Genomic DNA, 72,089 nt, shown 5'->3' with positions numbered 1-72,089 from the left:
AAGACCTTAATCAATTTTTTCAACCATGTTGACAGTTTAACCTTTTGCAATGATGTCTTGGGGCTGTTTGGTGCTCTTGGATGCGAACATGACCCAAAGGAATGGCAACTGTTCATTGACTTGTCAGCTTTAAGTCTGAAGGCTGTTTTGCTACACAACGGAAATATCTATCCTTCTATACCTATTGGACATGCCGCACACATGAAAGAAATGTATGAGAATATGGAGTTACTGTTGACCCACATTAATAATAGAAATTATAATTGGAACATATGTGGTGATCTAAAAGTTGCACTTCTTCTTGGACTGCAACTTGGATATACCAAGTATTGTTGTTTTATTTGTGAGTGGGACAGTCGTACATGAGAAATGCACTATTTCAGAAAGGACTGGCCACTCCGTGAAAACCTGGTTGCCGGACAGAAGAATGTTTAACACAATCCTCTTGTTGATCCAGCAAAGATATTTCTCCTTCCTTTGCATACTAAATTTGGGCTTATGAAGAATTTTGTCAAAGCAATGAACAAAGATTCGGAAGCCTTTTCTTACTTGCGACAGAAATTTCCAAGAATAAGTGATGCAAATATTAAAGATGGTATTTTATTGGCCCACATATCAGAGATATAATGAATGACAGTAGCTTTGATGGTCTTTTTCAAGGTGCTGAACAAGTGGTATGGAGAGCCTTTAAAGATGTGACCTTCAACTTCCTTGGCATCAGCAGGGCACCGAACTCGTGGACAACATGATCACAGCATATCATTTGATGAGATGCAATATGTCACTAAAAATGCATTTTCTACATTCTCACTTGGACTTTTTTCCAGCCAATCTTGGTGCCGTTAGCAATGACATGGTGAAAGATTTCACCAAGGCATTGCACTGATGGAGAAAAGATACCAGGGAAAGTGGAGTACATCAGTGCTGGCTGACTATTGCTGGAATCTTATTCGAGAAGCATCTGACATGGATTATAAACGAAAGTCGTCTGCAAAACACTTTTGAACAATTGCTTTTGCTACTGACATTGATGCACATGTATGTAGTGTCTTGTATGTCATAATGTAGACTATAAACTGTTGTTTCTTAAAAACCTTATGTGATACAGACTTCTGGAGCACATATTCATGTTCAGCATATCAAAATCTATAAGATACTGTACAATAAAATTTTCTCAGGGGACAAGAACTTCCCTGAAATTTGTTGTGCACTGTTATGGGCTTTCAGATTTCATTGCGTAATTTTAAAAATAGTTTGTTTGCAAATTACTTGTTTTTGACATTATCCTCCAAATTCTATCAGAGCATTATTAATGATACTAGATTCATTTTCAACGGTCTCCTATTTTAAAATTATCCGTCAAAAATCAAAAATTCGACATTTTAATCTGAGTAATCACACAATTAACACATTAAAAAATTTAACAGATTTTATATGGCAGGAGAAAGAAGTCTTATACCTGGGTATTATTTTCACAAAAAAATTACAGTCTCAAAAAAACAGTTTCTGCTTACTTAGAGAATATTATTATATACATCTCTAATGATTTTTCTGGCTTTGGAAATTCAGAATTCTCTTGGTTGGGAAAAATCTTAGCTGTTAAATCATTTATACTACCCAAAATACTATATATATTCAGAAATTTACCGCTGACTATCCCCTCTTTCTTTCTTGCCAAGATTCAGAATATAATTAATGCTTTTATATGGAATGGAAAAAGAGCAAGAGTCACCTCAGACATCTCTATATATAAAACTGAATGTGTGTGTGTGTATCATCAACCAATCACGAAGCATCTTTTATTTCACCAGAGCTGTGTAAAAGAAGCTGATCTGTGATTGGTTGCTATGAGCAACAGTTTTCCCTCTCCAGAAAACACCTCAGCAGACACTGACATGGTGGGAGAAATCTAGCATTCCCGGAAATATAAGCTCCCAGCCATTGTCTGCCCCCCAAAAAGGAGCAGAGAGCACATGACAGAAATGGATCCCCCCCTCCCGTGCCCATATACACATCACACATCATCCATAGACACATCTTCCCTCTTAATGGGATCATTGGTATGGAAGTCAGGGTTAATCCATCCAGCGCTCTGATACTGACCCCAGGCCTCTCTTAAAGGGATCATTGGTATGGAAGGCAGGGCAAATCCACTCTCCGCTTTGGTACTGACTCCAGGCCTTTCTTAAAGGGATCTCCAGTATGGAAGTTAGGGCAAATCCCTCAGCGCTCTGATTCTGACCCCAGGCTCCTATTAAAGGGATCATTGGTATGGAAATTAAGGCAATTCTACTCAGCATTCTGGTTCTGACCCCAAGCTCTCTTAAAGGGATCCCCAGTATGGAAGTCAGGTCAATTGCCTTCAAATGCTCTGGCACTGACCCCAGGCTCTCTTAAAGGGATCCCCAGTATGGAAGTGAGGGCAAATCCACTCTGCGCTTTGGTACTGACCCCAGGCCTTTCTTAAAGGGATCTCTGGTATGGAAGTTGGGGTAAATCCCTCAGTGCTCTGATTCTCACCTCAGGCTTCTATTAACCCCTTCACGACCAATGACACCACATAGGCATCATGAAAACTTGTGCCAATCTGACCAGTGACGCCTATGTGGCGTCATGACTTTAAAGCCCCCCTGCGGGTCAGGTGACCTAGGTCACTGAAAGGTGACCCGACCCGCAGATACAGGGGGCTTTGTACTTCACCACGGGGGGCATGGCTTCGCCCCCATGTGGCTACGATGGCTCTGATTGGCTGTTAAAAGTGAAACAGCCAATCAGAGTGATAGTAATATTTCATCAATGAAAATTGATGAAATATTACAATCCAGCTATGTCCGACGCTGCTGCAGCATCGGACATGGCTGGTGACACCGATCCGACCCCCCCACCGGTTAACGGGGGCGATCTGCCCCCCGCCACTGAATGACAGCGGCGATGTGACGCCGCTGTCATCTTCTGCCCCCCCGCCTTCCCTCCGCTCCCCCTGCCTTCCGATTGCCCCCCCACCCCGTACTCACCGAGTGCCGCTATGGCTCCCGGTGACCCGTGGCCCTGGACCATGGGCGCCGCCATATTGGAAAATGGCGGGCGCATGCGCAGTGCGCCCGCCGGCTGCAATTTTCATACATTCATTTTGATCACTGTGATAAACTCTCACAGTGATCAAAATAGAATGAAAAGTAAATACCCCCCCCTTTATCACCCCCATAGGCAGGAACAAACAATAAAATAAAGAAATTATTTTTAGTTTTTTTTCCATTAGGGTTAGGGCTACGGTTGGAAAGAGGGTTAGGGTTAGGGTTGGAAAGAGGGTTAGGGTTGGAAAGAGGGTTAGGGATAGGGTTAGAAATAGGGTTAGGGTTGGAATTAGGGTTAGGGTTAGGGTTGGAAATAGGGTTAGGGTGGAATTAGGGTTAGGGGTGGAATTAGGGTTAGAGTTAGAATTAGGGTTACGGTTAGGGTTGGAATTAGGGTTAGGGTTGGAATTACGGTTAGGGTTATGTTAGGGTTGGGATTAGGGTTACGAGTGTGTTGGGGTTAGGCTTATGGTTAGGGTTGGGATTAGGGTTAGGGATGTGTTGGGGTTAGGGCTGTGGTTAGGGCTGTGTTGGGGTTAGGGTTGAAGTTAGGATTGAGGGGTTTCCACTGTTTAGGCACATCATGGGGTCTCCAAACACGACATGGTGCAACCATTGATTCCAGCCAATTTTGCATTCAAAAAGTCAAACGGTGCTCCCTCCCTTCCAAGCCCCGACATGTGCCCAAACAGTGGTTTACCCCAACATATGGGGTATCAGCGTACTCAGGAAAAATTGCACAACAACTTTGGGGATCTAATTTCTCCTGTTACCCTTGGGAAAAATATTTGGGGCTAAAAAATTATTTTTGTGGAAAAAAAATTTTTTTTCTATTTTCACATCTCTGCGTTTAAACTTCTGTGAAGCACTTGGGGGTTCAAAGTGCTCACCAGGCATCTAGATAAGTTCCTTGGGGGTCTAGTTTCCAAAATGGGATCACTTGTGGGGAGGTTTCTATTGTTTAGGCACATCAGGGGCTCTGCAAACGTAATGACGACCGCAGACCATTCCATCAAAGTCTGCATTTCAAAACGTCACTACTTCCATTCCGAGCCCTTACGTGTGCCCAAACAATGGTTCCCCCCCATATATGGGGTACCAGCGTACTCAGGACAAACTGGACAACAACTTTTGGGGTCCAATTTATCCTGCTACCCTTGTGAAAATAAAAAATTGCTGGCTAAAAATCATTTTTTTGAGGAAACAAAATTATTTTTTATTTTCACGGCTCTACGTTATAAACTTCTGTGAAGTGCTTGGGGGTTCAAGGTGCTTACCACACATCTAGATAAGTTCCTTGGGGGGTCTAGTTTCCAAAATGGGGTCCCTTGTGGGGGGTTCCACAGTTTAGGTACATCAGGGGCTCTGCAAATGTAACATGATGCCCGCAGACCATTCCATCATAGTCAGCATTTCATAATGTCACTACTTCCCTTCCGAGCCCCGATGTGTACCCAAACAGTGGTCCCCACCCACATATGGGGTACTAGCGTACTCAGGACAAACTGGACAACAACTTTTGGGGGTCCAATTTATCCTGCTACCCTTGTGAAAAATGTGAAAAGAAATTGCTGGCTAAAAATCATTTTTTTTGAGGAAAATTTTTTTTTATTTTCACGGCTCTGCGTTATAAACTTCTGTGAAGCGCTTGGGGGTTCAAGGTGCTCACCACACATCTAGATAAGTTCCTTGGGGGTCTAGTTTCCAAAATAGGGTCACTTGTGGGGGGTTCCACAGTTTAGGTACATCAGGGGCTCTGCAAATGTAACATGATGCCCGCAGACCATTCCATCAAAGTCAGCATTTCAAAATGTCACTACTTCCCTTCCGAGCCCCGACGTGTGCACAAACAGTGGTCCCCCCCCACATATGGGATACCAGCATACTCAGGACAAACTGGACAATAACTTTTGGGGTCCAATTTATAATGGAACCCTTGTGAAAATAAAAAATTGTGCAGTAAAAAATAATTTTTTGAGGAAAAAAAATATTTTTGATTTTCACGGCTCTGCGTTATAAACTTTTGTGAAGCACTTGGGGGTTGAAAATGCTCACTATGCATCTAGATAAGTTCCTTAGGGGGTTTAGTTTCCAAAATGGGGTCATTTGTGGGGGAGCGCCAATGTTTAGGCACACAGGGGCTCTCCAAACACGACATGGTATCAGCTAACGATTAGAAGTAATTTGCATTTCAAAAAGTCAAATGGCGCTCCTTCCCTTCTGAGCCCTGCCGTGCGCCCAACCAGTGGTTCCCCCCACATATGGGGTACCAGCGTACTCAGGAAAAACTGGACAACAACTTTTGTGGTCCAATTTCTCCTGTTAGCCTTGTGAAAATTAAATAGCGTGCTAAAAAATCTTTTTTGAGGAAAAAAAATATTTTTTATCTTCACTGCTCTGTGTTATAAACTTTTGTGAAGCACTTGGGGGTTCAAAGTGCTCACTACACATCTAGATAAGTTCCATAAGGGGTCTAGTTTCCAAAATGGGGTCACTTGTGGGGGAGCTCCAATGTTTAGGTGCACAGGGGCTCTCCAAACGCGACATGGTGTCCGATAGCGATTGGAGCTAATTTTCCATTCAAAAAGTCAAATGGTGCTCCTTCCCTTCCGGGCCCTGCCGTGCGCCCAAACAGTGGTTTATGACCACATATGAGGTATCGGGGTACTCAGGAGAATTTGCCCAACAAATCTCAGTATCCATTTTATCCTGTTGCCCATGTGAAAATGAAAAAACTGAGGCTAAAAGAAAATTTTTGTGAAAAAAAAGTACTTTTTTTTTTTACAGATCAATTTGTGAAGCACCTGGGGGCTCAGAGTGATCATTATGCATCTAGATAAGTTCCTCGGGGGGTCTAGTTTCCAAAATGGTGTCACTTGTGGGGGAGCTCCAATGCTTAGGCACACAGGGGCTCTCCAAACGTGACATGGCAACCGCCAAATATTCCAGCATATTTTCCATTCAAAAAGTCAAATGGCGCTCCTTCCCTTCTGAGCCCTGCCGTGCGCCCAAACAGTGGTTTATGACCACATATGAGGTATCGGTATACTCAGGAGAAATTGCCCAACAAATTTTAGGATCCATTTTATCCTGTTGCCCATGTGAAAATGAAAAAATTGATGCTAAATGAAAATTTTTGTTGGAAAAAGTAAAATGTCCATTTTTTCTTTCCACGTTGCTTTATTTCCTGTGAAACACCTGAAGGGTTAGTAATCTTCTTGAATGTAGTTTTGAGTAGCTTGAGGGGTGCAGTTTTTAGAATGGTGTCACTTTGGGGTGTTTTCTGCCATATAGACCCCTCAAAGTGACTTCAAATGCGAGGTGGTCCCTAATAAAAATGGTTTTGTAAATTTTGTTGTAAAAATGAGAAATCGCTGGTCAACTTTTAACCCTTATAACTTCCTAATGAAAAAATATTTTGTTTCCAAAATTGTGCTTATGTAAAGTAGACATGTGCAAAATGTTATTTAGTAACTATTTTATGTCACATAACTCTCTGGTTTAACAGAATAAAAATTCAAAAATTGAAAATTGTGAAATTTTCTAAATTTTTGCCAAATTTCTGATTTTTTCACAAATAAATGCAAAAATTATCTACCTAAATTTACCACTAACATGAAGCCCAATATGTCACGAAAAAACCTTCTCAGAATAGCTAGGATCTGTTGAAGCGTTCCTGAGTTATTACCTCATAAAGGGACACTGGTCAGAATTGCAAAAAATGGCCTGGTCATTAAGGTCAAAATAGGCTTGGTCATGAAAGGGTTAAAGGAATCATTGGTATGGAAGTCAGAGCAAATCCACTCAGTGCTCTGGCTCTAACCCCAGGCTCCTCTTAAAGGGATCCCCGTTATGGAAGTGAGGGCAAATCCACTCAGCGCTCTGGTTCTGACCCCAGGCTGACGGGATGATGTGGGATATTAGGGGTAGTAGTCCGGTGGCTTTGACGGGATGATGTGGGATATGAGGGGTAGTTGTCCGGTGGCTCTGGCTGACGGGACGATGTGGGATATTAGGGGTAGTAGTCCGGTAGCTCTGGCTGATGGGATGATGTGGGATATTAGGGGTAGTAGTCCAGTAGCTCTGGCTGACGGGATGATGTGGGATATTATAGTGAATGTGGCTATGCGGAGTGGGCGGGGCTCTACACTCAGCTATATATATAGATGTATTCATTACAATTTGATATAACTAACCGTAGTTAGTTACTATGCCCGGGCAGCGCCGGGCTCTTCAGCTAGTTCTTTATAAAAATAAATGTAATGTAGGTTTGGGCCTACCTAATATTTCTGCATACTACTTAGCCAACCTAGTTAAACATAGTTCATATTGGTTTAAGAAAGAACCACCTCCAGCTTGGCTATATTTGGAAACCGCCCAAAACAATAATCATCCCCTTCAAGATCTATTACTCAGACATTTGTTTAAATCAGCTCTACGTGAATCTCTACAGTCATGGCCAAAAGTTTAGAGAATGACACAAATATTAATTTTTCCAAAGTCTACTGCTTCATTTTTTCTAATGGCAATTTGCATATACTCCAGAATGTTATAAAGAGTGATCAGCTTAACAGCAATTACTTGCAAAGTCAATATTTGCCTAGAAAATTAACTTTATCCCCAAAACACATTTCAACATCATTGCAGCCCTGCCTTAAAAGGACCAGCTAACATCGTTTCAGTGATTGCTCCATTAACACAGGTGTGGGTGTTGATGAGGACAGGGCTGGAGATCAATCTGTCAAGATTAAGTAAGAATGACACCACTGGACACTTTAAAAGGAGACTGGTGCTTGGCATCATTGTTTCTCTTCTGTTAACCATGGTTATCTCTAAAGAAACACGTGCAGTCATCATTGCACTGCACAAAAATGGCCTAACAGGGAAGAGTATCGCAGCTAGAAAGATTGCACCTCAGTCAACAATCTATCGCATCATCAAGAACTTCAAGGAGAGAGGTTCCCTTGTTGGCAAAAAGGCTCCAGGGCGACCAAGAAAGACCAGCAAGCGCCAGGACCGTCTCTTAAAAGTGTTTCAGCTGCGGGATCGGTCTACCAGCAGTGCAGAGCTTGCTCAGGAATGGCAGCAGGCAGGTGTGAGTGCATCTGCACGCACTGTGAGGCAGTGACTCTTGGAGCAAGGCCTGGTCTCAAGGAGGGCAGTAAAGAAGCCACTTCTCTCCAGAAAAAACATCATGGACAGACTGATATTCTGGAAGAGGTACAGGGAGTGGACTGCTGAGGACTGGGGTAAAGTCATTTTCTCTGATGAATCCCCTTTTCGATTGTTTGGGACATCTGGAAAACGGCTTATTCGGAGAAGACCAGGTGAGCGCTACCACCAGTCTTGTCTCATGCCAACTGTCAAGCATCCTGAAACCATTCATGTGTGGGGTTGCTTCTCAGCCAAGGGAATGGGCTCTCTCTCAGTCTTGCCTAAAAACACAGCCATGAATAAAGAATGTTACCAGAATGTCCTCCGAAAGCAACTTCTCCCAACCGTCCAAGAGCAGTTTGGCGATCAACAATGCCTTTTTCAACATGATGGAGCACCTTGCCATAAAGCAAAGGTGATAACTAAATGGCTCAGGGAACAAAACATAGAGATTTTGGGACCATGGCCTGGAAACTCCCCAGATCTTAATCCCATTGAGAACTTGTGGTCAATCATCAAGAGGCGGGTGGACAAACAAAAACCTTCAAATTCAGACAAAATAAAAGCATTGATTTTGCAAGAATGGACTGCTATCAGTCAGGATTTGATCCAGAAATTGATTGAGAGCATGCCAGGGAGAATTGCTGAGGTCCTGAAGAAGAAGGGTCAACACTGCAAATATTGACTTGCCGCATTAACTCATTCTAACTGTCAATATAACCTTTTGTTACTCATAATATGATTGCAATTATATTTCTGTATGTGATAAAAAAACATCTGACAAACACACATAAAAACCAGAGGACAGCAGATCATGTGAAAATATAATAATATTTGTGTCATTCTCTAAACTTTTGGCCATGACTGTACATCCTGTTTTCAAGCTCTAATTAATGCTTGGAAATTACTCGTAAAACCAGGTAGGGGATCCAATAAATTTGATCAGATCAAAAATTATTCACTATCACTAATAGCAACCATTTATAATTTTATAATTCCTGAAAATCGGACTCAATCTGAAATTAAGAAAATTAAAGACATAATTTGTCACCTTCCGATTTTATATTTTTTACAATTTTGAAAGAGAATACTCAGAAATTCCTTCATAATAAATCTACAATAACAGAAATTATGTCTACCCTTATTACTAATAAAGATCACAAGCTATTTTGGAGTACTAAAAGTTTATACGAATATTTCAATAAAGATAATACAATTAAAAATGCATATATAATACTTTGAGAATCTGACTTAAAAATCTCTCTGCAAGTGGAACAGTGGGAAAAGGCTATCAGCAACTTTTACGCCTCAAGTATTTCTATGTCACTTCACAAATCTTTCTACAAATTACTGACTAGATGGTATCACACTCCCTCTAGACTTTCACTCATAAACCCGGAAAATTTTTCTCTTTGCTAGAGAAATTGTGGCCTTCCTGGCAATTTACTACATATTTTTTGGAGTTGTCCAAAGATTCAAAATTTATGGAAACAAGTTTCATTGGCTATGAATAAACTCTTTAATAGAATTTTTTTTTACTTCCCAACAGATGGCACTTTTTAGTGGTCAAAAATTATTTAGCATTCTAAAAGAGAAAAATTTTCTGACATTACGGATAAAATTGCTCTACATAGTTCTCTTGAACGAAGATTTTCCATTAATAAAATTCCCTTGCAAAATATTCTAGGAAATGGGAGCGTTGGGATTTGACGTTCCCCAAATCCTAGTCTTGCTTTCTATTAAGCCTTGGTTTCTGATTCACATGTTGCGGAAATGTCACTGATGCTTTAATCCCTTAACGACCACCAATACGCCTTTTAACGGCGGCAGTTAAGGGTACTTAAACCACAGGAAAACCTGTATAGCACCCCCCAGAGTCAGAATTTCTCCAGGGTCTCGGCTGCCGGGGTTAGCTGAGACCCCAGAGAACATTATTCGGGTTTTTACCGACCCCGGTATTGTGATTGCCGTTATTAATGGTATAACGGCGACCACAAAAAAAATTAGATTTTCCATTTACGGTAATTTCTCTCTTCTCTGATGCGATCGCACATCAGAGGAGAGAGAAATAGGGTCCCCCAAGCCCCCCCACGATACCTCTCAGTGTCTCTGGACCCTCCTTCCCCCCACGGGCACCAACGTCATCTTCCAGGAAGAAAATGGCGGGCGCATGCGCATTGCGCCCGCCGAGATCTGCAGGCGGGCACCCGGCAATAGGAGATTTTTACTATTGGTTAATTTTGATCACTGTGATAGACCCTAAACATCCTGCCAGAGCTACAGTACAATGAATGGTTTATATCAAAGCATATTCATATGTTTGAGCAGCCCAGTTACAGTCCAGGCCAAAATCAAACTGAAAATCTGTGGCAAGACTTGAAATTTGCTGTTCACAGATGTCTCAATGCAATCTCACTGAGCGAGGGCGAGTATGCAAAGAAGAAGGGGCAAAAATGTCACCTCTAGATATGCAAAGCTGGCAAAAACAGTCCCCAGAAGACTTGCATCAGCAATTGCAGTGAAAGGTTGTCCTACAATGCATTAACTCAGGGGGCCAAATGCAATTTACAATTTTTAGAGATATTTTTAAAATAATTAGGAAACCACGTATCATTTCCTTTACATTTCACAAATACTTATTACTTTGTGCTGGTATTACATATAAAATCCCAATAAAATACATTTACGTTTGATAATGATAAATACCCACCCTCCAACACCACCTATAATGAATAGTGGGAAAGGTAAATCCATACAAGCAGAAGAAAAAGCAACACACGGACAGTATACACCTGTGAACAAGTGTACAAAGAATGCGTCAAAATTCGGTCACTTGTAGGGGGGGTTTCTGCTATTTCAGCTCTGCAAATGTGACATGGCATCCACAATCTATTCCAGACCAATTTTCTTTCCAAAAGTCACATAATGCTTCTTCTCTTCTGCATCCATATATGAGGCACTGCCACATTTGGATTTTTGCATGCATCTTCTCTCATTACCTCTTGTGAAAATGAAAAATTTGAGTCATCAGCAATTTTAGCTGAAAGACTGTAATTTTTTTTATTCCACTACATATTTCTCCCTGTAAAGCAACTGAAGGGTTAACAAATTTGCTGGATATGGTTTTGAAAACTTTGAGGGGTGTTGTTTTATAAAATGAGGTTTTGTTTGGAGTTTTCTGATCTATAAGTTTCTCAAAGTCACTTTAAAAATTAAGTGGTCCCTAAAGAAATAGTTTTGTAAATTTCATTGAAAAAAAAATGAAAAGTCGCTGCTACATTTTTAAACCCTCTAACATCCTAACAAAATGAAAGGCTGTTTGAAAAATAATAGTGATGTAAGACCTGTGGGAAATGTTATTTTTTTTACTATTTTGTATGGTAAGAGTATGTTTTTAAGGGTATAAAAATTTAAGTTTGAAAATTGGAAGTTTTACCAAATTTTCACCTTATTTCTGATATTTTCACAAATAAACACAAATGTAATCGACCTAAATTTACCACTGCCATGAGGTACAATGTTTCATGAAAAAAAAACATTCTCAGAATCACTAAGATAGGAAGAGACATACCAAAGTTAATACCGCATAAAGTAACATGTCAGAATTGAAAAATGGGGCTCTAACAGGAAGGTCAGAACTGTCTTCTGCAAAAAGGGATTAACCATAAATTTAACTGCAACCCTAAGAATCAAACATGTAACCAACAAACATATAGACCAAAACTTACAATGTAAAAAATCAGGACATATGCCCTTTGAGGACATCATAGTCTATACAGTCTAAGGTGTTCTGTAGAGTTTACAGACCACTGGATCAGCTAAGTCTAGAAGATATCTCAGTGGGCTACAAGGGAATAGATTCTAATCCATTGGTCCACCAAGGATAGGACACTTTTACTTGTTCATCTGGAAATTACACCATGTTCCAAATTATTATGCAAATGATATTTTACTCTGATTTTCCTAAGTGGTCGGTGAAAACGACAGTCAATCTAATAAAAGTCATCACTCGTTAGAGTATACCGTACATACTCGTGTATAAGCCGAGATTTTCAGCCCATTTTTTTGGGCTGAAAGTCCCCCTCTCGGCTTATACATGAGTCATATACCGGGGGGGATCGGCGAGGGAGGGGGAGCGGGGGTGTCAGATCATACTCACCCTTCTCTGCAGCTCCCCTGCTTGTTCCATGTTGTCGGCGCTGCTCTCTTCCTGCTTCAGCTGTTAAACGGTACCTGCTCATTAAATATGCGCATATTTAATGAGCGGGTACCACGTGACCGCTGAACCAGGAAGAGAGCAACACCGACAACATGGAACAAGCTGGGGAGCTGCAGAGACAAGCGCCAGGACCCGGTGAGTATGAACAGGGGGGAGGCATATTCACCTGTCCCTGCGCTCTGCTGTCTTGCGTCCTCTGCAGTGACATTCAGGTCAGAGGGCGCTATCGCGCTCTCTGCCTGCACAGTCACTGCAGAGCGCAACGCTGATGAGCAGGGGGCAGCGACGGAGGTGAGTATACAGATTTTTGTTTTTTTTTAAGGGAGGCAGCGGCAGCAGCAACTTGATGGGGCCACTCACTGTGCAGCAAAGCTGGGGCCACTCACTGTGCAGCGTAACTGGGGCCACTCACTTTGCAGCGTAACTGGGGCCACTTACTATGCAGCGTAACTGGGGCCACTCACTGTGCAGCAAAGCTGGGGCCACTCACTGTGCAGCGTAACTGGGGCCACTCACTGTGCAGCGTAACTGGGGCCACTCACTGTGCAGCGTAACTGGGGCCACACACTGCTGATAACTGAGGCCACTCACTGTGCACCCTCGGCTTATACACAAGTCATTAAGTTTTCCCAGTTTTTTGTGGCAAAATTAGGGGGGTCGGCTTATACTCGGGTCGGCTTATACTCGAGTATATACGGTACATCGAATTTTATTGAAGAAGCCTCCCAATGATAACCATGTAATCTCCAAAATGAATAAAAACTCAAATTGCACTGTTCCAAATTATTAGGCACAGTAGAATTTCTAAACATTTGATATGTTTTAAAGAATTGAAAATGCTCATTTGTGGAATTTGCAGCATTAGGAGGTCACATTCACTGAACAAAAAAGCTATTTAACTCCAAAACATCCTAACAGGCCAAGTTACATGTTAACATAGGAACCCTTTTTTGATATCACCTTCACAATTCTTGCAGCCATTGAACTTGTGAGTTTTTGAAGAGTTTCTGCTTGTATTTCTTTGCATTAAGTCAGAATAGCCTCCCAGAGCTGCTATTTTGATGTGAACTGCCTCCCACCCTCATAGATCTTTTGTTTGATGATGCTCCAAAGGTTCTCTATAGGGTTGAGGTCAGGGGAAGATGGTGGCCACACCATGAGTTTATCTCATTTTATGCCCATAGCAGCCAATGACTCAGAGGTATTCTTTGCAGCATGAGATGGTGCATTGTCACGCATGAAGATGATTTTGCTCCTGAAGGCACGTTTCTGCTTTTTATACCATGGAAGAAAGTTGTCAGTCAGAAACTCTATATACTTTGCAGAGGTCATTTTCTTACCTTCAGGAACCTTAAAGGGCCCTACCAGCTGTTTCCCCATGATTCCGGCCCAAAACATTACTCCTCCACCTCCTTGCTGACGTTGCAGCCTTGTTGGGACATGGTGGCCATCCATCAACCATCCACTACTCCATCCATCTGGACCATCCAGGGTTGCTCGACACTCATCAGTAAACAAGATTGTTTGAAAATTAGTCTTCATGTATGTCTGGGCCCACTGCAACCGTTTCTGCTTGTGAGCACTGTTTAGGGGTGGCCGAATAGTAGGTTTATGCACCACAGCAAGCCTTTGAAGGATCCTTCGCCTTGAGGTTCAAGGGACTCCAGAGGCACCAGCAGCTTCAAATATCTGTTTGCTGGTTTTTAATGGCTTTTTAGCAGTTGCTCTCTTAATACGATGAACTTGCCTGGCAGAAACCTTCCTCATTCTGCCTTTATCAGCACGAACATGTCTGTGCTCAGAATCAGCCACAAATCTCTTAACAGTACAATGATCACGCTTAGGTTTTTGGGAAATATCTAATGTTTTCATCCCTTGACCAAGGCATTGCATTATTTGATGCTTTTTGGCAGCAGAGCGATACTTTTTCTTTCCCATGTTACTTGAAAACTGTGGCCTGCTTAATAGTGTGGAACATCCAGTTTTCCTTTTATTGGGCTCACAAGGCAAACTAATCACAGGTATCTCAGATTGATTTCAGTGAGCCAAACAACCCGGAGACACAATACCATCAATGGGTTTCATTAAAAAAAAAAACACGCTATGACACTTAAAAGCAATTTGCGTAATAATTTGGAAGGTCCACCAAGGATAGGACACTTTTACTTGTTCATCTGGAAATTACTTCTTTACTGACTCTCAAGGGAGAAGATGGCATCACTAGATATATACTGTGTCAACGAATGACAGGATTCTACACTTTCCACCAGTGACCTTCCCAACTAGATCATCAGTAGCTTCAAATTTTAAAGAGATTGTATCAGCATATGAAAAAATTCTAAAAACAAAATGTATCATATCTTAAAAACAAGTTTTGAAGACTGCAAAAAACACCACATATTTCTCCTTTTTGCCATCGGCAATTTTTTAAGATGTGGTTTCACATACTTACATTACTTTCTTTGCAAAATTTTCAGTATTTCAAAATGATTTCCTGGCATTCTTACCTAATTGTTTTTTTGATAATCAGGCGGGTTTCAATATTTTTTTTTCTCTGTAGGTTATAAATATGTTCACCTTATGTGATCCAACCAACTGGCAATAACGTACAGTTTGAGTGTGAACATTTCGGTTGTTTCTTTATAAAGAAAAAAATGTTTTCTGCTTCATCCTAATAAAACATACCTGATCTATTCTTTAGGTATTTTATCTATGGTAAAAAGGGCAATATATTTGGGATCACATATTCTAATCAAATGTCAAAATAAAAAACAAAAATACTGTCTTTCATAATCCAAAACCCACATCCATAGCGTGATCGACCACTTAGTTATATATGTTTTTCAGGTAATATACCATTTCAGCAGCTGGAAGGGAAAATTATTGCGAGAAATTGGACCAATGGCACTTAGCAGATTTTTGTTGTTAATTCCAATATTGAAAGAGTTATGTTGTCACTTTTTTGTAGCTTCGGCATGCACTTTGATACTCATTGGCACTGAGACCATGGAGTGCCTCAGCCGCAACTTTGCCTCATGTGACGTTATGATGTGTGTCGTGCCGCAACGTCATAATGTTGAGTGTGCCTAGTAATCGTATGAAGCACCCAAAATGCCGGCATTTGAGTTCTGGCCAAGGAAGTTTCCACTGCCCTGAACAGGCTGCCATAGAGCACAGAAGTGAACACCGGATCAGGAAATTGTGGATCTATTTGCACAACTCTACTGCCAACCATACTCCTCAACATGACAAGTACAAATCAGTCCAAATAGTTCATGTTTCCCATGTGTTAACTATAATAAATATAGTACCATACTGGAATATAGGCACTCAGCTAACCCAAAGCCTTTGTTCTTTATGAAAACTAGGTTGGCACATGCCCAATGCATGGATAGGGTAATGCCAGTTTCTGAGACATTAAAAGGTCAAAAAGATCCAAGAGATGCTAAACCCATTAATATGTCAGAACCAGGGCCCATTCTATCCACTTTGACAGGCCTAACCCACCTTTATTGAATTGATCTCCCAACTCTCTGGGGCTACATACATAAGAGTTTTGTTGGCCTGGAAGCTGGTCATTACCTTTCAAGGCAAATGTACAAGAAGTCCACTAGAGGAGCCAGAAGACCACAGCATCTGATTTCTCCTACTCCTGCACTGATTAGAAGCACTTCATTTTCATATTAAATGGTGTAAGTTTCTTTAACAACGCAGGGGTTAATCAGCTCAGTTGAGAGCTCCTGGAAGCTTTCCTGCATTAAGGCTCTCAGCTGTTCACTGTTAGCCACTCACATCTCCTATATAATTTGGACCCTGGCTAGCATTCATTGTCAGAGATGGCTTGTGCTGCATGGCTGGTGGCTGTTGGTGGTTATTATTGGAGAAGGCATTTGGTGGATTTATCTGTGACTGTTGCTAGGTTTTGAGTGTATGATAATTCCCAACTTTGGTTTAACCCAATCCTTCACTTCCCTGTCCATTCCTCTATGTTAGGAGTGGCGGAAGGCACTAAATAAAAAATATAAATGAAGTGCCTTCGCCACTCGGGGTCCACCGTGCGGTAGATGGAGAAACCGCAGCTAAGTGACGCAGAGCAATCTGGCGGTAATGTGCACAGGGATTAGATAGCACCCAGGTGCACAAAGGAATCTCTGTTAAACGCACAGAGCCAATAAAGAAAATATAACAACGCTGACCCTGTTCAGAACACAGGAACTCAGCGGTGCACGAGTGGTATATGGTCACCGGAGTAGTTAAAAAACGGCACTCACTCCGCCAGGACCTACCGTAAACTCTCGTGGAAAACTACACTGCAACTGCAGCCACAAACAATAGCTGCTACAGCAGCGCAGCGTAAGACTGGCCGCAAGGTAACACCGCAGTAATGCAAGCGCGATGTTAGACGCCAGCAGGTGCAATAGTGGAGCGATGGCGCTGGCGCTGTTTACTGGCTATAACTCATTCCCTCACACAGCCGTAATATCCGAGGAAGGGGGTTTCAAATGAGTCATTCACCAGTCCATGCATCCATCCACATACACACAGCAGCAAGTATGACTATACTAGCGCATGTCGGAACAGCCATTCGCGCTTTTTATAGAAAACGGGACCTTCCAAAGGCTTCCAGATCTCTGAGCTGAGCCAATGGAATCTGGAGCAGGACCTGAGCACCTGACTCCTGAACTCCAATGGGCGATCGTCCCATGAGCATACTCAGAGGAAGGGACGAAGGACTTAGCCTCCGGAGAGAGTTGCTGTGAAGCAATCTCCTCTGCAATCTCCTTTGCTTTAAACAAAGAGCAGGAGACTGCAGCATGTGAGGGTCTTGATTCCTGCCTAGTAATGGCCGAAATCTGACTCCTAACATTACCCCCCCTCCTAGGGCCCCCCTCCCTGAACCTTCCGAGCCACCAGCCTGTGCCCGACAGTGGCATAGGCCTCAGACTCGTCCGAAAGCGAGCCTGACGTCCTGGTAGGTGACAAAGAAAATCGGGACACAAGGAAGGTATCAACGGGAGCAAGGTCGCCAGGTCTCAAAAGGGACACATGGGAGATGATGGGAGCTGGAGTTTCAGGAGAGCGGCGCCGTGTATCAGCGGCCGTCGCCACACTCCGTCTGGGAAGACTATCCCGAGCACATGAGGTGCATGCCCGAATAAACATTCTAACGTCCCGATCCCTGTGCGGCCACCAATACGATCCGGCCAGAGACTTCGTGGTCTGCATATAGCCACGATGGCCATCCGCATTGGACGCGTGTGCCCACGCGAGAATCTTAGGCCGCAAGTGATGAGGAACAAAGGTCTCGCCGACCGACTCACAATCTGATGATTGCGGGACTCTCTCTTCCTGAGAAGCAGCGTGTAGATGGTGACAACCGCATATGGACTCTTGAGCCGGGCGTGTCTCAAAAGCGGCGCGAGATACCTCCATGGGCTCTGGAGGTAGAACCTCTGGCTCGGGCAGCTCCAGAGGCTCCAAAAAGTTGGGAGTACCTGTCCGTTTGGAGTGAGCACGCTCCATACCGCACTCCGAAAAACGGAGGTAAATACGGGAGGAGATGGATATTAACTCCTCTAGAGAAGTAGGGATCTCTCTAGTAGAGAGAGCATTCTTGACGTGCTCCGCTAAACCTCTCCAAAAAACCGGAATCAGTGCCTTGTCGGAACACTCTAGCTCGGACGCCAATGTCCGAAAACGGACGGCATACTGGCTAACCGAGAGGGATCCCTGAGACAAGGCAAGCAACTGTAGAGAGGTGTCGTGTGTGACCCATGGACCGAGAAAAACTTGCTTGATGGCTGTTAGCAAGTGGGCAGCGGTCCGAATATCAGGGTCACCACACTCCCATAAAGGCGTAGCCCATTCCAGTGTCTTGCCTGACAGTAGGGAAATAATAAAGGCCACCTTGGCCCGTTCTGTAGGGAATTGCGCAGCCAGCAGCTCCAGGTGGATTGAGCACTGGCTGATGAAACCCCTGCAGGAGGCACCATCACCAGAATATTTATCAGACAACAGGAGGCGGGTAACTGTCGGCGCAAGACACGAGGCTATGCGATCCTATATTAAGGAGTCATTGGAGAAGGGTCATATTAGACCATCCTCTTCACCCTTAGGTGCTGGGTTTTTTTTTTGTGGCCAAGAAAGATGGTTCATTAAGACCTTGTATTGACTATCGTTCCCTCAACAAAATTACTGTTAAATATCAGTATCCGTTACCCCTGATTTCTGATCTATTCTCCAGAGTTAAAGGTGCTTGCTGGTTTACCAAGCTTGACCTCAGGCGGGCGTATAATCTTATTTGCATTAAGCATGGGGATGAATGGAAGATGGCGTTTAATACTCTGGAGGGACATTTTGAGTACCTGGTGATGCCTTTTGGGCTCACTAATGCCCCTTCTGTCTTCCAGTGCTTCATGAATGATATTTTCTGGGACTTTGTGGATAAATTTTTGATCATCTATCTGGATGATATTTTGATCTTTTCCAAGGATTAGGACTCTCATGTGGAACATGTTCGGACTGTGTTCCGGATTTTGAGGGAGAATTCCCTGTATGTTAAGGGATCGAAATGCCTTTTTGGTGTACAGAGGATTTCATTTTTGGGATTTATTTTGTCTCCGTCAACTATTGAAATGGACCCGGCCAAGGTACAGGCCATTTATGATTGGGTTCAGCCCACTTCTTTGAAGGCCCTCCAGAAGTTTTTGGGTTTTGCTAATTTTTATCGTAAATTTATAGCTAATTTTTCTGGTATTGCCAAACAATTGACTGATTTGACTAAGAAGGGTGCTGATGTGCTGAATTGGCCTCCGGAGGCTGTTTCTTCCTTTCAGGAGCTGAAGCGGAGTGTCATGGGAAGCCTAGGTAACTTTAGGCTGAAACCCCGGGGCCCCTGGGTGTCCCTCAACTAGGGGAAACCCTGTCTGTCCCTCAACCCAGGGTTTACACTGAAGGTGTGCCTGCCTGGGCAACCACCCTGTCCTTGTCTCCTGTCCAGCCCTAAGCTGAACCCACCACCCTCCACCCAGTGAGGAGACCAAACACCAGACCCCACAAATAAGTATGGACAAGGATAACGGAAATGCACCACACCGCATACACACAGGGGAATACAGTAATGTGCAAGGGCAACCAAAAAATACAACACAGGGAGGCAAAATGGCAACAACGGAATATACTACACCAGCAACCGTATGCTCCTTAGACCACCACTCCAGACTGGTATCGCTTAGCACAAGGCAAGAGCTATAGTCGGCGACGCCCATAGTCACACAGGACAATTTAAAGGCAGAGGGCATGGCTAAGCCCTCACCCAGAATGACAACCTGGTTAACCCAATCCAAGCCGGATCAGAAGATCAACCAGCGCCACTGAGAACCAAGTGGTAGGATGGGGTATTACCGCTGTCTGCCGGACACCCTGGTGTGAACAGTGTCCGACATGACAGTACCCCGCCTTCTTTGAGGGACCCCAGGAACCTCACAATGTCGAGGACCCGGCTTGTCCGGATGGCGGCGATGAAACACTGTAATCAGTCGGTCCATATGTATGTCCGAAGCCGGCACCCAAGTCCTCTCCTCAGGACCATAGCCACGCCAGTGGACCAGGTACTGTAGGGTGCGACGCACTACCCGAGAGTCAACCACCTTGGACACCTCAAACTCCAACGTGCCATCCACCAAGACGGGAGGTGGTGGCACGGGAGAAACATCAACAGCACCCACGACTTTCTTAAGTAACGCCTTGTGAAACACATTATGTATCTTGTATACGGCAGGTAACTCTAAACGAAATGCCACAGGGTTGATAATTGCGGAGATCCTAAATGGACCAATGAACCTGGGACCCAACTTAAGCGATGGTATTTTGAGTTTGATGTTCCTTGTAAACAACCACACCCAATCACCCACACACAGTTCCGGACCTTGCACGTCTACCGTCAGCCACACGTTTGTACCTAGAACCTACATTCAGGAAGCGCTACTTTACTCTCCTCCAAACGGATGACAATTGTGCTCCCAACTGGTTCTCAGGGACGCCCGCAGAGCTCCCTTGGCGCAAGGTACAGAATTGGGGCTGTTGACCATAAACACAAAAGAAAGGAGATTCCCCAGACGATTCCTGGCAATGATTGCTTATCGCGAATTCAGCCAGAGGAAGAAACGCCGACCACTCTTCCTGATTGTCAGACACAAAACAGCGTAAGTATTGTTCCAGGTTTTGGTTCATACGCTCAGTCTGCCCATTCGACTGTGGATGGAAAGCCGATGAATGAGACAATTTAATCCCTAGGCGTGAACAAAAAGCTCTCCAAAATTTTGCCACAAATTGTGTACCTCTATCAGATACAATGTCAGACGGGACACAATGAAGTCTGAACACCTCACGAATACCTGAGCAAGGGTCTTCGCATTGGGCAAAGATGGCAAAGCAACGAAATGCAACATTTTAGAGAACCAATCAACTATTACCAGAATGACCGTGTTCCCCGCCGAGGAGGGCAAATCCGTAATGAAATCCATGGAAATCTCAGTCCATTGCTTACTGGGCACACAGAGAGGATGCAATGTGCCAGCAGGACGGGAGCCTGGTGTCTTGGCCCGTGCGCACGTGGTACAGTCTGACACATATGAGGCCACGTCCAATTTGCCCAAGGATGGACCCTGAGACAGTACCGCCCCCACTCCAACCTCAGATGCATCCACCTCCACGGTAAATGGTAGGGAGACATCAGGCTGAACCAGGATGGGAGCTGAAGCAAAACTGTTTTTGAGGAATTCAAACGCGCGCACAGCAGCCTCAGGCCAGTCAGAAAAAGTGGTACCTTTTTTGTCGGTGAGCGGTTTAGCAATCATAGAAAAATTCTTAATAAATTTCCTATAATAGTTGGAAAAGCCCAGGAATCGCTGAAGCGCCTTGAGATTATCAGGCCGATCCCACTGCAGCACCGCTTGCACCTTAGCGGTGTCCATTTTAAACCCTGAGGCGGAAATTACATAACCCAAAAAAGGTAATTCTTGGACGACAAATACACATTTCTCAAGCTTGGCATAGAGCTTGTTTTCCCTGAGCAACTGCAACACCTGCCTAACATGCTCTATGTGTGCATCACGGTCGCGTGAGTAAATAAGAATGTCATCAAGGTATATAATAACAAATTTTCCCAAGAGATGAGAAAAGACATCATTTATGAAATGTTGAAATACTGCTGACACGCTCGTCAACCCAAATGGCATCACCAAATTCTCAAAATGACCCTCAGGGGTATTAAATGCCGTCTTCCATTCATCCCCTTGACGGACTTTTATGAGATTGTACGCCCCCCTGAGGTCAAGCTTGGAAAACCATTTGGCACCAGACACCTGGTTGAACAAATCGGGTATCAATGGCATCGGGTATGGGTCACGAACCGTGATCTGGTTGAGTTCCCTGAAATCCAGACACGGGCGTAATCCGCCATCTTCTTGACAAAGAAGAACCACACCACCAATGGAGATGATGAAGGCCTGATGTGCCCTTTGCTTAGACTTTCTGCAATGTATTCTTTGAGAGCTTGCCTCTCAGGACCTGAGATATTAAACATCCTGGCTTTCGGTAACTTGGACCCCGGTTTTAACCTAATAGCACAGTCATAGGGTCGGTGCGGTGGCAGCTCTGAACAACCTCTTTCAGAAAATACATCAGCAAAGTCCAGCAGTGGCTCCGGGATGCTGGAAGTCACAGCGGAGATACACGTGGCCAGACAACTCTCCTGGCAGTATCTCCTCCACTGAATTATGTCCTGGGTTTTCCAATCAACCTCACCAGAGGCAACCTCACCAGAGACTGCCCCTCCCCCCACAGGCAATGTCTCCTGCGACCTCTGACGAAAGCGGCGATTAATGCGTACATAGCAGCCTCCAGAGAAGCGGGAGTCTCATACATTAGCAGAGCTTGTTTAACCTTTCCAGAAACCCCATGCAAAAATTGACTCCTTAGTGCAGGGTCATTCCATTGAGTGTCCACAGCCCAGCGACGAAATTCCATACAATAATCCTCCGCCAGTCGCTCACCCTGGAGTAGAGAGCGTATTTTAGACTCTGCTAACGCCAGTCTGTCAGGATCGTCATAGATTAAACCAAGAGCAGAAAAAAAAAGGTCTACAGACTCAAATGCAGGTGAATCAGAAGGTAGTGAAAATGTCCATGCTTGTGGGTCACCACTCAGCAAGGAAATTACCAAGCCCACACGCTGAGCCTCATTTCCTGAGGAGAGTGGACACATATGAAAATACAATTTGCAGGATTCGTGAAATACAATGAACTTACAGCGATCACCAGAAAATCGTTCAGGGATAGGTAACTTTGATTCAGCTGCCCTGACTGCTGCCTCAGTTTGCACAGCAGAAACTGAGAGGCCTTGTTGCTCAGTTCAGTGACCTGTATGGACAGAGCCTCCAGCTGCTTGGTTATGGAGACTATAGGATCCATGGTAAATAATCCCTTTTTTTTTTTTTTCTTTTTGGGCCGACTATAATGTCATGGGAAGCCTAGGTAACTTTAGGCTGAAACCCCTGGGCCCCTGCGGTGTCCCTCAGACTAGGGGAAGCCCTGTCTGTCCCTCAACCCAGGATTTACACTGAAGGTGTGCCTGCCTGGGCCTCCACCCTGTCCTTGTCTCCTGTCCAGCCCTAAGCTGAACCCACCACCCTCCACCCAGTGAGGAGACCAAACACCAGACCCCACAAATAAGTATGGACAGGGATAACGGAAATGCACCACACCGCGTACACACAGGGGAATACAATAATGTGCAAGGGCAACCAAAAAATACAACACAGGGAGGCAAAATGGCAACAACGGAATATACTACACCAGCAACCGTATGCTCCTTAGACCACCACTCCAGACCGGTATCGCTAAGCACAAGGCAAGAGCTATAGTCGGTGACGCCCATAGTCACGCAGGACAATTTAAAGGCAGAGGGCATGGCTAAGCCCTCACCCAGAATGACAGCCTGGTTAACCCAATCCAAGCCGGATCAGAAGACCAACCAGCGCCGCTGAGAACCAAGTGGTAGGATGGGGTATTACCGCTGTCTGCCGGACACCCTGGTGTGAACAGTGTCCGACATGACATGGGGGTTCACTTCTGCTCCGGTTTTGCGGCAACCTGATGTCTCACTCCCGTTTCAGGTAGAGATGGATGCTTCTGAGATTGGTGCAGGAGCTGTTTTGTCCCAAAAAGATCCTGTAACATCTAAAATGAATCCCTGTGCTTTCTTTTCCCGAAAGTTCTCCCCATCCGAACGTAACTATGATGTGGGGAATCAGGAACTGTTAGCCATGAAATGGGCATTGGAGGAGTGGAGACATTGGTTGGAGGGAGCTAAACATCAAGTCATGGTCCTTACTGACCACAAGAATTTGATTTACCTGGAGTCGGCCAAGCGCTTGAATCCTAGACAGGCTAGGTGTGCCTTGTTTTTCACACGTTTTGATTTTGTGGTCTCTTTTCTTCCGGGCACTAAGAATGTCAAGGCAGACGCCCTCTCTAGGAGTTTCTTTGCTGATTCTCCTGTTGTGACCAAGCCTGCTACCATCTTAGGTGAGGGGGTAGTTCTTTCTGCCATCTCGCCCGATTTGAGACATGCTCTGGAAGAGTTTCAGGAGGACAAACCTGAGCGTTGTCCCATAGAAAAATTGTAAGTTCCTGACCAGTGGAGGAAGACAGTAATGTCTGAAGTTCATTGCTCCACATTGGCTGGTCATCCAGGTATTTTTGGTACTAGAGATTTGGTGAGTCGGTCGTTTTGGTGGCCCGCCTTGTCTCGTGATGTCAGGAATTTTGTGCCGTCCTGTGGGACTTGCTCCTGGTCTAAACCTTGTTCTCGCTCTAGTGGGTTGTTGATGCCTTTGCTGGTGCCCATTATCTCTGATATGCCTGTCTCTCAGAGAATGACTGTTATTTGGGTAATTTGTGATAGATTCTCTAAGATGGTCCATCTTGTACCACTCCCTAAGTTGCCATCTTCCGCAGAGTTGGTGCCCTTGTTTTTGCAACAGGTGGTTCGCTTGCATGGGATTTCTGAGAACATTGTATCTGACAGGTTTGTTGAGCCAGTAGTTCCTGTGGTGGCACCTCCTGACCCTGTATTCGTTGAAGGTAATGTGGAATATGAGGTTGAGAAAATACTGGATTCACGTCGGGCTAGACGGAGCCTCCAGTATTTGGTTAAGTGGAAGGGTTATGGCCAGGAGGATTATTCTTGGGTCTCTGCATCGAATATTCATGCCGAAAGATTGGTTCGTGCTTTTAGAATCATAGAATCGTAGAGTTGGAAGGAACCTCCTGGGCCATCTGGTCCAACCCCCTGCTCAAAGCAGGATTCGCTAAATCATCCCAGTCAGATGTCTGTCCAGCCTCTGTTTGAAGGCTTCCATTGAAGGAGAACTCACCACTTCTCGTGGCAGCTTGTTCCACTCATTGATCACTCTAACTGTCAAAAAGTTTTTTCTAATATCTAATCTGTGTCTCCTCCCATTCAGTTTCATCCCATTGCTTCTAGTCTTTCCTTGTGCAAATGAGAATAAAGTTGATCCTTCTACAATGTGACAGCCCTTTAGATATTTGTAGACAGCTATTTCATCGGGCCCATCCTGGATCACCCTGGTGGCGTGGATGAGGCTTCGGTGACCCCTCCTCAAGGGGGAGGTACTGTTATGAGTTCATTTTCTCCTTCACCTTTAATGTCTGATGAACTCCCTCTGCTGGTGAAAGGAGGTAGTGAAATTGATTTGGATGGGAAGAACCTGTCATCTGAACAGGTGGAGTGTGATTGGACATCCAGAAGCTCTGAGTGGATATAAGGCAGCCGACGCCCTGCAGGGTTGCTGGTGATCCTTTCTGCTCTGAGCTCTTGCATGCAGTTTAGTTCCTGTCTACTAAAAGCTAAGTTTTTGCCCTGCTATTATTCCATGAGATATTGTCTGGTTTACTTAGTGTTTGTGTTCAGCCAATCCTTGCTGGGACTGGCTGAATTCCATTTTTGTCTCTGATCAGTTGATCTCTTTGCTCTTTTTTCAGAATATACCTGAGTGCTGATATAGTGATTTTGAAGTCTAGCGAATTCAGGGCCTCTTTTCCTATCAGACGGTTGGGACATTTTTGGTAGGGTTTTTGCGGATTGCAGCCAGCATCTTTTCTGTCCTGTCCTATCTAGTTAGTTGGGCCCCATCGTTTGCTCAGCCTGTCTTTCTGTCTGTGTTTGTGTTTTCATCTGTTTTTCACCGACAATACATGTTGGGGGCTGTCTATTGCTTTGGGGTCTGCTCTGGTTCAGTTTAGATTTCCCCTTTCTTGAATAAGGGGGTGTGGCCTAGCAGCATGTGAGGAGGACGTGGGTCTGCTGAGCTCCCACACACAGCTACTGATTACTGCCATTATATCCCCACAGCACAGTCAGTAACTAATCTGTGTGCATTCCTGAGACCTGCGGGTGCCGCTGGACAGAGACATTCAGCCTCTAGCCCTAAATCATGCCAAAAAAAGGTCAGAGAAGAGTGACTAATGAGCTGGGGCCTGGGTCCCAAGATGGCGCTGCTACCACAGTGCGTGCTGGAGGAAGCAGCTGCAGACAGTGAGGCCAGGAACAGGGAGGTGGCAGCCCGGCTGAGACGCTTTGCCAGAGTGGAGGAGGCAGAACGCGAGTCCCTCCAGGAGACAGATGAAGAGCTGGAGTCTGCAGGTGGAGGTATGGATCCGGAGGTGGGAGAGAGGAGGAGGCCACAGGCTCTGGAGGTCGGGAGAAGCAGGACGCTGCAGCCAGCTGGGGCGATCTAGTGGAGCAAAACAAAAGCCAGCTCCAAGCACTGCAGCTGCAAATGCCAACTGAACCTACTATCAAAGATGTGCTGATGGCAGTTATGCAGTGTGGGTCTGCTATTTCTTCTGTGCTCACTCAGCTGGGTTATTTACAAGAATCCATGCAAAATGTGAGGAATGAACTCCACACCGTTAAAGACAGAACCGGGCTACTTGAGAAACGAGTCGGAGTTGTGGAGGGTACTGTGTCTAAGTCAGCGCAGCATCATAAAGAACTTAAAAGAGATATGGTTGCTGTGTGGGCCAAAACTGATGACCTAGAGAACAGGTCTAGACGGAACAACGTCCGCATTGTTGGCATGCCTGAACGTTATGAAGGCAAAAATCCTACTGTTTTTATCGAAGCCTGGATTAAGGAGAAAATAGGAACTGATAATCTAACTCATTTATATGCTGTGGAACGTGCTCACAGGGTTCCTACCCGCCCTCCTCCTCCTGGTTACCAACCGAGGCCTATCTTGGCTAAAATTCTTCACTACAGGGACAGGGATAATATCCTTAGATACTCAAGGGAACATCCTGACCTTTCTATTGATGGCTCCAGAGTTTCTTTTTACCCTGACTTCTCGCCAGAAGTCCAAAGAATGAGAGCTAAATTTATGGACATCAAAAAATGTCTAAGGGCCATAGGTATCCGATATTCTATGATATTCCCGGCCAAGCTGCGGGTCGAGGCCCGGAACGAAATTCACTTTTTTTCTGGATGCTAAAGATGCTATTGACTGGCTGGATCTGAATGAACAGCAGCTGAGGAAGGATGAGGAAGACCGGGAATGCGGCTGATGATGTATTTGCTACTTTGGACACTTCTGCACTGTCTGGTGTCTTGACTTTCGGTTCTGTTGCAGGAAACTGCTCGACATGTTGTCGTTTTGCTATAGATGGTTACCATGTGCTGTGGGGACTCATCCTGTTATGTGTGGGCAGCAGTTAGGAAGTGAAACGCCCTTTGACTGATGTGGAAGGGAATAACATCGCCCTTGTTTGAAATACCCTTGGCACTGCCGGGGGACATGTTGGGGAGAGTTCTGGGGGGGGAGGGGGGGTTCTAGGGGTTTGTCGGGTCCTATGTAACTTTTGTGCACAACAATGTAAGCTCTACTATGACACGGTAGATATTGGCACCGGCTGTATATCGACTTGAGAATGGGTGACGTTAGAATACTTAGCTGGAATATTAGAGGGCTAAAGTCCCCAGTAAAAAGGCAGGCCATATTTTCCTTTATAATGGATCAGAAGCCAACTGTTGTATGCTTACAAGAGACGCATCTTACTCCTGAGACACTTGGTATATTAAATAAGAGGTGGATACAACATGGGTATCATTCCACGTACTCTCAATACTCACAGGGAGTTAGCATACTGTTCTGTTCAGGTGCCCAGTTTACATGCAATCAGGTGGTGGTGGACACGGAGGGGCAATTCGTCTTTCCATTCTGCAAACTCTTTGCTGAGATAATGATACTCATTTCTATATACATCCCCCCGCCATATAGTAGCATAGTTATATATAAAATTCATACCATGTTGAGGGACTTTCCGGGGGTCCCTTATATGGTGGTGGGGGACTTTAATAATGTTTTGGACTCCCACTGGGATAGAGGTAATCATGCACCCCTGAAACCAGGAGGTAATCGTACGCCTTTCGGAGTTTTGTTACATGAGCTAGCCCTGACTGACTTATGGAGAAGTCGTAATCCTGATGTCTACCAATATTCATGCTTCTCCTCTACCTTTGTCTCAGTGTCACGCATTGATTTGGCTATGGGTGATGATTTGATGCTGAGAAAAATTTTAGACGTTAATTATTTGCCGAGAACAGTGTCGGATCACTCGCCCATGTCCATTACAATCAAGGGGGGGGATAATAGATTGAAAACTAAACCGTTATGGCGACTTAATCCGTTTTGGCTGCAGCTAGTGGATAAGAATGATAGCTTTAGCTTTGAGATACAGGAACATCTCAGGTTTAATTTGGGTTCAGCATCTAGTTTGACTGTTTGGGAGACTCTGAAGGCATACCTGCGGGGCATGTATATACGTGAGATTTCAAAGCTTAAATCTAATTCCACAGCAGAATCTCAGATTATACTTCATGAGCTGGAGGATGCGGAAAAGGCTCCATGCGATTCACTCTCGCCAGTCAGAAAAGGCTAAAAGAGGCACAGTTGAAGGTGACTAAAATGACACTAGAAACTGCGAAACGAAAACGTATGTTTCAGTCAGTTCAATATTTTGAAAATGCGGAGAGTGTTGGTCATTTGCTCTCGGTTATAACTTCAGCACAGCGGGGGTCCTCGTTTATAGCCGGCCTTCGGGATGTGGGTGGGCAACTTTTCAATGACACACCGGGTATTTTGAGAATTTTGGAGACTTTTTATACCGAGTTATACTCCTCACACACCAGGGCCTCGACTGAAGACCTTGACAACTTTTTGGGGCCCACTAAACTCCTACGTCTAATTGACGAGGCGAGACGTATGCTTGATGAGCCGCTGGATTTGGGGGAGCTTGAAGAGGCATTGGGATCTATGTCCAATGGTAAGGCGCCGGGGGTGGATGGCTTACCGGTTGAGGTGTACAAAAAGTATAAATCTGTACTACTCCCTACCTTGCTGGCTGTATTCAATGATAGTCTCAGTTCTGGAGCTCTCCCATCTTCTATGCGGGAAGCTATTATTACTGTGCTGCCAAAAAAGGACAAGAACCCGCCACTTCCGGCGTCATATAGACCCATTTCCCTCCTGACGGTGGACATTAAGCTCCTGGTGAAGGTTTTGGCCACTCGATTTTCAAAGGTTGTGGAATCGTTAGTACATTCGGATCAGACGGGTTTCATGCCTCGTTAGGCTAGTTTCACACTAGCGTTTAAACGACGCGCGCACGGCGCCGCTAAGCCACGCCCCCTGCCGGCTCCCTGCCCGCCCCTTCCTGTTATCGCCTCCTCCGAGCGCAGAGGGCTGCATGCGTTATGCGCACCCTATCTTTAGCATAGGGTGCGCAGGCCGTGCGCAACTATGAATATAGCGTGCGCTGCGCATTTTTGAATGTGCGCCGTGCGCGCCAAAATGCAACATGCTGCGTTCGGCGCGCATGGCGCACCTCCAAAAATGCGCAGCGCACGCTGTATTCATAGTTGCGCACGGCCTGCGCACCCTATGCTAAAGATAGGGTGCGCATAACGCATGCAGCCCTCTGCGCTCGGAGGAGGCGATAACAGGAAGGGGCGGGCAGGGAGCCGGCAGGGGGCGTGGCTTAGCGGCACCCTGCGCGCGTCGTTTAAACGCTAGTGTGAAACTAGCCTAAGTCTACGGCCATAAATATTAGGTGACTGTAATTGAACATGCAGGTGAGGGCGGATAATGCGGGGGGGAGGGTGGTCCTGTCTCTGGATGCCACCAAGGCATTTGACAGTGTAGAGTGGACCTACCTCTGGGCTAAACTTCGCTGTATGGGGTTTGGTCCGGGTTTTATTAGCTGGATCAGGCTCCTATATTCCGAACCAAAAGCACGAATATGAGCAAATGGATCACTGTCTGGCCCTTTTTCCTCTTTATAGAGGTACGAGGCAGGGCTGCCCTCTGTCCCCGCTACTCTTTGCTTTAGCGATAGAGCCTCTGGCCTCCAGAATAAGATATGATAAAGGCATCGAGGGGTTCAGATACGGAGGACAGGAGGAGAAGGTAGCATTCTATGCTGATGACTTGCTTATGTTCTTGGCTGACCCTGATAGATCATTACATAATGTGATGCTGCTCCTTAATTCTTTTGGCGCTGTCTCGGGACTAGTTATTAACTGGGAAAAATCTGCGATTCTCCCTTTACATCTGATCCCAATCAACGTCACACAGGTGCCGGTTGTAACGACTTTCAAATATCTGGGTATTATGATATCTAATAAACTAATGGATTTTGAATATTTGAATCTCTCGCCACTGATGGCCAGGATTAAGGGGAAGGTTAAGGCCTGGGCTAAGTTGCATCTTTCTGTGGTGGGGAGAGTGAACTTACTGAAAATGTTGATCATGCCGCAGCTTCTGTATGTTCTTCACAATTCCCCAGTCTGGATCCCTCAAAATAGGTTTTACAAAATTAATGCAATATTTAGAGAACTTATTTGGTTAAAAATAGGTTGCAAGGATCAAATTGGAACATTTACAAAAATCTAAAGAGGAGGGGGGGCTGGCGCTGCCCAATCCGTGGCTCTACTTTCTCTCCTCTCAATGTCAGCACATGGCAGGGGGAATGGAGGGCTTCCCAGCAGAGACAGCGGGGGGCCAGTTGATTTTCCGGTCTCTTGTGGGTCAGGGGTCGCTGTTATCCAACTTAGAGGCGGGCAGATTTAGACCTTGGGAGTCTAGATATCCTACTGTCCTTCTCATGATTAAAGTGTGGGATAAAATTAAACAGTTAAGAGGAATCACGGGTTTCACAAAATACTCCCCTATTTGGGATAACCTGTATTTGCCGCAAATGAGGTCGCTTAAAGGTTTTGCGCAATGGAGGCGAATAGGTATCTGGTGGCTGTCGCAATTAGTGGAGGATGGGGTTTTTAAGTCCTTTGACACACTGAGACGGGATTTTCCGCTGCAACACTCTATGTTCTTCCAGTATCTGCAGTTGTGGCATGCCTACACAGTGCAGGACCAAATGAATAGTATATCTATACACCAGGATGCTATTGTCAGCAGGCTCGGGCTGCAGGCATCCACTAGGGGTTTAATCTCGTTTGTGTACGGTGGACTTCTTTCAATGGTTTTGGTGAAACATCCGATAGGAGCGCTGGCGAAGTGGGAGCAACAGTTGGGCGCCATTTCAGGGGATCAATGGGAATCTATTCTGCAGATGGTCCCCAGGCTGTCTCTTAGCGAACCCAATCGTTTGTCCCAATTGTATATTCTTTATAGAGTTTATAGAACCCCTAAATGGTTATTTGATATGGGGATGAGGATGGATTCGCAGTGCCCTAAATGTACGCTCGAGAATGCTGATATCTTACATATGTTGTGGACGTGCCACTGCCTGCAGGTATTTTGGATTCTGGTCCTTAATTTGATCCATGTGACTACAGGACAGGATATCCCGAGAGATCCCGTTGTCTGTGTCTTGGGTTATGTGGAGGATGTGGGGAGAGATGAATACCTTCAAACCGCAGTTGCCAGAATGCTTTATGCTGCTAGGAAGCTGATAGCATACCATTGGATTTCAGATAAGGTGCCATCTCGGACAGAATACATCAATAAATTAAACTATATATTCTATAGAGAAAAAGCCATATACCTTAAGAGGGGACGACCGAATACTTTTGAGCAAATTTGGGCTGGTTGGCTGGACACTCCGGGTCTGCCGGCAGCGAACCTATTCGTCTAATAGCTGATTTTGGTCGACATTGTTATCCACTGTGTCTATGTGCATGTATTTTATATTTTCATAAGATTTGTGCTTTTTGTGTATAATTTTCTTATTTCTTTTGTGGACCGGGCTGGGGGTGTGGGGGGGGAGGGTGGGATGGATGGTGATACAGTTGTTTTTCACTTAGTTTTTATTCACATTTTCATTATAACAAATATCTGATTAAAAAAAAAAGATTTCCCCTTTCTTTCTTTAGGCTTATTTAGTTCTCCAGCTTTGACGAGGGGTCTAAACCCCCCACGGCTACTGTTAGTTGTGGTGAATAGGATCAGGGGTCTGCAATCCGCTGGCTACCAACCTCTCCGGTTTTCTGGACTTAGCTTGTATTTTTGTTTTTTCCTCCTCCGGTGACTCATTCATAACAGTAACCCCCTCATAGAATATAAAGTAGCCCCCTCATATAGTATAATGCAGCCCCCTCATAGAAAATAATGTAGCCCCCTCATTGAATATAAAGTAGCACCCTGATAGAATATAATGCAGCCCACTCATAGAATATAATGTAGCCACCCTCATAGAATATAATTCAGCAAGCCTCATATAGTATAATGCAGCCCCCCACAGAATATAATGTAGCCCCCTCAGAGCATAATGCAACCCCATCATGAGGTATAATGCAGCCCCCCATAGAATATAATGTAGCCCCTCATAGGGTAAAATGCAGCCCCCCATAGAATATAAAGTAGCCCCCTCATAGGGTATAATGCAGCCCCCTCATATAGTATAATGTAGCCACCCCACAGAATATAATGCAGCCCCCTCATAGGGCATAATGCATCCCCCTCATAGGGTATAATGCAGCCCCCTCATAGGGTATAATACAACCAGGACTCACAAATTTTAAATATATATATATATATATATATATATATATATAAACACACTCTCCTCCTCATTCTTCTGCTGATTTCAATCTTTGCTCCGGTATCAGCAGCTGCACTGCAGTCTGCCCAGCACATAGCGGGTAGGTAGGCGATGCGATGATGAAGTGACGTTGTGACAGAGTCAGCTTACGCTGAGTCGATTTCTTTAGAGTGGACCCTCTGGGTCGTGGCACCCACCCACCTAGGGCGAGCTGACCTTGTGAGGAACCACCCCCTATACAGGGAGTGTCAGGGGCAAGATCAAGGAGGTGTGCCACCACGACAGTTGGAACCAGACGGCCGGCTTAAGTAGACACTAGGTATGAGTGTCTGACGGGAAAGGACGTGCAGGAAACAAGACAAGACAATACGTGAATTCAAGGTATCTTCATTAAGGCAAATTCAGGATAACATTAAGTGCAAAATGTGATAACAGGCAAACACAGCAAGGCGCGTGCGTGGCACGCCAAGGTCCATGGCATGGTATGTGCCAGAAAGGTAAGCCCGGTTACCGGCAAGGACACGATGGCATCGGACTCCAGACAGCTGCAAGGATCAGGGCATCAGGCTGCAGACACCAGCTCTGGACATCAGGCCGCAGTCTTCATGATTACGATCTCTGGCAGTGATGGCAGGTTCCGGGCATCCAGCAGGCAAACCAGGGTTCAGGCAAGGAGGAATGACAGATCTCCAGACATGGTGCATGTTAGGCAACACGCCGAGGTCCAAGGCAAGATTCCAGGCAGGGTGCGTGCTAGGGGCACACCAGGGTCCAGGGCAAGGTGCAAGGCAAGGTATGTGTGTAGGGGACACACCCGGTTCAACGTGCAAAGTACAAGACATGGTGCGCGTGTAGGGGACACGCCAGGTTCAAGGTCCAAGATACAAGACAAGGTGCGTGTGTAGGGACACGCCAGGGTCCAAGGCAAGGTCCTGCGCGTGCCGAGGGACACGCCAGGGACAGGGTTCAAGGCAGAGTCCTGCGTGAGCAGAAGGGCACGCCAGGGTCAGGTTCAAGGCAAGGTCCTGTGCGTGCCGAGGGACACGCCAGGGTCAGGTTCAAGGCAGGGTCCTGCGTGTGCCGAGGGACACGCCAGTGTCAGGGTCAAGTCAGGGTGCGTGCTAAGAGACACACCAGGGTTCAGGCTAAGGCAAGGGCCTGCGCGTGCTAGGAGGCACGCCAGGGTACAGGCTAGGGCAAGGGCCTGCGCATGCTAGGAGGCACGCCAGGGTACAGGCTACAGGCTAGGGCCTGTGCGTGCAAGAGGACACGACAGGGAACAAGCTAGGGCCTGTGCGTGCAAGAGGGCATGACAGGGTATAGGCTAGGGCCTGTGCATGCTAGAGGGCACGACAGGGTACATGGCAAGACCTGCAAATACTTTTACAGAAGCACGGGGAGGTACGCCAAGGAGCAGGTTAGGACCTGCGCTTGCGATTAGAGAAGCACGCAAAGCACAGTGTAGAGACAGCGTGGGTGCAAGGAAGCACATAGAGCACGGCTAGGGCACTGGCTAGCTGGTCCGACTGCGGCACAGACAGACGGGCAAGACTCCAGCGAACCCGGCTGAGGCATAACAGGCGACACAGCTGTCACTGGCCGACAAGCAAGGCTGAGGTACAAGCAGGCGGGCACGGCTAGGGTGGGCACGGCTGAGGCACAGACAGGAGGTTAGGAAGGCCAGGCGCATGCAAAGGGCACACAAAGAAACAAGGCAAAGCTGAACAAGGTACGGAACAAGGAGCGGAACGTAGGCAGAAGCACAGAGCGGGGTCAGAGAGAGAAAAGGACTAGCAGCGGAGCGTAGGCCGAAGCCCAGAGCCGGGTCAAGGGAGAACCTTGAGACTAGCCATAGAAATGTGCAAGAGAGCGCCATAGGTCAGAGAAGAGGAATGGTGCGTGTGCCTGGAGGCACAACAGAGTACCATAGGTCAGAGAGCAGGAATGGTGCGTGTGCCAGGAGGCACAACAGAGTACCATGGGTCAGAGAGCAGAGGAATGGTGCGTGTGCCAGGAGACACAACAGAGCACCATAGGTAAGAGAGGAGGAATGGTGCGTGTGCCAGGAGGCACAACAGAGCACCCTAGGTCAGAACAAGGAAGACCAGGCAGAAACAGGGAAGCGGAAGCAGTACAAGGAAAGCATAGCATAGACAAAACATGGCAAAGCAGGCAAAGGCAGAGAACACAGGAAGGACTACAAGTCCAAGCATGACAGAACAAAACATGGCACAAAGGACAACACAAAACATGGCACAGGACAAGGGGCAGAGTACAAGCACAGAGCGTGTGCAGAGACGCACGACAGGGCAAAGTGCAGGGGCACAGAATACAGGGAGTGACCGAGCAGACCAAGCAGCCATGCAGGGAAGCAACATGATACTCAGGCCCCGACCATAGGAAGGGGCGGTCTGATATAGGGCATTAGCACCTGCACTTATGGGTCAGGACCAGGGGAGAACTTCCGGTTCAGATCCTCCAGGATCATAGAGAGCATTGCTGGATCAGACTGGGCTGGAGCATAGAGAAGGTCACATGATCAGGGGCTCCCGGAATACATAGAGGATTGCAGAATCAGACAGTGCTGGAACATAGGAAAGGTCACATGATCAGGGGCTCCAGGAATACAGAGAGGATTGCAGAATCAGACAGTGCTGGAACATAGGAAAGGTCACATGATCAGGGCTCCAGGAACACAGAGATGATCACAGGAGGCAGAGCAGAGATGGATGGTTACCTAGCAACAGCATGCAGCCATGAGGTAAAGCACACATGCGCACAGGCAATGATGAATAGCCATGAGATGAGGCGCGCGTGCACACTGCTCCAGGCATCTTGCAGCACAACAGTCACGAGGTGAGTGTGTACACTGCTCTAGAAATCTTGCAGCATAGCAGACATGAGGTGCGCGTGCACACCGCTCCAGGAGTCATGCAGCAAATCAGACATGGCGGGCATGACAGACGTCATCACACACCTGCTGTGTCAGAGGCACACGGGAATGATGGAACAGGGAGTGGCAGATGATGCTCCCTCCTCCATTATTGCTTTCAACTGTATCCACATACAGTTGAATGGGTGCTGGCACCAGGCCCCCCTGGGGGAGCAGGGGCCCTGGTCTGACAGCCCTGATAGTGTGGGGAAGAGTGCATTTTCATTATTCTTTAGCAGAGGGGACAGGCTTTAGCTGCAGCAGCTGGCTTCTGCCTCCTATCACCTGCTGCTGCTCCGCTGACACCGGGGGCCCCCATAGCAGCTGCGTGGTGTGCCGCTATTAGAGGCACACCACTGGCTGGGGGAACCTGGAGCAGCGGGGGCCCTAGATGCCAGCAAGTTTCAGTGCCTGGGCCCACCGCAGAATCCTCCGGTTCTCCAGTGGGCCAGTCCAACCCTGCATGGCCCCATCATCTTCACCATCAGAAGTAACCCAGGGAATAGGGCAAGCTAAGGGAAAGAGCCCCTTGTCCCAGGACACCCGACAACAGAGTCATGACAAAATCAAATCATTGACACATAAGTTCAGTGGTTGCCTGAGCTCCTAGGCTACTGACTTGAATTATAATAAGCGTAGATTTGGAGACATGGCAGAAGTGCTCACTCCTGTGATAAAGCAAGCAGAAAAATGTATTACCTCAGAAAGCATCAGTTGCGAGCCCTTGCTGTCTTGTCTTATATCCACCATGAACTGTGGCAGCTGTGCATGGTGGGATACAGGAAATAACAGTACACAGCAGGGGCACATTTAGCACAGAATTTTTTTTTTTAACACATCCAATTATGGAAGTTATTATTATTTCAAGATCTATTGAGTAAAATGTACTATGTTTGTGGGCCCGCCTCGGAAATATCTTTTTCTAGGAAATTTGAGAAACAACTTGTAGCCAACAGTATTGTCAACCAGTGATAGCCTACTTCTAAATTGCGATAAATTGATTTGCGCAATTCAGAAACCTAAGAAAGCTTCGTACCCTTGTGACGGCTATATTGGTTGTCAATCAGTTTTATTTTTAATTAATGAAAACCGAATAAAACAAAACAAGAATACGACATGAAAATGTATTTTTAACTTAAGGAAAACATTTTTTTTTTACTTTTCTTTGCCAAAGTGAAGTGGTGGGTGGTGGCGCTCACTAATTCCATAGAGACAGTCTTTGATATAAGAACTTCACATTTCACTTTTCATCAGATAAAAACATACTTTACCGCATATCTCGACTAAAATTTCAAACTTTTGGCACTGCACATGAATTTCACTCTGAGTAGGGGAGAAAAATACATTTTCAGCCACGGATAATGATGAAGCTAAAATGTCCAGAGAGAGAAGAGAAAAAAAAAAAAAGTTCACCAGATGACAAAGTGGAAAGTCCTATTCATCGTCTACTGTGAGCAGCCATTCAATACGCTGCTTCGCTGAGAAACTTCCTGTTGTGTTAACGGGTTTGAGACCTTAAGGAACAATACTATAAAACAGTGCAGAAAGAAAGTAAGAGAAGAAGCGTGGAAATGGTACATGCTCCGAAGGAGGTATGCATTCTTACTGATTCTGTCTTGTATGTACTTTTTATGCGTCTTTATGAACTTGGCTTATACAGTTGTATCGGAGCATTACTTGGGGCTGCACGTAGTTGCACACGAGTGCCCTGGTTTGCATGGATCTCAATGCAATCCTCTGGACTTCAGTAATCACTTGGAAGTTAAAATTGTAAAATCCTGCTAAAAAAAAGTATTAATGTTGCCCCAGACTAAGTCAGGGCTCCGTGATTCTCCCTGCATAACCCGAAAGTATGCACAAACTTTTTATATTGAAAGTTTTGACTTTTTTTAAACTAGTGAATATTGCCGTCCAAGGAACACTAAAATTGGAGATTTCTCAGTACGAAGTCTCTGTGTTGTCCCAGGCTTAAAATAATAAGTAAAACTGTACATGAGATCATGGGGTGTAAGAAAGAATAAGCCAAATCCACTTGGCCGATGCAGGTCTTAACTTATCACATCGATCTGAAGCACATGGTATGTAGATAGGAGATATAAGGTATCACTGCCGGAATAGAATTAATGCAGAATATAAAGAAAAGGAGTTTAAGGTTTTGTTACTAATATTACAATATTTGAGGTCAGTGATTAGCACTTGTAGGGAGATATGTTGGTTTATAATGCATGTGTTGGGGAACAGGGCAGTGCCCCTCAATGAGTTTGCATTTTCCTGTAAGAATTACAAAATTGTTTCCACCAGTGTATTACTCATGCACAGAACTGATTCAGAAGTGCCTAGAAGTACAAAATGAGTCCTGGCTATAAATATGCCGGGTGTTGAAACGTAAATGTACTCCCCTCTCACATATTACCAGCTAAAAAACTAAACTCCCCACCCTCCTTATTGTATTTCTCATGTATTAAAATAGGTTTCACCCCCGACCCCTTGTGGGAACCAGCAACCACCCCTAGCCCAGCTGGTGTGTGTATAAACCCTGCCACTTTTTGTCCAGCAGTCCAAATATGCAATAAATAACACAGGGCAGCAGGCTTGGACTGGCCCACAGGAGAACAGGAGAATCCTCCGGTGGGCCCCTGTGCAAGTGTGGACCACCATCCTCTTATATTAGCAATACTTGGCACTATATACTTGAATCACTGTGTAAAGACAAAGGCAGCATCTTATTCATTTAACAATCTACTCAGTTCCCAGTTATATAAATATGTGAATGAGGATAATATCATATTTGCATGTAGCTGAAAAGTGGGGTCCTGGAGTTGATTACTGGTGGGGCCTTGGTACCCCAGTCCGACACTGCAGGGTGGTAATGTAGCACATCCGCGCATCATAAGGAAGCAATGCAATAATGAAGACAATGTAATGAAAGAGGAAGTAATTTGAAGAAATTGAGGAATTCAGTAAAAAATAATTGCAAATAAAAGGCAAAATGTCTGCAGTCTGTCACTGCGGGAAGGGGGTTGTCTGGTGAAAGGGAAGCTATCATCAGAAAATTACCTATTGTTTGAATTAATTTATTGTGTTACATGTATTTATTTGGCATTTTTTCATATTGCAATCTTTATTAAAAAGCAAAACGTGTAATCTTGCACTTTTCACACTGGCCACTGGGGCTAGTTTGGACTAATGCTGTCATTTCAGGGAGAGTTTTCAGCAGACTTCTTATCAGAGGCAGGATTACAACAGGTAACACCTCTATTCACAGCTGATAACAGAGAATCCACTAATAAAAAAGGCGATGTCACAGCTCACCTGCTCCTCCTCCCTTCATAATGACTTTTGCACACGCTCATTGATGCTTTAAAAGAAAAGATAGGATCATTGTCTTATCATTGCGACTAATGTACATGTGGATTTCCTAAAACAATAGGAAGTTAGAGTGTAATATAGCCCCAGTGGCCGGTGTGAAAATTGAAAAATGCCTTTTTTATTTTTAATACAGATCTTGATAAATAAAAAAAAATATTGCCATGCATTTGTTAAAAATACATGACACAAAACTTTAAACAAGAGGTAATTTTCTGATGATGTCCTATTAGGGCATTCTGTACTTGTAAATGGGTGGGCCGCCGGTTCAACTGCTGGGACTTCCCGCTGATCCTGAGAACAGGGCTGTAAAATATCTACCACAAGGAGTTGTGGCATCACATGCGCCCCAATTCGCCATTCATTATCCATGTGACTCTTGGAGATGGCAGAGTAAAGCGCTCAGCATTTTCAGTGTCCTGTCCTCTGGATATAAGTTGGTCCCAGTGGTGTGCTCCCCACCAATCTGCAAGTAAAGCTATGTGCACATGTTTAGTATTTACATTTTTTTGCACGTTTTTTCCCATTCATTAGAACGGTGAAAGACACTGAACGAATTACTGCAGATTTGAAAAAAAACTTGCTATTGTGGTTCAAATCCCCAGTGAACAAATAAGCAGCGTGTGCATGAAGTTCCAGAAATCTCATTCACTTTGCTGGTGCTGTATCGTGCAGTGTTTTTTTTAAAATTCAGCATGTGAACAAGCCCTGAGGCCCGGATCACACATGCGAGAATCTCGGACGAGTCTCGCATGTCAATACCCGGCACTGCCACCGGCACTCGGGAGTGGAGCGTGCGACTGCATAGAAATACATGCTGCCGCACACTCCGCTCCTGAGTGCCGGCGGCAGTGCCGGGTATTAACATGCGAGACTCGGCTGTATTCCTCACATGTGTGATCCCGGCCTAACTTTCAATGTTGGGATTACACCTTTATTAGTTCCTTGTTCAGGACCCCTATCAATAAGCAATGCTGCAAAGAGTGTTTTTTTTTCTGGAGGACCAGACGTGAATGTCACGGTTAGTCCTTTCATTTTAATGAACATCATATAATGACTAATCGCCTCTCTGATGGTGCTGCAGGGAAACAGTGCAGTTGTTTGTGGGTTTCCCCACTAAAAAACTGTCATCAGCTTATTTTCAGGGGACCCTTCTAACAAAAAGGAAATTCCCTAAGCGGACAACCCATCTAATCTTATTTTTACAGATAGTATTTAATAATTTAACTTCATTATCTAAATAAATAGGCAGTGTGACGCTAGTAAAACATGGCTTCTTACTTCCAGAAACAGCACCTCTCTGGTCCACAGACAGTATCTAGTATTGCAGCTCAGTCACATTATGCTATTAGGTTTCTGGGAAGCATTGAGACATAGCGACCGATTCAACAAAGCTTTCACATGTAAAAAAAATTTTGAAAAGGTGCAAAATTTAGGGGCAAATTAGAGTTGTCCCCAAATTTTTGACTTTGGCATTTTCACTCCAGTTACTCCCAGATCTGACAAAATGGGTTGAGAGGATGTGGTGATCGACATTCATCAAACTCGTAACGAACGGCCTCATTCGCTAAGTCACAAATCTAACTTCAGCAGGTGCCAGAGTAGGATTTGTGGTAAGGCGAACAGAGGTGTGCGCCGTTCCTGATTCATGAAGAGGTATGCACCTCTACATGAACAAGGAGCGTCGGAGTCCAGAACGCCCCTTCCATCAAGACAGGCTTGGAAAACGTCAATCTTCATGAAACGGGCCCATTGCTTATGGACGAAAAAGCCATGCTTTGCTAATCTCATCAAGCAGCTATTACCAATTTTTCTGGAATAAAATAGCTTGAAATGTTGCAATGTTTTTCTGCAAAATGGTTCACGATTTTTAACCAAGTCTTGGAAAGCTCTGACAATTTTTTGAAAATTGGCCTAAGCTTTGCCCTGGGATGGGACAAGGCAAGACGTAGCCAGCAAATTCATTTTAATTTACCCAACAAAGGTGGCCTCAATTATGACAAAAATATACTCCAGTACCTGACTGAATAATCTTTTTTTGCGGTGGCGTATGGCAGCTGAAAGGTGCGCCAAATTTATTAAGAAGCCTATGCCTTTTAATTTGGTGCTTCTTACTTCACTGCTCTTTTCATCAAGACTATTGCGTAAAATGTAGGCCTTGATTAATCGGGATATAGTTGGTATAGGCATGTTACTAAGCTTTCTCTGACATGACTAATCAAACACCCCCTATAGATGAAGGCAAGCTTTTGTACATATTTCCTGTTTTGAAAGTGTTAATTCGCTTACCTCGACAGCCCTGTGGTGAGATGCAGCATGGTTTCCTATCAAACAAAAGAGAACTTCATAAAAAATCTAGAACATTATCTTGCAAAATGATTGTTCTGTTTAAAAATGTTAATGGAAACTTGTCAGCAAAATAAATAGTGATTACCTGCAGCTCTAGTGATAATCAGCAGGTAAAATAAAATTTTAATCATATGTGGCTTTCTAATTGGAAGTGCAGCTACAGGGAGAAAACAAAGTTAAATTCTCCCTGCAGCCGCTAACTTACAGTCATGGGGGCAGTGCAGAGAGCTGTGATCAGTCAGTGTTCATTACAAAGGACTTGTCACCACATCAAAAGTGTGCAGTTTTCGTTCTAAATTTATTCTTCACCCTACCCTGAATATTCCTCTTTTTTGTTTTTTGAAATCTGCAATATAGTTCCAAAAGACACGGGCCTTTTTATTTAGATGAACTAAATAAGCTACTTTCTATGGTCTTTACACGGGGACGTTGCTCACGGGGTAATTATACGAAACAACTCAAATATACCCCCCACCCAGAGAATCCTGTGAGCCACACCCTCTGGTGAAGACCATAAAAATTAGCACCAAATAAAAATGCCCATATTCCTGGAATCATATGGCGTTTTCTTTTTTTAAACAATACTCTGGAGCAGTGGAAATAAAGTACAATAAAAATTGGCGCCTCTTTAATTACGACTCATTGCTCCTTGACTGATATCCTGTTCAGCACACGCGCTGTAGAGCAGAATGTTAGTTAAGGAGCAGTGTGCTCTGCAAATAAAGGGAAGGAACCAAAATAAATAAAGTAAAAATTAAAAATAAAATGCTGCAAAAATCTGAAAAAAAAATTCCCCCCCTTGTCCTTGTTCACAAAAAAAAGTATATACTATAACCCCTCAAACCAACAATGGCTTATACGCTCTCCAAACTATACAATGTACCTGCATATGAATTATCCACATCTTCTGTGCTCCTTCTACTCTGCCCTCTCACTATACAGTGCCCCCTTTTCACACTGTACAGCCTCCATAATGTACTCCTGTAAGGGAGGACCAAGGCCGTAGTCGTGGCAGAGATTAACGGTTCTGGCACGCCCTTGCCTCCCGTCACATGCAAACAGTGTCCTTTACTCAGCATACCTGTGGCTTCACGTTCTGCACCGTCAGGGTCTCCTCTACATTGCTGGAGACTCCCTCTGTCCGATTTTGCACAAATTGAGACACAATCCATTACAACTTTTAAACGCACAATTTTACTAGTCTTCATACACAGGACATCCATATTCATCACAGCATCAACGTCAGATTTCGCATAGTGCATCTCCTCCTCTTTCCCTGTACTTCACTCCTGGTTATACAGCACGTTCCCAGGTCGGACCGTATCATACGATTCCTCAGCATCCTCCATGTTCAGAATCTCTGTGCTTGGGAGTTCCCTCAGCCGTTTCGTCCCGCATCTGAGGGCGTCAGCCCATGCGATGATCTGCCACATGATGAGTGACCTGCCCGTCTAAACTACTGTAACTTCTCCTGCAGTTCCTGTTCCCACTACTGCTGTCACTGCTGTCTTTGCTGCAGTTCTGACCCACTGGCACTGGATGGCTGGGCTCCAATACTTCAACGTTACGGGGTCTGTGTTGTCCCTTTATAGCCCAGACTCTCAGGCCACCTGAGCTGTCTGGGTGCCCTCGCCCCACTCCCTTCACTTCAGGAAATGTTCCTAAATTACCCACAGTGAACACTCCTACATTTAACTGTTACTTATACTGAACTCCTAGCTTATATTACGCACACTATAATGCCCTATCTAGTGGCCTTAAGTGAGTACTACGCTTTCCCTATGACTAACACATCACAGGACAACCCATTGTATATACACTTTATAGCAAAAATATACGGTAACAATCCACATAAAACTCATATATATCAAACCGGGACGAGTCAAGGGAAAGAAATGGTACTGCCCTTGTATCCCCTTACACCCTCACGCTGTCCCTCATGTACTGCTCCCCCAAACCGTCCTTACTTTTGTACACTACCTTACATACTTTTCCATCACAATGTAGACTGAGTGACTGCCTCTATTCCCCCTCACACAGTCCACAGTAAAAGTTCCTCGCATCTTCAGTTCCGCTATGAGGCACTTAACTTCTCACTCATGTTCACATCCTTTGTGGTGCTATATCACACACCCTGCACACCGATATTCCACATAGCCTGTACAGTGGCGTAACTACAAAGTTATGGGCCATGGTGCAAACTTTCAAATGGGGCCACCCATGCCAAAATACACGCACATCTCCGCTCCGTACCCCTTGTACACACACGACTCTACTCCGCACACCTCGTACACGCGCGGCTTCTCTCCGTCCACCTCGTGCACACCCCGCTCTGCTCCATACACCTCGTACACACACGGCTGCACTCCGTACACCTGGTACACACATGGCTCCGCTCCGTACACCTTGTAAACACGCGGCTCCGCACACCTCGCACACACACACGGCTCCGCTCCGCACACCTCGCACACACATGACTCCGCTCTGTACACCTCGCACACACATGGCTCCGCCTGTACACCTCGTACACACACGCAGCTCTGCTCTGTACACCTCGTACACACGCGGCTCCGCTCCGTACACCTCATACACACGCGGCTCCGCTCCGTACACCTCGCACACACGTGGCTCTGCTCTGTACAGCTGGCACACACGGCTGTGCTCCATACACCTCATACACACACAGCTCTGCTCCGTACACCTTGTACACACGCAGCTCTGCTCCGTACCCCTCGCACACACACAGCTCTGCTCCATACACCTCGTACACACGCGGCTCCGCTCTGTACACCTCGTACACACACGGCTCTGCTCCATACACCTTGTACACACACGGCTCTGCTCCGTCCAAAATTGTACACACACAGCTATGCTACATCCGCCCTGTAAACCCCTCCTGACCCCACACATAAAGTTACCTCATCCAGCACCATGACAACCAGCACAGCAGAGTCCTGCAGACACTAGGCCCCTGACTCCTCCCCTCCTGTGGCCTCATCACAGGTCCTGTGCCACAGAGGAGAACGCAGCCTAGCAACGTCACTGCAGGCTGTAAGGGGCTGCCGTGGGTCTATCTGGGAGGGCGAGGATGGGGTGCATGGAGGGGCGTGGCGGCTTATTGCAGTGCAGGAAGAATAGACTCCCGGGCGGGACGTGGGGGGGGTCAAAAACGGGACTGTCCCGCGAGAATCGGGACGGTTGGGAGGGAGATATGATCTGACCTGCAGGGCCCCTGACTTCCCCCGGGCCCGGTCACAGTGGCGACTGCTGCGACCATGGTAGTTACACCCCAGAGCCTGTACCCCTCTCACAGTCTGTACCCCTACACCTCTCTCACAGTTTGCACCCCTCTATCCCGCACACCTTGCACCCCCTTCTCACACACCCTATACCCCCTTGCAGTCTCTCACGCACTCTGTACCCCCTTGTACCCATCTATTTCATGCATCCTGCACCCCGTTGCACCCCTCTCATGCACCCTGCACCCCTCTCTCAGACCCTGCACCCCCATATCTCAAGCACCCTGCACCCTCTTGCACATCTGTACCTCATGCACCCTCCACCCCCTTATCTCATGCACCCTGCAACCCTCTCTCTTACACACCCTGAAATCCTCTCACACAACCTGCACCCCCATCTCACACACCTGTACCTCTTTGCACCCCTGTATCTCACGCACCCTGCACCACCTTATCTTGCACACCCTGCACCCCTTGCACCCTTCTATCTCAAACACCCTGCATCCCCTTGCACTCTTCTATCTAAAACACCCAGCATCCCCTTGCATCCCTGTACCTCAAACACTAAGCATCCGCTTGACCCCTCTATCTCACATACTCTGTACCCCATTGCACTCCTCTCTGACACACCCTGCACCCCTTTGCACTCCTCTCTCACACAACCTGCACACCTCTCTCTAACGCACCCTGCACCCCCTTATCTCACACACCCGGTACCTCCTTGAACCACTCTCTCACGCACCCTCTACCAGCTTCTCACGCACCCTGCTCCCCCTTATCTCACGCACTCTGCAACCCCCTATCTCATGCACCATGCACGCCTGTGTCACGCGCTCTGCACCCCCTTGCACACTCTATCTCACACATCCTGTACCCCCTTATCTCACGCACCCTGTACCCCCCTTGCATCCCTCTCTCACGCACCCTGTACCTCCCTTGCATCCCTCTATTTAATGGATCCTACACGTCTCTATCTCAAAAACCCCTTTGTATCCGTCTCTCACATCCTGTACACCTCTGTCTCACACACCCTGTACTCTTCTATCACAGTCTGGACCCCTCTATTTCCCACAGCCTGTACCCCCACATATCCACCTGTCAGTCCACACAGCCTTCACCCCTCTATCACATCCACCCTGCACTTCCCATGTACCTGTTCCCTCATTACCTCTCACAAGTTTCCCCATCTCCTCCAGCTTACAGCTGGCAAAACTCTGTAGCTTCGCCCCCTCAAGTCACATGATCGTGATGAAATCGCAGGTCTTGTACCATTCGGATATATTGTCTTTTGTTTAGGTAAGGATCTGATTAGTGCTCCTCTACCCCTGCTGCGCATTCGCATAAAAAATTCCCTCTCCCCCTTAAAAAAAAACACCGGTTTTGCTACTTGGTGCGGCAAAGGGGTTTAAAAAAAATTACAAATTTAAAAAATTTCCTTCACGATGGTGCAGCCCCCTGCAACCTGCCACCCTAGGCACCTGCCCTCCAGGGCCTAGTGGCTAATACAGCCCTGAATGTACATATAAAATTACAAAACCTTAGGAGTAGTGCTGTTTCTAGAAAAATGCAACCATGTTTTTATAATCCCCTCTTATAACTGTTATGAAAACAAAAAAAGCCCTGAAATGAACAGATTTGTTTTAAACTCTACAAAATTAAAAGAGTCAAGATGGGGAAGCCTTTCTGCTAGCATAAGATATCCTAATAAGGTATATGGGAATGGCTTATCAAAACAAGAGCAGAAAACCAAATTTAGGGTTGATATATCTATGATTCTGTTGATACACCATGACCTAACACTATACTATCAGGAAGTGTGGCTAGACAGTGGTAAACCTACTTGTGACTACATCAGAACACTCATCCATCTCCTATAATAACTTATAGTATGATAGTTAACATAATTATAATATAAGCTATATGAACAAAATTATTAGGACATCTGCACGTTCACCTTACAGGAGCTTTTGTGACCCCCCACTCTAAATCCATAGGCGTTAATATGGAGTTGGTCCCATTGTGGCTATAAAAGTTTCTACTCTTTCGGGAAGGTTTTCTACAAAGGTTTGGAAGCATCTGTTGGAATTTTTGCCCCTTCATCTAGAAGACACTGATGTTGAGGAGAAACCAGGTTCACAATCTCCTTTCTATTTAATCTCAAAGGTGTATAAAGGGGTTGAGGTCGGGTCTCTATATGGCCGGTCATAATCGTCAACACCAGACACCCACAACTATGTCTTTGTGGACCTTGTGTACTAGGCACAGTCATGGGGAACAGAAAAGGGCCTTCCCCAATCTGTTCCCTCAAAGTTGGAAACTACAATTGTCCACAATGTCTTGTGCAGAGGCATTAAGATTTCCCTTCACTGGAACTAGGATGCCAAGGATGACTAGCTCACAGAAAAAACTAATACCTTTAAAATATAACTTTAATTGTTTTACAATAAAATACCCAATAAACAAATCAACTAGAGCACACCTGGCCAGGCCAGAAAAAATGGTCAAGTACTGTTTCTTTAGGTATATAGAGGGCTATTTCGCATTATCATTCCCTAATGCACCCCTTCCTGACAGTAAATGTTGGCACCCTATCTTGGCCGCAAAGTGGCGACCCCGCTCACAGACAGCTTTTCCTAGATAGACCCTGTTAACCCCTAACTAGTCAGAAACAATGTCTGAGTTTATGTGATCACCTCTATAAAAGTGTGCGGCAAAAGGGGAGATGTAATGTGTCAATTGACTGTGTCGGATACTATCAGTTGTGTGACACCTCTAGGGAATAGTGCAATATTACATTGAAGATGATTATCTCTTATTGACTATCATATGCACTTTGGCCCTTTCTGTTGTTACTATCTTGTGTAAAACACCATACTCTCCTCTACTGTACTTCATGTTTGTGTTGTCCCTTCACTCCTCTCTAATTCTCCCACACTCCCCTCCTGATTTTTGATCTGATAGGCAGCTGGAGGGAAGGCATTTAGTGGAAGCTGTTAGGAATCTGGTTTCTACCATGCCTATGCAGGAATCCAGATTCTCACATTTATCTCCAGAGGCTAAGTCCTTTGTGCCATCTTCTGAGCATGCTCACGGGACGAGCTCCCATTGGAGTTCAGGAGTCAGGTGTTCAGGTCCTGCTCCGGATCCTATTGGCTCCTTTTGGAGATCTGGAGATTTCCGGCAGGTCCCGTACGCTATAAAAAGTGCGCATGGCCGTTCCGCCATGCGCTAGTATTTTCATACGGCAGCTGTATGTATGGGGATGGATGCTTGGACTGGTGACTGACTTATTAAGAACCCCTTCCCTTTGATAATACGTCTGTGTGAGTGTTTGGGCATCAGCCAGTATTAGCGCCAGCACGCTCAAGCTTCATCTTTGCCAGCAGCTAGCGTCCTGCATCGCGCTTGCAGCATAGCGGTGCTTTCTCTGCGGCTCAGTTCACGCCGCGCTGCGGTTGCAGCCTGTCGGGCATTCGCAGCTGCGACATTCCGCATCCTATTTTTACGGTAGGTCTAGAAGGATTAGTCCTGGTGTTTAAGGCTACTTCTGTGACCTTTAATACCGTATCTGCATCGCTGGAAGTCTGTGACCCTGTACAGACTCAGCGTTATTTATGCTTTTGTTTGCAGCTCTGTGCATATAACAGAGTCTGCTTCAGTGCACTGGGTGCAGCTAAAACCCTGTGCACATTACCGCCTTAGTGCTCTACCTCTGTTAGCAGCGGTTATTCCATCCACTGCACAGTGGACCCCGAGTGGCGAAGGCACTTTATTTTTAATTTAGTGTCTTCCGCCACTCATAACAGAAGCGATGGTGAGCCACCGTTGAGCAGGGGCGCCATTTTGCATACAAGCTAGGGTGCCAACTTCCGCAGCAAGGAAGGGACAACTGAATGGGAATGTCTGAGGGAAAGTTATGCTAGATTATTAGCCCACAGACAATCCCTGAAATAATTCATCAGTCTTATTCATGAAGGAGATGGTATCAATAAATTATATGACAAAGGTTTGCCTGTGGTTATATACTGTATGGTACTGATTTGAACTTTGAGGTATATCTACAGCTCTTGCAAAAATTAAGAGACCACTGCAAAATTTTCAGTTTGTCTGATTTTTCTCTTTATAGGTAAGTCTTTGAGTAAAATGTAAATTGCTCTTTTATTCTATAAACTACTGACAACATGTCTCCGAATTTCCAAGCACTAAATTTTGTATTTATATTCAGAAAATGAGAAATGGTCAAAATAACAAAAAAAATGCAGTGCTTGCAGACATCAAATAATGCTAAGAAAACAAGTTCATAATCATGTAGAAACAACAATACTAATGTTTTAACTCAAGAAGAGTTCAGAAATCAATGTTTTGTGGAATAACCATGATCTTTAATCACAGCTTTCATGCGTCTTGGCATTTCCACCAGTCTTTCCCACTGCTTTTGGGTGACCTTATGCCACTCCTGGTACAAAAATGTAAGCAGTTCTTCTTTGCTTGATGGCATGTGACTATCCCTCTTCCTCTTGATTACATTCCAGAGGTTTTCAATGGGTTTCAGGTTGGAGATTGGGATGGACATGACAGGGATTTCATTTGGTGGTCCTTCATCCACACATTGATTGACCTAGCTGTGTGGCATGGCGCATTGTCCTGCTGGAAAAAACAGTCCTTAGAGTTGGGAAGCATTGCCTGAGCAGAAGGAGTCAACTGATTTCCAGGATAACCTTGTATGCGGCTTGATTCATACGTCATTCGCAAAGATTAACCTGCCCAATTCCAGCCTTGCTGAAGCATCCCCAGATCATCACTGATCCTCCACCAAATTTCACAGTGGGTACAAGACACTGTGGTTTATACGCCTCTCCAGGTCTCCGTCTAATCATTAGACAACCAGGTGTTTAGCAAAGCTGAAAATTAGACTCATCAGAGAAGGTTAACTTACTCCAGTCCTCTATGGTCCAATCCTTATGGTCTTTGGCAAACATCAACATGGCTCTCCTTTGCTTCTCATTGATGAAAAGCTTTTTTTCTAGCTTTAAATGACTTGAGCCCTGCCTCTAGGAGCCTGTTACGAATTGTTCTTGCCGTGCAATTCACCCCAGCTGCCATTTGCGATTCCTTTTGTAGGTCACTTGATGTCATTCTGCGGTTGCTGAGTGACATTCGATTAAGATGACCATCATCCCGGTCAGTGGAATGTCGTTTTCGCCCTCTGCCGGTCTGTAGCTTTGTTGTCCCCAATGTCTGCTGCTTGACCTTGTTGTAATGGGCTGCCGTCTTAGAAATTTTAAGGATGGAGGCAACATGAAGCTCACTGTATCCCTCTGTTAGTAAAGCCAGAATTGAGCCCTTCTTTTCTTCACTCAAGACTTTTCTTTTCACACCCTTTGGCATGGTTAAAAGTCATTTTTTCATTCCTATTACTTTTGGGATATTATTAGTACTTGTTTTGCCATCCAGCTTGTCCTATTGCAAGAGGATTGTGAACACCACAGCAGAGTTTTTTTATACTTTCCTTTGCTAAATAAGATTTGGTGCAGGTGATCACCTAGTCAGAAGCACATTAAGTAGAATGAGGTGTACTCTGGTTGGAATTCATCTTACACTGGAATGAAATGGCTGTCAGACATGTAGAGAAGCTGATTTTTATAAAACTGTTCAGTGGTCTCTTAACTTTTGCCTAATACAGTACTTGACCAGTTTTTCTGGCCTGGCCAGGTGTACTCTAGTTGATTTATTTATTGGGTATTTTATTGTAAAACAATTAAAAGTTATATTTTAAAGGTATTAGTTTTTTATGTGCGCCATTTGTTCTATATAACCATCTATCATGTTCTATGCCAAGGATGACCCCTGAAAAACAAATGTTATCCCTCATCCACCCAAAAAACCTTTACAGTGGTAAATGCAGTCAGGTGGGTAACATTAACCTAGGATTTGCAAAACCGAGACTCGTCCATCAGATGCCAGATAGAGAAGTCACTGCACAGGACACGTTTCCAGTGTTCCAGAGTCCAGTGGTGGCAGGTTTACACCACTCCATCCATCGCTCAGCATTGTGCTTGGTGATGTAAGGCTGCTTGTAGCTGCTTTGCCAAAGATACCCACGCCGTGAAACTTTCAGAGGAACACAGGGACTCTGCAGTTATGGACTCTGCAGTGTTGGTGATTTTTCTAGCACTCAGCCCCCGGTTCTGTAACGTTACTGGGTCTCCACTTTGTGGCCGAGATTCTGCGGTTCCTACCACTTCTCAATATCAATCACAAGTTATAGGAGAAGATTTAGGAGGAAAGAAATGTCATGCTCTGACTTGTTACTCCGATGGCTCGTATTACACGACCGCGTTGGTGTCCTTCGGTCACCCATGTTATTGAAAGGCAGACTGCACGGTGGGTGGGGGTTTATATACCTGTAGCAATGGGACTGAGAAGTAAACCTGTATTTAATGCACAAGATACATGTCCAATACTTATATCCATGTAGTGTAATATAATATGATAGAAAATGAAATAACGGGAAATTTAAGAATTCCTTAGCACAATATTATTATAATAGAGAAGTTCGCCAATGCAAATATTTTCTGAAACATTGCAGCTTGTTTTTCATAGAGGATTCATGACCTTTTTTAAATTTTATATCTACATTACAAACATAAACTTACTGCTGGATAAACAGAATACAGACCTCCCAAGAATATGACATTCTTTTTTATGACCTTGTCTTTTCTAGGGCTTTTCTGATACAGTTAAATATGTGGATGAGGTTAGTAAAGCTATAGAATAGCAAAATTTGCTACATAGTCTTAAAGAGACAGTACAGCATGGAAAAGATCTTGGAAAATTGCTTAGGATAATTTAAAGGGACTAGGTCAGCACAAAACAGCAACCAATCTCAGGCACTGGGTGCACCCTAGGTGTAGCCAAGCAGTTCAGTGCATTTTCCCACCTACTTGCCTTCTCTCGATCTACACTCTCATTTTGCTCCTGTAAAGCCAGAACTATCAATCAAGGAAAAGGAGGGCTGAGAGAGATGCAAAAGACGGGAAGGTGCACTGAATGGTTTGGCAATACAAAGGGTGTACCGCGCAGCTGTGCATGGTTTAAACTGTTATTTTTTGCTGACAGACTTCCCTTCAAAAGTAAAAGAAGCAATAATCACTGATTGCCAACCAACTCACGTTCCAACAATGCCTTGGTACCTAGCTGCCCCTTCTTCTTTGTCCCCTTTTGACACACGAAACATCCTAGGAAGTGACACTCAGCCAATCACTGGATGAGGCACCATCGTGTTGGAGCCAGTGATTGGCTTAGCCGGTATTTGCCAAGAGTTCCTAAATTTTTGGACAAGTACTCAAATAGTAAGAGGCCAGAAAATGTCAGATCAGAAGTGATCTGGGAGGGGGGATCGGTAAGGATGAGTATTGCTTCCTCACTCCGAGCGCGTTGTCAACATTTTCTACATTGAACAACACCTTATAAAGTGGACTATGCATATATGAGTTATAAAATGGTGGTCTACTTCTCACTACTGGTTTGGCTGCTTGTACAGGGTGAGCTTTTGGTAGACTGGGACTTACATAGTAGAAATCTGCAGTGCTTTAAATGTACAGCAGGGGTGTGGAACCTCTGGCCCCAGGGCCATTTACGGCCCTCGATGACCTTTTATCAGGCCCCCGAGCAGATTCTCAGGGACCGCATTATAGGGCAGGGAGCTGTATTTTGATTGCCACAATCTCATTAATTTCTTCTTGCTCTGTTAGCACACACACGCAGTGTTCACTACTGAGCACTGAAGGGCATGCAATGAAAGATTAAGTCATGAAACCAGTGCTAGAGTGAGGATGTACTTTGTGGGCGGAGTTTGTACGGCCCCCGAAGGATGATATAAATATCCTAATGGCCCTTGGCAGAAAAAAGATTCCCCACCCCTGGTGTACAGTATGAGGAAGAGAGTGCTACAGCCTCAGCATCTGAGCTGGAAAGGCTGGTCATAACTGTGCCTTCGAGTCCCAAAGCAAAGGATCTACGGTGCTCTATCTCACTCGTGAGCTTGTGGTGAACTGGGACATACATAGAAGTCTGCAGTGTACAACATAAAGGAAAGAGAGCAACAGTCGTAGCATCTAAGCTGGATAGACTGGTCACAACTGTGCCTTTGTAGATTCCCAAAGTCAAGGGTCTATGGTGCTCTGTAAAAACCCATAACCTCAAAACCAGAGTCAGATTTCTGATCCTGACACATCACTCTTATACATATGGAAAGATCTACAGATCTTCTGGGCATAGTCTATCTGGCTACATGTAGTTTTCTTCTGACAGCTTTCTGTGGATTGAGCTGCTGATCTAAATTTTGCAGTTCACTGAAGCTAGCTGGATCCAGCTGTGTATGTGAATTATATTGCTCTCAGTGGGAAAAAAAAACAAAAAAACAAAATAATTTTGTAGTTATGAAACCTTTTAATGGTTAACAAAACTAAAATAAATTGTTTCAAAGCAAGCTTTCGAAACTTCTTTGGTCTCTTAATCAGGCATGGTATAACAAAGTATCTGAAGAAACACATACTGTATGTACAGAAGAAAAACAGTGACATGATATAATAAATGCACATTTGTAGTGTGAAAGTTTTATAGTTCCAGCACCCATGTAAGATCAGAGACCTGGTGCCTTCATTGTCTCTGGAACAGATTCCTTAGATTTAGTAGTGATTCATAAAGCCTCCTGACAGATTTAGTCCTGTGTGGAGAGCAACAAAGACTCTAATAAGTTTGTATCCGCAGACTCTTCAATGTTTTTGTGATTTGAATTTGCCTTTTAATATGCCAACTTTATATGAACTATATGGCACAGACCCTGCAAGTGCTCTGCTCATATGTCCGGCATCTCCTCAAAAGATAAGAATAGTTGTACAAAACATAAAGTGTCTACGACAGATGAAAAACTATGTTCTTCATCTCATTCTTGTGGTTTATCACACATTGTAACCTGTTTGTCACACTAGAACTTAAAAAAAATGAGAAAAGTATGACAGTAGGTTCACGTTTTATCGTAATTATATTTTTAAAGCAAACCTGTCAGCAGGATTTTACTCAGTACACTACGGAGAGTGTGAGGTTGGTGCTGTTATACTGATTAAAATGATACCTGGGTGATGAAATCCATCTTGTGGTTGTTGTTTAATCTTTATTTGTCGTTTTCAGTTTATGAGATTCTCGTGCTCTGTCGGCACCTGCGCAGAAGAAACTATTATAATTTATAACGCAATAGATGCTACTTTGCAGGCGCTGCCGCTATTTTCATGGAGCCAAATTTTTTTTCTGTCTAGCAAAATGCTGCCGGAGCCATCTTGATGGAGCCAATTTTTTTTCTGTCTAGCAAAATGCTGCCGGAGCCATCTTGATGGAGCCAAATTTAGCAAAATGGAGCATGTGCCGTAACATCTATCGCGTTCCAATAGATGCTACGCCGCATTCTAGAATGCTGTAAATAAGCCCCGATCTAACCTGAAAGATAAGAAAAACAAGTTTTATTATACCCACCCGGGGGGCAATCCGGTCCGATGGGTGTCGCTGGTCTGGGTCCGCGCCTCCCATCTTCTTGCGATATCGTCATCTTCCTTGCTTCATGTTGTGGCTCCTGCGCAGGTGTTCTGATCTGCCCTGTTAAGGGCAGAGCCAAGTACTGCAGTGTTGGGCCTCTCTGGTTCAATGCGGCGGCGGGGGGAGTCGGCGCTGGCGGCAGGCGGGCCCCCCTGCCTCATAGGGGTCCCATAGCGGCTGCGTGATGTGCCGCTAGCTGGGGGAGCACTGGGGCTCTGGGCAGCTGCCTGGCCTGCCTGCCACCAACGTCGACCATGCCGGGTGCCATCCCCACCGAGATCTGCCCGATGGCACCGGGTAAAAATAGGAGATTGTTCCTATTGATTCATCTTGATCACAGTGATAGACCCTATCACAGTGATCAAAATGAAAAAGTAAATCAACCCCCCCTTTATCATCCCTTTAGGTAAAAAATAATAAAATTAAAAAATGTATTGCTTTCCATTTTTCCATTAGGGTTAGGGTTGGGGCTAGGGGTGTGTTGGAGTTAGGGTTGGAGTTAGAATTGGGGGAGTTTTCACTGTTTATGTACATCAAGGAATTTCCAAATGCAACATGGCCCGCGCCATTGATTCCAGCCAATTTTGTGCTCAAAAAGTCAAATGGTGCTCCCTCCCTTCTGAGCCCTGCCATGCACATTCGGGTTATCAGCGTACTCAGGAGAAATTACACAACAAATTTTGTGGCCCAATTTCTCTTGATATCCTTGTGAAAATAAAAAAGTTTGGTTCCAAAGTAAATTTTTTGTGAAAACAGTAAAATGTTCATTTTTTCCTTCCATATTGCTTTAGTTCTTTTGAAGCACCTGAAGGGTTAATAAACTTTTTGAATGTGGCTTTGCGCACCTTGAGGGGTGCAGTTTTTAGAATGGTGTCACTTTTGGGTATGTTCGTTATATTGACCCCTCAAACTCATTTCAAATGTGAGGTGGTCCCTAAAAAAATGGTTTGTTAATTTTGTTGTAAAAATGAGAAATCACTGGTCTACTTTTAACCCTCACAATGTCCTAACAAAAAAAAATTATGTTTCCAAAATTGTGCTAATGTAAAGTTGACATATGGGAAATGTTATTTATTAACTATTTTGTGCGATATGACTCTGATTTAAGGGCACAAAAATTAAAAGTTTAAAAACTGCAAAATTTTCAACATTTTTACCAAATTTCCATTTTTTTCATAAATAATCGCATCATATCGAAGAAATTTTACCACTAACATGAAGTACAATATGTTACAAAACAAAATTTTCAGAATCTGTGAAATCCGTTAAAGCATTCCAGAGCTATAACCTCATAAAGTGACAGTGGTCAGAATTGTAAAAATTGGCCCGGTCATTAACCCTCCGTCAGGCGCAATATAGATTCTCCTCAGTTCATGCGCAATGTGCCTGACAAGCACAGGTCAGAAAACCACCTATAGTAGCTACATATTTCAATTTCAGGACTATAGAAGTAGTCAGTGACCTTCATAGGAATGTATTAAAAGAGATTACACCAAATCAGATGCAAAAAAAAACATTTATTAACCATAAACTTATTAAAACTAAAAGTACCACTTTTCAGTAGTACCGCCAAATAGGCTCCAGTTATCTTTACTTAACTATTGCTTAAATATAAAATTCTGGAAAAAAACTTAAAGGATATTGCACTTAGATGTTACTTAATTATTTTCTACTCATCTTCAGTGGTTTCAATTGCAGCAGAAGCAGCACAGGTACTCTTAGAAAAGCAAGGCTGGCAGACGAAAGTTGCATGGGAAAGGCAGATTGATTCTTTACATATTTTGCAGTCATATTTAGAAAGCCTTCTGAAACCAGATACAAATGAGCAGGTAGTACAACTGCGTCTTTTAGAAGGTGGTAGAGTCGGTGTTTGTTCTGGAACGTCCTTGGGACGATATCTCTTCAACCGGTGTTGCAGGGCAAGGGGCATTCCAACCGTCTTTGTACTTCTTAGGCTTAGCTCTCCACTCACCAGTTCATTAGCCAATTGTTTTAGGTACATTCTTCTGCGCATTTGTTTAAGTTCATTACCGAGGTAAATTACTTGTGAGTAGTGTTGAGCATTCCGATACCGCAAGTATCGGGTATCGGCCGATACTTGCTGTATCGGAATTCCGATACCGACTTCCGATATTTTTTCAATATCGGAATTCGGCATCGGAATCGGAAGTTCAAAGTTGATTGACAGACTGACGTCATCATGATGCGCGGTGTGTGCGCATCATGATGCGCCGTCATTTCGGGCCTTCCGGGGGTCTCTGCCGGCCTGCCGGGGGGCTGTGCCGGCATGCCGGGGGGCTGTGTGGACTGCCCGGGGTCTGTACCGGCCTGCCGGGGGGCTGTGCCGGCCTGCCGGTGGTCTGTGCACCCTGTGGGGGTCTGTACCGGCCTGCCGGGGGGCTGTGCCGGCCTGCCGGGGGGCTGTGCACCCTGTGGGGGTCTGTACCGGCCTGCCGGGGGGCTGTGCCGGCCTGCCGGGGGGCTGTGCACCCTGTGGGGGTCTGTACCGGCCTGCCGGGGGGCTGTGCCGGCCTGCCGGGGGGCTGTGCTGATGTCCGGGGGTCTGTGCAAGCATCGTCCGATGGGACTACAAGTCCCATCGGGCGATGCCTGCTACCATGACAGTGATTGACACATTAGCCAATGATGGGACAGTAGTAGTAGACAGTAGTGGAAATTCCCACACAGCAATGGCATAAAGTGAGACTAGGGACTTTTTTTTTTTTTAAGTGGCGGAGGAATACAGTGCGGAAGGATACCTACCTTCCGTCATTGGATTCCTGCAGCCCGTAGAGAACGGCAGCATCATCTGATGCTGCCGTTCTCTACCCAAGATCGTCGTGGGACACACTCGTGGACTGCTTCGGATCGTGGGTGAGTATTTTTGTGGTTTGTTATGTTAATATTTATTCCGGAAAAGACGATGGCTTCGGGGAACAATGTGACAAGTATTGGTAAGTATGTTACTCTATGTTATATGTACTGTATGTCTATGTATGTATTGTATGAATGTATTGTATGTATGTAGTATATATGTGGTATGTATGTAGCATGTAGTATGTATGTAGTATGTATGTAGCATGCATGTAGCATGCAGTATGTATATAGCATGCATGTAGTATATATGTAGTATGTATGTAGCATGCATGTAGTATGTATGTAGTATGTATGTAGCATGCATGTAGTATGTATGTAGCATGTATGTAGCATGTATGTAGTATGTATGTAGTATGTATGTAGTATGTAGCATGTATGTAGTATGTATGTGGTATGTATGTAGCATGTAGTATGTATGTAGCATGCATGTAGTATGTATGTAGCATGCATGTAGTATGTATGTAGCATGCATGTAGCATGCATGTAGTATGTATGTAGTATGTATGTAGTATGTATGTAGTATGTAGCATGTATGTAGTATGTATGTGGTATGTATGTAGCATGTATGTAGCATGCATGTAGCATGCATGTAGTATGTATGTAGCATGTATGTAGTATGTATGTGGTATGTATGTAGCATGTAGTATGTATGTAGCATGCATGTAGTATGTATGTAGCATGCATGTAGTATGTATGTAGTATGTATGTAGCATGTATGTAGTATGTATGTAGTATGTATGTAGTATGTATGTAGTATGTAGCATGTATGTAGTATGTATGTGGCATGTATGTAGCATGTATGTAGCATGCATGTAGCATGCATGTAGTATGTATGTAGCATGCATGTAGTATGTATGTAGCATGTATGTAGTATGTATGTAGTATATATGTAGTATGTATGTAGCATGTAGTATGTATGTAGCATGCATGTAGTATGTATGTAGTATTTTTTTTTTTTTTTTTTTTTTAACATTTAACACATTAGCCGGATGATGGGACTACAACTGTCCCATCATTGGCTAATGTGTCAATCACTGTCATGGTAGCAGGCATCGCCCGATGGGACTTGTAGTCCCATCGGACGATGCCTGCACAGCCCCCCGGAGCCTGCACAGCCCCCGGCAGGCCGGCACAGCCCCCCGGAGCCTGCACAGCCCCCCGGCAGGCCGGCACAGCCCCCCGGAGCCTGCACAGCCCCCCGGCAGGCCGGCACAGCCCCCCGGCAGGCCGGCACAGCCCACCGGAGCCTGCACAGACCACCGGCAGGCCGGCACAGCCCCCCGGCAGGCCGGCACAGACCACCGGAGCCTGCACAGACCCCCTGGCAGGCCGGCACAGCCCCCCGAAAGGCCCGTACAGACCCCAGAGAGGCTGTACAAGGGCAGGAAAGGGTTTTTCTTATTCCGATACCGGAAGTCCCATAGACTTGAATGGGACTTCCGGTATCGGAATCGGCGATACCGATACTTTTTTTAAAGATCGGCCGATACCATCCGATACGATACTTTGAAGTATCGGACGGTATCGCTCAACTCTACTTGTGAGTTGATGCCACCCACACTCAGCATTGTAAAGAAGATTACCATCGGCCAGCGTTTGGTATTTCGACTTACATTGAAATTGCCACACATTTGGTCAGCAGTGTCAACGCCGCTTTTGGTCAAATTATAAAAAGTTATGATTTCTGGTTTCCTTAGCTCCCCAGACTCTGGATCAATGGTGTAATCATTATGTAATGAAGAGACCAAAATCACATTTTTCCTCTCGCGTGGGATGTAAGAAACTAAAATCTTTCCATTACTGAACCCAAACATAGTGCTATACTGTTGTTTGCCTTTTGTATATAGAAAATCTGGCGGCAACTGCCTTTTGTTTTTTCTAACAGTTCCCACATATGACAGCTTTTTCGTTTTTAAAAAATCAATCAGATCAAAGTCAGTAAACCAGTTGTCAGCAGTGATATTTCGACCAGATCCAAACATTGGCTCAGCAATTCTCTTTACCACATCACTAGGCTTGTTGCTCACATTGAAAGGACCTGGTGGCTGTCTTCCACAATAAACTTCCATGTTCATAGTGTACATCATCCTTGCATCAACCATGGCAAAAATTTTAATACCATATTTGTTTGGCTTTGATGGTATATATTGCCGAAAACCACATCTTCCACGGAAACCTGGAAGCATCTCATCAATAGTGAGGTTTTGCCCCGGGCAATAGCTTTTTTGACAATTCATAATAAATTGTTGAAATATGTCCTGAATTGGTGCAAGCCGGTCATAACCTTTTCGTTCTGTCCGGGTACTTCGATCATCGAAACGGAGGCAACGGATCAGGACTTTGAATCGTTTCAGATTCATCACAAGGCTGAATTTTTCGATGCCATCACCGTCTGTCCCCCACAGCTCCTCCAAACTTTGCCTATTTGCTCTGAAAGCACCAGCTAGGTATAACAAGCCAATAAATGCCTTGAGTTCAATCACATCAGTGTTTTTGATGTCCCTCTCTCTGGAGAATTGCTCTTTGATTGTGTCAATATACTGGTTAGTGAACCGAACAATAGTTTCCAACATGCTATCTGTAATTAGATTACTCCAACATTCCACTGCAGTTTTAGCTTTTCTAGCACTTCCAATAACTCCAGGAAGGTGTGTAATAATATTGTGGGATTCTCTGCGCTGTTTGTTCTTGGGTGCCTTTTTGTTCCACTTTGTATTTTTATCTTTGCCCAAATAATAAGCTAGATCTGTGTCTGTTTCCTCTGTATCAGTGTCATCACCATCCTGCTCTGTTCCAGAATCAGTGTTACATTCTGCTACCTCATCTTCAGATGAAATGTCACTAGATTCCTCTAAATCCTCAGTTACTGCTGGTTCTTCCTCATCATCTTCTAACAAAAAAATCTTCATTTCTTCTAAATGAAGGGGTTTAGATGAATCATACTGTTTTCTGGCCATTGCAGCAGAAAATCTGAAGCAAGAGAGAAAGAGTATGTGTTAGGGCGCAATGTGCCTTAGAAGCCACCCTCCTTTTGTCTAAGAAAACAGTACTTATGTACACTAACAGCATTAATCCTTCATAAAACAAGCTAAATACACAATCGTGATGAATAAAAAAAGAAAATACTAACCTTTCAATTTGTGTTGAAATCAGGCGCAATGTGCCTGAGAAGCCAAAGTGTTGATATCTGCTCACTAGAAGGTCTGCTGAGTCACTGTGATATCAGGTTTCACAGAGCCTGTAGAGTCAGGAGATAACTAGGAGGGGTGGGGTTTTCTGATAAGTGGGCAAGGAGATAGAAGTGAAACTAATTACTGTGTGCCTGTCAGATCTATTGCGCCTGACGGAGGGTTAAGTACAAATTTGGCTGTCACTAAGGGGATACGCTCTGACAAATTGTTTGCTATTGCAGTTCAGCCCCATTTCCTTAATTGAACCTGAGCTGTAATACCAGACACAACCCATGGACAGGGATGGCGCTGTTGTGAAGAAAGGAGCTATTATTACTAATCGTGTACAACCTATGAGTATCTGCTTTCATCATGACAAACATTGAACTTGTGCTTATTTTGTCCTCGCATATCTAACTTGGTTTTTCTGTGTTTTCATTTCCAGTAGCCAAAGATGAAGCCAGAGTTTGCAGGAGGCAATGTTTCCTTGAACCTAAATACTTTGATAGTAACAAAGAACAACTCCTCGACTGATTCACAACAGTGCCAACCTCCCTATGACGATAGTGCCCTATTTGTCATCATACTCTATAGCATCGTCCTCGTCATTGGAATTCCGGCTAACATTTTGACGTTATGGCTGACTTTTTTACAAATATGGCGGAAGAACGTGCTGGCTGTGTACCTATTCAGCTTGTCTCTAAGTGAACTTATGTACCTTGGGACAATTCCCCTTTGGATCCTGTATGTGAAAAATGACCATAACTGGCATTGGGGACCACTAGCGTGCAAAATTACTGGATATATTTTTTTCAATAATATATATATTAGTATTTTGCTTCTCTGTTGTATTTCTGTGGATCGTTACTTGGCGGTGGAATACGCCTTGGAGTCCAGAGGGATCCGGAGGCAAAAAATTGCCATGGTGGTCACTGTGGTTCTTTTCTGCTTGGTGGCACTTATTCATTCCCCAGTCTTCATCATCAGTGATGGCAACCAAACGGACAATCAAAGTACTTGTTTCGAAACTTTACCAATACCGTCACATATAGCTCATTTTTATGTTGCTAGGTTCATCATTGGATTTCTGATTCCTCTTTTGACTCTGATGTATACCAACTTTGTAATAAAAAAGAGGATCGAGACCAGTGGCAGCTTCACGGATCAGCAGAAGACCAAAGTGAAGTATCTAGCCATCACCATAATAATCATATTCATGATCTGCTTCGCTCCCTACCACTTTGTGTTGCTCATCCGGGGTATTGCTTACTATGTAAATGATCACTCTGACTTTTGTGGATTCGAAGAGGAGATTTATACCGCTTATTCTATATTTCTTTGCCTGGTCACCGTAAATAGTGTGGCAGACCCTTTCATTTACGTATTGGTCAGCGAAAATGTACGGAAAGATATCTGTCGGGGAATGAGGGTCTGGAGAAGACAATTCTCTATCAATACCAGGAGTGACAGTACCAATCCCCACATTCACAATTCTAGAGATCAACATCTGGAGAAAGAGTACTCAACACACAGCGGACTTGGGATAACAGATATACTGCAGAGGAATTGATCCAAACGTCGATCTGTCCGCATACTACGCATTTGTGATGCTTGGGATTTTTTTTTTTTTTAAATCTTATTTATGTAATTTATTTTCATGACAAATTTGTAAATGTCCATTACTGCTCTTTTTTTCCTCACACAATCCAACATTGAGCACATTTCAAGTATTACCCAGGTCTCATAAGCTATTGTGTCACTCTCACTCTCGTGTTAACAAACTTGGCATGCATCAATAATACAGGAAAATATAAGCAACTTCTTCCTTCACTTATTGGTCATTCAGTCTGATAAACAGCTATAAATATGTCTTGGTTAAAACAAGACCGGCTGCGAGCTCACTGAAGAGTCAGATTAAAGTTTCTCATTAAAGTTTATGAAGAGTGGAGGAGCAGAATGAGAGAATAGGCAGATCTGGCTGAAACTTACTAGTTTTTTTATGTAACCCCAGAACTAGATTCACAGCTACAATGCTCAGTACTACTGTATAATGTTCTCCATGCTCATGCTGCTTCTGAACATTTGTTACATAGAGATGGGATAGCAGGAATGCCTGATGCCTGTGTGTACTGTCTCTGCCCACCAGCTCAGAGCCAACTGAAAATTAAAGATGGTGGTGAAAACTGGTAAAAAAAAATGCAGGATGCAAGTCATATAATGGCCAGAACTGTGTTGCTACTGCTCATGTACATCTTATTCTGAAAAGTCAGGTCTGCATTAAAGAGAAGACGTTTCTATGCTAAACATTTTTCATTAATTTCAGACAATTATTTCTTTCATTACTAAATATATTTATAAAAAGTCTTGAAGGCTTTCAGTTTTCTCTCTGGCCACTAAGTCACAAAGTAGGCTAATACTTTCTTCACTGCAGAGATAACTTCTCATTATTATCACAAGTAGAGTTACAATACAAAATAAGCTCTATAAACAGATATCACAGGATTCACTATCTGCAATAGGTGATGGTAACAGCTTGCCTCCTTCCCCTCTCTGTACAGGTCCAGAGAGCATGCCCAAAGTGCTCTCTCATAGACATCAATGAACATAACTAGTATACTGTTCTTATGACTTATGGCTGCTAGAAAGCATATCTCTCTGCTGATAACTGTTGCACCAAAAATACATGTAGATGACAAATCGTCAAGTGATACTCAAAAAATGTGTGACAGTAGGGTACAAAACAACTGTAGGATGGTGTTGCCTTCTCCTAGATGGGCTGTATGAAGATGAGTAATACCCATCTTGAGATTTTGCTGATCATTGTGATGGTCTCCATTCTGCAGTGATATATAGACGTTATGGGATGGTACTGTATTATGGGTACGGAGACTTGTATAATTAAAGGGTTATTCCCAATATAGTTAATACCCCTATCCAAAGTATAAGGCTGGGATCACACTACCGTGTGTGATGCGAGAAACTCACACGAGTCTCTCACATCAACACCCGGCACTGCCGCTGGCACTCAGGACCGGAGCTGTAGCTGCATAGAAATACATGCAGCCACAGCTCTGGTCCTGAGTGAAGGCGTCAGTGCCGGGTGTTGATGTGAGAGACTCGTGCGAGTTTCTCGCATCACACACGGTATTGTGATCCCGGCCTAAGTGCTGTGTCCTCCAGCAATCCAGGGAACAGGACTCTAGAACATGGGGACTTTACGCTGCAAAGCAAAGTAATTGAAAGGAGAGGAAGTGTGCATGTTTTGCCTACACTCAATTCATTGTCTATAGCGAAGTACATTGCTCTAATTTTGACCATCACGGTGATGGAAGAGGCACACTGGATCGCCCGCCAGGGCAGTGGGGTTACTCGGTACCGGGCCGGTGTCTCAGAGGGATGTGTCACGGTGGCGATGACCCGGTCCGTGGCCCTGGGCGTCCATGCAAAAGGGGTGAAACGTGGCCGAATAAAGTTTATAGGTGGATGATACGTGACGCCACCTGTGGTGCTCGGCAATGAAGGGGTTGAGCCGACGCTGCAGGCAGATCCTCTGGGACAGATGGTATAAGGCAGCAAGATGTAAGAGCTCCCCACAGGTATAGCTGTAGTCCCAGGGTAGTAATAGGTGTTGAGGAAGATGGTACAGTGTTAGGCACAGAGATGTAGCAGTGTTGAAGGGGTTGCAGGAAGAAGGCAATGACACAACAGGGTGCAGTTTTCTTTACCTTAACTCTGCTTTGTAAGTGCAGTCCAGGATCCAGATTACAGATGAAACAGGAGTTGATCAGCCTGGGAGCAACTTAGGAATCTTTCTATGCAGATGGGTTGTGTAGTCTCCTTTCTAGCGCTTATCTGAGGCACTTGCAGTACTGAGTTACACTAAAGTTCCCCCTTGTTTTCTTTGTTTAGAACTCCCCTCATATGGCAGACAGCCGTAGCCTCCTTTTTCTGGCTCACACAAGTTGCTGCTGTGCCTCCGAGTTTTAGTTGGAAAGAGAGCATTTACAGTCTCTTGTTCCTCTGGTTTCTGCTGCAGGACCATCAGCACCCATACAACCTCGGATACCGGACTCCGGACCATGCGCTACAGCTAGAAGTGAGCCTGAATTCTGCTCAATCCTCCAGCTCCTCTCTCCATGTCTGCACTCTTTTCCCTCTCAACACGAACTCCACTAACTTTCTTTCCTGACCCCAGAGAGCAGCCCCTCCCCCAGTTTGGTTCAGAGCTCCCTCTGCTGGTCTGGAGTGGGAACTGTGCTGTGTGCTGTATTTGTCTGATAGAGAGACCCTTTCATTGCTTCCAAGCATGACATCACCCTCCCTAGGAGAAAGGTAATGCCACTGTGGCGACCATACTCCTGGGGGAGCCACAACACCTTTTTGGAAGGAGCTCCTGTAGCTCTCAGGAGATTTGAGTTTCTTGATACCATGGGGAAGGTTCCTCTTCTTTTTTCCTCTAAGGCCAGGGTCAGACTTGGGAGAAACTCGCACGTCAATACTCGGCACTGCCACCGGCACTTGCACCTGTCATGTCGGACGCTGTTCACACCACAGCGTCCGGCAGGCAGAGGTAGTTCCACCTCCGTCCACTATAGCCTCAGTGGCGCCGGCTTGATCTTCAGGCTCTCGGGGGTTAATCTTGCTGGAGACCAGGTTGGATGTTTAGTCACGCCCACGGCCTTTAAATAGTCATGCTGGCCTATGGGCGTCGCCGATTATAGCTTGTGTTTCATACCAAGTGGTTCCGGTCTGGAGTGGAGGTGTTGAAGAGAGAGAGATTCGTATCTGGTGGCGTATGATCCGTTGTTATCCTTTCTCCTTCCCATATTTGTGTTTAGTTGTGCCCTGTTCACATTACTGTATATTCCTGTGTGCGTGCGGCGCAGTGCAGTTTAAGTTCTCCCTGTCTGTCATAATTTGTGTGGGGGCTTTGGTGGTGTGTCTCCTCACTGGGTGGAGGGTGGAGGGTTAAGTGCAGGGCTGAGCAGGAGATAAGGAAAGTTTGGAGGCTCAGGCATTTGCACCATCAGCAAAAACCCTGGGTTGAGGGTCAGACAGGGTTTCCCCTAGTTAAAGGGACATCACAGAGGCCCCGGGTATTTCAGCCTTAGTTGAACTAAGCCCCGCGTGACAGCACCGGAGCACTCAGCTGCATAGAAATATATGCAACCGCACACTCCTGTCCAAGTGCCGGCGGCAGTGCCGGGTATTGAAATGCGAAACTCGTGTGAGTTTCTCGCAAGTCTGACCCAGCCAAAGGGTATTTTACATTGCGTTTAGTAGCCCCATTGCCACACATACATCCAGGCCCAATTTTGCAAGGGGGAGGGGGTGGGTGTCAGACGTATGCCCTGATGGGGCCACTAAACACAATGTAAAAATACCCTTTGGGGGAAAAAAGAAGAGGAACCTTCCCCAGGACATCAAGATTAAATCTCCCGAGAACAAAAGATGCTGTGTACCCCTAGGGGGAAACAAGTTATTCAGCCCACAGAAAAAAAAATGTTTCCACTACAGATGAGCGAACGTGCTTGGTGATACTCGGTTATCATTCGAGCATCACGATGCTCGAATGTGCTTGTTACTCGGAGAGTAATGGTCGGTGCTTGATGCAAAAATTCAAATCCCGGACGCCTGTTACACATGCAGTAAGCATGAGGGGATTGCCTGTGAGTCACTGTGATAGGCTGCCCGTGTGACATCTTCAGAGGTAATAAAAGGACAGGTGCCACCTGGCTCGGCACAATGACACCACTGCACAGCTCTACGCCACTTCGTATTGGAGGGAGAGAGTGATTATCTAGCCTGTGTGCACAGTATAATGAATCAGAGTCCTGTAGTGTAGATACTGGTGCTGAAGCTGAGCCATCATACTAACCGCCCTTCTAAGTGATAATCATTTGTATCACATACAACATGCATTTAGTCTAAGGAGGACTGAGACAGTCGCAGGGTAGGGGGAGTGTGACAGAATCCAGTCTATAGGACAGGGATTAAGCTAGGCAGTCTGTTTGCAAATATATAGCTGCAGTTTTTGTCAGAGCTGAAAAAATTAAATATACTTTGATCCATCAACTATTACATGCTTTGAGGTCCTTTTTTGTGTTAGATAAACAGTCAAAAATCGCTGAAACATTTCCCCGAGCTACATTTTCTCAGTCATACACTATTCCGTAATGTGGCGTACATTTCAGTGATCTTTAAAACTCAGAAAAAGCTTGTAAGAATTTAGCAGGCTTCCAGTTCTTAGACATAGTGTTACGTGGTCTGTGAACAATCCTGTAATCTCTAAAACTGAAAAGAAAGCATTGAAACATTTATCTCGATTGAATTTGATTGTCATCCATACACTTTTGTGTTCATTCTGTTACATTACGGAGTAAGCTCACAAAACCCGCTGTGATTGCTGCAGGTGACCAACTTTTTTCTTTTATTAAAAAGTAATAGAATACTGTGGCTTCGCTGGTGGAAAATATGTTAAATTGTTGGTTATGGTAGCTACAGTAAAATTTTCAGTGTCACCCTAAAATTGACATTTTCAGAGTGCTACAGTAATTTTTTTTTCCACTTTAAATTTTTATTATTTTGGCATTTTACTAATTTGTCGTAACATTGATGTGAACAACTTTTTTTTTAATTTCAACATTTTTATTGATTTTACATATTAAATACATATTATGTAATATAAACTATTATAACTATTATTTGAACTCTTTTTTATAAAAAAGAAAATTTATGCACCTTACACAAACATAAAACATTTACACCCAATTAACAACAAAGTGCAACCCGTCCCCCCCTCCATCCAGTGTAATCTATAAGTAGTTCACGGACAAAAGAGTAAAATTTGCTTATAGTTAAACAATTATCTATGGTAGTGCTTTTTGGTAAACAATGTTTCTGGTTTTACCTTCAGGTGTATACAGTTGTAGCCAAAAGTATTGTCAGATAATACTCAGTTTCTTCCTGAAAAAGATTGCAGTCACAAATTCTTTGGTATTATTATCTTCATTTAATTTGTCTTAAATGAAAAAAACACAAAAGAGAATGAAGCAAAAAGCAAAACATTGATCATTTCACACAAGACTCCAAAAATGGGCCAGACAAAAGTATTGGCACCCTCAGCCTAATACTTGGTTGCACAACCTTTAGCCAAAATAACTGCGACCAACCGCTTCCGGTAACCATCAATGAGTTTCTTACAATGCTCTGCTGGAATTTTAGACCATTCTTCTTTGGCAAACTGCTCCAGGTCCCTGATATTAGAAGGGTGCCTTCTCCAAACTGCCATTTTTAGATCTCTCCACAGGTGTTCTATGGGATTCAGGTCTGGACTCATTGCTGGCCACCTTAGAAGTCTCCAGTGCTTTCTCTCAAACCATTTTCTAGTGCTTTTTGAAGTGTGTTTTGGGTCATTGCCCTGCTGGAAGACCCATGACCTCTGAGGGAGACCCAGCTTTCTCACACTGGGCCCTACATTATGCTGCAAAATTTGTTGGTAGTCTTCAGACTTAATAATGCCATGCACACGGTCAAGCAGTCCAGTGCCAGAGGCAACAAAGCAACCCCAAAACATCAGGGAACCTCCGCCATGTTTGACTGTAGGGACCGTGTTCTTTTCTTTGAATGCCTCTTTTTTTCTCCTGTAAACTCTATGTTGATGCCTTTGCCCAAAAAGCTCTACTTTTGTCTCATCTGACCAGAGAGCATTCTTCCAAAACGTTTTAGGCTTTTTCAGGTAAGTTTTGGCAAACTCCAGCCTGGCTTTTTTATGTCTCGGGGTAAGAAGTGGGGTCTTCCTGGGTCTCCTGCCATACAGTCCCTTTTCATTCAGATGCCGACGGATAGTACGGGTTGACACTGTTGTACCCTCGGACTGCAGGGCAGCTTGAACTTGTTTGGATGTTAGTCGAGGTTCTTTATCCAACATCCGCACAATCTTGCATTGAAATCTCTTGTCAATTTTTCTTTTCCATCCACATCTAGGGAGGTTAGCCACAGTGCCATGGGCTTTAAACTTTTTGTTGACACCAGGGCTGTGGAGTCGGAGTCGGAGTCGTGGAGTCGGAGTCGGTGCTCATTTTGGTGGAGTCGGAGTCGGAGTTGGAGTCGGTATAAAATGGACCGACTCCGACTCCTAAAATATATAATAAATTGGGTACAGTAATTCAATGCAGGATGTGCTGAATATTTTTTCATAGGAGTTTGGGAAAGTTATGAAATGTCCTATAAATGGCTGTTATATTCCTGATCTAAGGCTACATTCACACACAGCGTTTTTCCTGTGTTTTTTGAGGATACGTTTTTCAGCTGCAAAAGTTGATCATCTTTTTAAAAAACTGCATCACCTGAAAGGTTTTTGAGCTCATAGATAATGTTCTCAATAGCAAAAGCAGATTAGAAATCTGCTCTATCTATCCATTTATCCATATCTGTCTATCCATATCGTATCTGTACCAAAAAGAATGAAAACCGGGTAGTACACCAATATATATTCTGTTCTATCTAAATATCTTGATTATTGGATCATAAAAATGATTAAATGTCTGAGGTTCACATTGTACTACAATAAATTTTTCACTTAAATATAAGCAATATGTGTGGGAGTCGGAGTCGTGGAGTCGGAGTCGGAGTTGGAGTCGGAGTCGGTGTAAGGGAAATTGAGGAGTCGGAGTCGCAGGTTTGGCTTACCGACTCCACAGCCCTGGTTGACACTGCGCACGGTAGACACAGGAACATTCTGGTCTTTGGAGATGGACTTGTAGCCTTGAGATTGCTCATGCTTCCTCAAAATTTGGTTTCTCAAGTCCTCAGACAGTTCTTTGGTCTCCTTTCTTTTCTCCATGCTCAATGTGGTACACACAAGGACACAGGACAGAGGTTGAGTCAACTTTAATCCATGTCAACTGGCTGCAAGTGTGATTTAGTTATTGCCAACACCTGTTAGGTGCCACAGGTAAGTTACAGGTGCTGTTAATTACACAAATTAGAGAAGCATCACATGATTTTTCGAACACTGCCAATACTTTTGTCCACCCTCTTTTTTATGTTTTGTGTGGAATTATATCCAATTTGGCTTTAGGACAATTCTTTTTGTGTTTTTTCATTTAAGACAAATTAAATGAAGATAATAATACCAAAGAATTTGTGTTTGCAATCATTTTCAGGAAGAAACTGAGTATTATCTGACAGAATTGCAGGGGTGTCAATACTTTTAGCCACAACTGTATATGAAAAGATTTTTGGGGTTACCCACTCTAGAGCAAGCAACGTACCACTGTCCATGTGAAAAACACGTGCTCTCCAAATTAATGCTGGCTACTTTAAGTGATTGACCTTGTGCTTTGGTTATAGTCATAACAAATGCAAGTCGGATTGGGAAATGCAGACACTTAAAATTGAAGGGCATTTTCTCTTGGTAGCAAAGTAATACACAGAATGAAAATATTTGCTCCCTTAGAGTTTCCCATAAGAATAATGGCTTCAATAACATTGGGCATGAGACTCTTAATGCACAATCTTGTGCCGTTACACATTTTTGGTGGGTCAAGGTTCCGAAGCAAAATTACTGTGACTCCTATTTTTAAAGTGAGCTTATGCGGTGGCATTCCAGGAGGCTCCAAAGAATTCAGGCACTCCAATGGATATGGGTCACCCTCCCAGGGCTGTGGGGTACTCGGTACCAGGCCAGTGTCAGGGGGATGTGGTGTCACAGCGGCAGTGACCCGGTCCGTGGCCCTGGGCGCACAAATCAATGGTGGTTTGTGATATAGTTTATGTGATAGTTCGTGGCGCCACCTGTGGTGTTTGGCAAGCAAGATGTTAAGCCAACGCTGCTTGCAGATCCTCTGGGGCTGATGGTGTGTTGCAGCATAGATGGTGTAGCTCCCCACAGGTGAAGCTGTAACCCCAGGGCAGTGTAATTGCAATAGATGAGGATAGGCGCAGGCTGTGTGAGGAATGCGGGTACGCAGATGTAGTGGTGCTGACGGTGTTAGCGCACAAATGAATGGAAGACACCAGGGCTTGCAGTTCCAAAGCCTTACTCACAGTCCGTGGTACACACTGGTGCCTGCCTCCGAGCCGTGTCCTCCGGGGCAGAGACTCAATCAACCTCCTGGGTAAGTCAGGATTCTCCTCTCCAACACTCCGCCAACATGTACCTTTCCTGAACGACTCCTCTATTGCGCCTTAAGGTGTGAAGAGCTCCAGTACCATGGTACTCTGAAGTTCCTCCTGTCAGATGTTCCTAACAACTCTACTCGTATGGCAGACAGCTGTAGCCTCTCTCGGGGACTCCCTTCTCCGGAGTCCTGGCTCGCTATTCAGTTGCTGTTGTGCCCCGAGTCTTAGATGGGAGTAGTGCATTTACAGCCAACTACTCCACCGGTGTCTGCTGCAGAACCATAAGTGTCCATACAACCTCGGGGACCAGGCCCTGGCCTTGCGCTGAGAACCTATAGGCAGGGTTCCTCTTCCAACCCACAACTCCTCTCTGTTCGCCTAATCCTTCGTTCCGCACTCTTCTTTCTCTCTCTTATGGAAGCTTAGGTTGCAGTTCTACGTCTTTTTCCTTCTGTTCCTTTACTGAGCCAGCTGGCTGAGATCACTGAGGCAGCAGCAGCACTCCTTCCTCCATCCCTTCTTCCAGGGATCCCCACTCCTCCCGAGTGGCTTCCTTCCTCACTGACCTTCTGTCAGACTGACCTGTAATTCTAAACCTTCCCAACCATTTATATGGATCTCAACTCCACCCACCTCCCAGCACATCCAGTGTTCCATGCAGGGAACCACCAGAGGTGCTCTGCTACTCTCTAAGCACTGAGCCGCAATGTGGTTGTGCAGAAGTACCCTGTTGTGTGGGGTGCGAGTGTTGGAGTGTGGAAAGAGTTCCCAACTTACTAGGTGGTGGAGCACTACACCTTAGGAGAAGGTGCAGTACCTCTGTGGCGACTGAGCCTCAGGGGTGCCACAGATACATTACGGCTTGTTCACTCTCCATGACTGAATCAATGGACATGTATGTGGCCTTCCTTGAATTAGTAGATTTATTGAGCTGACACTATCATTTTTAGGCGCTAAAAGCCACTGATGGTTGTTAAAGGGAACCTGTCACCCCCCTAGGGCGTTTTTAAGTAAAAGAGCTACCTTCAGCAGCACTAAGGCTGCATTCTGTGAAGGTGGCTCTTTTGTTTCTGACCCCTAGTAATGCCGAAATACTGACTTTTATAAATAAGTTCCCTTACCTGTATTGTGTCCCAGAGGCATGTTGTGTACCCCTGTATCAGGCGCCTCCCAGCCGTTCATCATGCCCCTCTCTTGCATCTGTGCGCCGCCTCCAAGCCATCCGTCATGCCCCTGTTGTGTCTGGGTGCCACCTCCCAGCCATCCATCATGCCCGTCTTGCATCTGGGCGCCGCTTCCCAGCCATCCATCATGCCTGTCTTGTGTCTGGGTGCCGCCTACCATCAGTCCATCATGCCCCTTGCGTCTGGGCGCCGCCTCCCATCCATCCATCATGCCCCTGTGTGCTGTCGCCTCCTCCTGTGCTGTATGCCGGCGCCTGCGCTGTGACAACAGCTCTCGGGTATGCGCAGTGCATGCTGGCTGAGAACTGTTGCCACAGTGCAGGCGCCGGCATACAACACAGGAGGAGGCGGCGGCGCACAGGGGCATGGACGGATGGGAGACGCCTGATACAGGGGGACACAACATACCTCTGGGACACAATACAGGTATGGGGAACTATTTATAAAAGTCAGTATTACGGCATTACTAGGGGTCAGAAACATAAGAGCCACCTTCACAGAATGCAGCCTTAGTGCTGCTGAAGGTGGCTCTTTTACTTAAAAACGCCCTGGGGGTGACAGGTTCCCTTTAAAATTGTTACAAATATCAGGGAAAACTTGTTCAATAAGTTTCATTACCGAAGATGTCATTTCACAAAAATCTTCCGGAAAGGAAACGAGACCAGTAG

General features: G+C 44.9%; 1 protein-coding gene across 1 annotated transcript; it reads left to right on the top strand.

The window, feature by feature from the left end:
• The first annotated feature begins 36,980 nt into the window (after positions 1–36,980).
• GPR132 (G protein-coupled receptor 132) lies at positions 36,981–62,420 on the top strand. Its single transcript, XM_073569751.1, has 2 exons — positions 36,981–37,112; positions 60,558–62,420. Exon 2 carries the CDS (start codon positions 60,567–60,569, stop codon positions 61,680–61,682), a length of 1,116 nt encoding a protein of 371 aa, XP_073425852.1. The 5' UTR covers positions 36,981–37,112; positions 60,558–60,566; the 3' UTR covers positions 61,683–62,420.
• The last annotated feature ends 9,669 nt before the right edge of the window (positions 62,421–72,089 follow it).

Source organism: Dendrobates tinctorius, unplaced genomic scaffold (assembly GCF_039654945.1).
Source record: "Dendrobates tinctorius isolate UK_male_01 unplaced genomic scaffold, ASM3965494v1 ptg000006l, whole genome shotgun sequence".
Taxonomy (NCBI): domain Eukaryota; kingdom Metazoa; phylum Chordata; class Amphibia; order Anura; family Dendrobatidae; genus Dendrobates; species Dendrobates tinctorius.
The sequence above is the reverse complement of the archived record's forward strand: the minus strand, read 5'-3'. Positions and strand labels throughout refer to the sequence as shown.

Coding starts and splice junctions, on each gene's coding strand:
- GPR132 (XM_073569751.1), top strand. CDS start 60,567: ATGAAGCCAGAGTTTGCAGGAGGCAATGTTTCCTTGAACCTAAATACT.